At 45.2% G+C, this 60,948-nt stretch overlaps 1 protein-coding gene and 1 long non-coding RNA gene across 4 annotated transcripts; both read left to right on the top strand.

Moving 5' to 3' along the window:
- The first annotated feature begins 5,907 nt into the window (after positions 1 to 5,907).
- IFT22 (intraflagellar transport 22) lies at positions 5,908 to 11,342 on the top strand. Its single transcript, XM_087417688.1, has 5 exons — positions 5,908 to 6,002; positions 9,461 to 9,537; positions 9,669 to 9,758; positions 10,018 to 10,220; positions 10,840 to 11,342. Exons 1-5 carry the CDS (start codon positions 5,964 to 5,966, stop codon positions 10,986 to 10,988), a joined length of 558 nt encoding a protein of 185 aa, XP_087273814.1. The 5' UTR covers positions 5,908 to 5,963; the 3' UTR covers positions 10,989 to 11,342.
- Positions 11,343 to 17,795: 6,453 nt separating this feature from the next.
- LOC147913682 (uncharacterized) lies at positions 17,796 to 29,254 on the top strand. 3 transcript variants are annotated; one of them, XR_015548630.1, is made up of 6 exons: positions 18,179 to 18,275; positions 19,371 to 19,871; positions 21,383 to 23,033; positions 24,049 to 24,314; positions 25,480 to 25,717; positions 26,479 to 29,254. It is a non-coding gene; the product is annotated as an uncharacterized LOC147913682 (long non-coding RNA). The 3 variants fall into 3 exon arrangements; XR_015548629.1 differs by lacking the exon at positions 18,179 to 18,275 and adding an exon at positions 17,796 to 18,078 and having other exon boundaries at positions 25,480 to 29,254; XR_015548628.1 differs by having other exon boundaries at positions 25,480 to 29,254.
- The last annotated feature ends 31,694 nt before the right edge of the window (positions 29,255 to 60,948 follow it).

Here is a 60,948-nt window from a genome sequence, read left to right as displayed (position 1 = left end):
TTCTTTATGAAAAGCTATTATTAAATTGATGGTGTTTTAGAATCAGTACCTTATAATCATGCCCTGTCGCAGGCAGCCTGTGAGATGGCCCCACGTGATACATACATCCTAGTGTTCACGCCCTCATGCAATCCCCTTCACCTGAGCGTGGGGCTGACCTAGTGACTCACTTCTAAGGAATATGACATAGCAGATGTGGTGGGATGTCACTTCCAAGCTTAGGTCACAAAGAGACTGTGGTTTCCATCCTGCTCACCCTCTCTTGTTCTGTCATCTGCTCTCTCTGGTAGAAACCAGCTGCCATATTTTAAGCCGCCCTATGGAGAGGCCCACATAGCAAGCAAAGGGGGAGGTCTCTGGCCAATGGCCAGCGAGGAGCTGAGGCCCTCAGACCAACAGTCCACAAGAACGGGATCCTGACAACAGCCACGAGTGACCTTGGAAGTGACTCTTCCCTCAGTCACCTTGAGGTGACCGTAGCCATAGCCGACATCTTGGTTGAAGCCTAGTGAGAAACTCTAGGCCAGAGGCACGACCAGGTCGTGCCCAGATTTGGACCCACAGAAACTGTGAGATATAAATGCTTATTGTTTTAAGCCACTAGTTTCAGAGTGATTTGCTACCTAGTAATAGATAACTATTACACCTCCCACTCTCTCTAACCTGCTCTAGTCAGATCTTCTTCCTCGTCACTCCATGGAGACCACTTGTCAAGATCACCAACTGTCATGAAAATACATGTTATTGACAAAAATTCATACTGGTGGAACATTGTTAAAATAGCCAAGTGGCAAAGTAATCTGGCAAAAGCTATTAATATTTAAAATACACATATCCTCTGACCCTGCAATCCTCTCTCTGTTCTGGAGATTCCACAGAAGTAAAAGCACCAGTATTAAAGCCATACATTCACAATCATTACTGCAGCATTGCTGTTAGTAGCCCTAAACAGGAAACATATTGAATGCCCATCATTAAGAAAATGTCTGAATAACTGCTAAATTCAGACTATAAAATAGCACACAACCTTTAAACAATGCAATAGAATTACAACAAATGACTTGGACCAATTTCTACAAGATACTGTTGAATAAAGAAAACAAACTATAGAATAATACGCAGGACATGATCCCAGTTTTGTGAAAAAATGGCCAAAAAAATTGTGAGTGTGTCCAACCAGTGCATTAAATGAAGTGAACGTGATAGGTTTATTTATTCAAACAACTTGATTCTTTCTCTCAACTGTTTCCTTCAAACCCTCCTTGTAGACCAATCCTTCCCCACCCTTAGGTGAAATCTCAGGCACTTCCCACAGCTTTTCAGTCAATCCCAGGCAACAGTAAGTCGTCCTCGCACCGTCAGCTCTAAGAGCCATCTCTTCTAATTAAAATGTCCTGTCCACTGGATTAATCAGAATTCTGTGCTTTACTCAAAATTAAAGCTTCAACCACCTTCCCATGCCCGCCCCTACCCTCAGCCCCAGGCCAACTTCAGGCTGGTAGGACTGAAGGAGAAAGGGAGATGGCCATCTTCTTCCTCTTTGCTAGTCTTGTTCTTCTACTCCTGCCCCCACAAGTCTCACTCCGGGCTACTTTGGGCTCTTTTGTGGTTGAGTTTGGGGGGGAAGTAGAAGAAGGAGAGGAAAAGGATACAAAAAGTCTTATTTAGCAGGTGCAGATATAATCCAGCACCCGTGCCTCTGGAAGTAGCAGACATCCCATGCTGATCCGTAGCAGACATCCCATGCTGATCCGTAGCTCAGTGGGGAGCTTTTAAGGGTTCCTGGGACATATAGGAGGGCGCTGACTGCTGCTTCCTTAGTGTCTTCCCTCCAGTCAGAGGCTCGCAATGTCCTCCCTCAGCCGGAGCGTCCAGCAGGCCACCTTGTCTGGGAGTTCACTTCCCTCCATGGGGTCCCCCAGGCAAGATCCAAAATGACTCAAAGCCCATTCCCTCTCGCCTCACGTCCCTAGAAAAGTCTCTTGTGTTCTTGGTGACCCCAGTGCATCCTCTTTCTTTCCCTACTCTCTTGCCCTGGACCAGATCTCCCTACAGCTTCTCATACCCGTCCTCATGCTGCTCAAATTCCAGGGGACACAGGTTCTCTGAAGCCCCATCTCTCACTTGACCCGAGATGAGCAGACAGCACACTCTCCAAAGAAATTCTCCCTTTCTCCCTCTTCAGCCTCACGACTCTTTGATAACTTCCAGGTGATGTGCTAAGTTCTACAGAAATGGACTAGAATCTGGAAGACACTTAACACCTATTGTCAGCCTTTCAAGCCTCAGCCAAAATTGCGATAGAGTCACTTTTTGGCAACCTGTTACAGATCTACATGTACACAGAGCTATGTAGAATGGGGATGTATAAGATGGATGGTGAAAAATATTGAAGGATGCGCCCAGCTTGTTCTCAGGGACCCCCTGTTGGGAGTTCACTCATTGTCAGTCTCTTCACTGCCATGGGAACTGCAAGTGACAAGGAGGAAAGGGGAGAGGTCAAGGGTGAGCTCAGGGAGCCAGCAAAAGAAAAAGAAAAAAGAGACTGCACCAAAAGAAAGTAAGTACATGATCGCATTTAGCCATTTTTATAAAACTACATACACGTGAGGACATATGTTTAAAGATATTAAGTGAAAACTATTTGTTACAAGTGATCACTCACCTCCGCTTTCCCATATCCGGTGGTTGATCCTCAGTCTTCGCCTTCCCTGACCCTACTGCATCTCAGAAGCATCCGACAAAATGGATCACTCCCTCTCTTGTGACACTGTCCACACCTGGCTTGCATGATGCCACTGTCTCCTCGTTTTCTTCCTACCTCTCTGGAGGTTCCTTTTCAGCCTTCTTCGCTAGATTCTCCTCTCAAGAGCGGCATGTCCTCTGTCTACACTTTCTTCTCTGCCTACACTCACTCCCTGCTTGTTCTCATTTGTCCATGGCTTTAATGGCACTCCATATGCTGACTAATATCTCTTCCAGGTTTCTATCTCTAGTCCTGACCTCTCCCATCAGGGACAGAATCTTATAGCCCAGTTCTCCTTCAACAACAAAAGGTATCTCACAACTGACATAACCAAAACAGAACTCTTAATTTCCTCCCCCTCCCCCTCCCCCAGCCTTCCCAAGTCTAGAAATGGCAAAACTCATTCGCACAACCACATAAGTCAATGTCCTGGGAGTCATCCTTAACTCCTCCCCTCACACCTGACGTCTCATCCATCAGCAACTCCTGCCGGCTCTACCTTCAAAATGGGTCCCCAATCCAATCTCCATTGCACCCACCCTCGCCAAGCCACCATCATCCCTCTCTTAAGCTACCTGTGTACGCTCCCAATTGGCACCTATACATCCACTCTTGCCTGCTTTGTTCCACACAGCAGCCAGTGATTTCTTTTAAAACATAAATCAGATCATGTCAATCCCCCACTTAAAACCCTTCTTAATGACTTTTTTTTCCTTAAGAAAGGCAGACTGCCACATGCAGGCCTCATTTGGATGTATCTGGAGTCTTGGAAGCTTGACTACCCTACATTCTCCTACAGAAGGACCTTGAAAACTTGTTCGGAGGTTCTAGCAAGGGAGCACAGCTACCATATACCCTTGACCGAAGAACCGTCCTCCTCTATCAGGGAAGGTTGTCCTCTTCGACTGAGCACACAGCTTCAGGAAGGACGCACATGGAGCCGTGAGGGAGGAAGGGGACACCTGCCTAGCCAGCCAGATCAGCCGAATCAACCCTGGCGATCAATGGGGTGACAGATGCCGCAGCCAGATCGCCCTCACATCCCATAATGACTTTTCAGCTTGCCAGTTTCCTAGGCAATGATAACTGCCCTCCACCCCGACTCGCAGTCCTGCTTCTTGGGAAAAGCAATGTGCAAAGCTACAACCTACATTTCCCAGATGCCCTTGCACTTAGGGAGGCCATGTGATCCACTCGTAACCAAGGAGACATAAGGAGAAATCACTGGATAGGGATTCTAAGAAAGCCACTGTTTTCCTGAGAAAAGGGAGACTGTAGCATCATATATCCTCTGCCCTTTGCTCTTCTCGTTTGTTCCTGCCTAGAAAGCAAATACCCAAAGGTAGAACAGCCACACCCAAGACATCCGGACAGGGAAGGAGAAGAGATCTTGCTCCTTGAGCAGCTGCAGCAGCCCTTGAATGCCCATGCCTGGATTCCTCGTTATGTGAGAGAAAAATAAATCCCTCCCTTGATTAAATCGCTGTGGTGGAGTTTCTAGTACATGTAGCCAAATACAATCCTGGCACAAGCTTTGCATCGGCCTTAGAATAAATTCCCAAAGTCTTACACGATCTTTCCAACAGTATCCCCTACCACTCTCTCCCTTGATCTTCCTGCACCAGCCTCACTGGGCCTCTGGGCTGTTCTTAGAACATGCCAAGTTTATTTCCTCCTCGGTGTCTTTGCCCTTGCTGTTCTGCTGGACTGCTCATCCCCCAGATGGTTCACATGGTTTGTTTGAGCTCTCTCATAGCTCAGCTTTGTGTATCCATATCACCTCTGCACCACTGTCTCGCTTTGACTACCCTGTCCAAAATTGGCTCCATCACACTCTAACTCTTTAGTGATTTATTTTTATTCATAGCTCTTACCACTACCTAACATTGTCTCTACCTGAGAGTATTGTTTACTTAATATCCATCTACTTCACTGGAATGAAAATTTCAAGAGGTACAGGCACATCCCCAGTACCTAGAAGAGTGCCTGGTATACAGTAGGCCTGCAAAAGGTACTTATTCAATCAATCAATTCATGACATCTTGAAATTGAGGTAGACTCTTCCTTAGACTTCACTCAGCGGTTCTTTGTAATTCAAAGACTATATAACTAGCCTACCAAAACGTAAAGATTTTTTGTGTGTGTGAGGAAGATCAGCCCTGAGGTAACATCCGTGCCTATCCTCCTCTTATTTTGCTGAGGAAGACTGGCCCTGGGGAAGACTGGCCCTGGATTAACATCGGTGACCATCTTCCTCCACTTTATACCGGATGCCGCACCAGCATGGCCTGACAAGCAGTGAGTCGGTGTGCGCCCAGGATGCGAACCCAGGCCGCTAGCAGCAGAGCGTGCGCACTTAACCAGTACGCCACCGTGCGGGGCCGGCCCCCCCAAAGTTAAAGATTTGGTATTGGGTTTCCTTTGTATTTTTTGTCATGCCAGCACTTTTTTGGGCTCTCATACTTTGTCTCAGCACTCTTGGCACATAGACACTTAATTTCACGGCCTCACGCGAAATTCTGGACTGGCTCCGCCATTTAAGGCTGACAACTGAATTTAGCAGCAATGCTTCCAGACACCTGTACTCCACGCCAGGGCCTTATCCTTTTGGTTTCTCCCAGATCATCCGAATGACGGTGAGTGGTGAATTCCTTTACGGAGACCAGAGACTCGCTTTTCCCTTCACCTCTTCTAGATGGGGCCAGGACCGAGAGAAATCTGTTCTCAATGTGGACAGTATCACGCCAGAGTGATAAAGGCGGTAGATGCCTGGTTCCAACCCCAGCTCACCAGCTACTCGGCCTGTTTGAGCTCTCAGGGTTACAGGGTGGAATAAAGATTAGAGACCAGCAATTCCGTCCCCTCTCTACAGAGAAAGGTCCGACTCGCGAGCTCTGCGGGGCTCCCCGCTCAGAAGCGAGTCTGGATCCGGGATTTTGTTTCCCTCCTACCCGCCTCCTTGCCTTGCACGCCCACTTTCAGCCCGAAGCCCGCACCGCCCAGCCCGGGCCGCGGTGACCCGCCCCCGGAGCCCTTGAGGCGCCCAGCCTCGCGCATCCAGAACCCACCCACTCCCGTCGGCCCCCGCGAGCCGCTCCCGTCGCCATGGAAACGAAGGCAGCCAATCAGCGCGGCAGTTTCCGCTCCGCCTTGGCGACGGCGCGCGCCCCGACAGCGCCTGGGCGGGCTCCGGGGGTCCTGCGGGCGGCGCACGGCGATGCTCAAGGCCAAGATCCTCTTCGTGGGGCCCTGCGAGGTGAGGCCGGGGTCGGGGCCGGCGGCGGGGCGGCGAGCGGGGCCCGGACGAGCGCGCGGGCGCCCACGGGGCTGGCCGGGGGCCGGGAGCCCTCCGGGAGGCGGGAGCCCAGTCCCGCCGCGCCCATCCGGTGTGCGCCGCTGGCCTCGCCGTCAGCTCGGCGCCTCCAGACCTTGACCCGGTTCCACTAAGGGCCCAAGGCCCAAGGTAGTGAGTGGCATTATGGGACCAGAGCCTAGGTCGCACTTCGCGTCTGAGGTGGTCCTGATGAGTATGTCTGTGGGACCAGAAAACCAGGAGGAAAGACTGGACTATTTATTACCTGGTCTTGGAACAATTAGCTAATAATGTGTGTGTGGTGGTGGTAGTGGGGGTTCCATCTACTTGTGTACTTCACACCATACAGAAAAATAAAATTCAGATGGAGGAAAGCCGAACGTGTAAAAAAACCTCTAGAAGTAGTAGATGAATATTCTCCAACTTCAGCACTTATCAGGATCGCCTGGAAGGCGCGTTAAAAACACAGATTGCTGGTCCTACCCCTGAGTTTCGATTCAGTAGGTCTGGGAGGGACCTGAGAACTTGCATTTTGCTGATGCTGTTCGCCCAGATGAATATATGGAAAGAAATGTTTTTAATCTTGAGATACGGAAGGTCTTCCTAAGCACGACACAAAAATGAAGAAGCCTTAAAAGAAGTGACAGCAAAGTTAAAGCCTGGGGAAAGTATTTGCAAAATACATTACAAAGAAAAGATTAATAGGTAGAACACACAACAGGAAAGTTTAAGAATCAGTAAAGAAAAAAGAAACAACTTAATAGAAAATCGAGCAGAGGCTCTGCACACAAGAAATACAAAAAGTATGAGCAATAAATACAAGAAGATGCTCAGCTTCGTGTCATAGGAACACAAATTAAATCAAAAAGATGATACTTGCCCATCAGACTGGATGAGAAAAGTTTAGGAGGTTGATAACATCCAGCATTAGGATGCTTGCAGGGAAATGAGTACTCTAGGATTCTCTAGATGGGGCTATACATTGAGAACAGCTTTTTTGGCAAAGTATTGAAATTTAAAATGTGCCTAACTTTTAGTGCAGCAGTTATATTTCTCAGAATCTACTGTAGCTGATGCTTGTCCATATTCCCCTTGAGTCATGTACAATGTTGAAGAGTTGGCAACACCCTAGGTGCCCATCAACAAGAGAATGTCTAAATAAACTAAGGTACATTCTTACTTTGGAAGACTGCAGCAGTTAAAGTGAGGCTAATCTGTGTGTACTGACATGGAGAACCCTCCAAGACATAAACTATTAAGTGAAATAGACAAGTAACAACAAGATGCACGGAGTTATGGAAAGTCAAACAAGCATAGATATCTTTTTTTAAATGGGAATTCTCAAACATGCACAAGAGGAGAAAGAACTATGAACTCCTAGTACCCATCACCTAGCTTCAACAGCAAGATATATTTCTGCATATACATTCCCCCCTCTCCCGTCACTCCTCCTCTAACTTACAACCTTTCTATTCCTTTAACACGCTGTGTCCATTCCTGCCCTGCTGCCTTTGAACTAGCTATTCCTTCTGCTTGGAAGCTTCAGGTGTCTCATTGTCATTTAAATCACAGTTTAAACTTCATCTGCCGGCCTTCCCTGGCCACCCAGGTCAAAGTCTCGGTCATATTTCCCTGCTTTGTTTTTACCCTAGTACTTATCACTCCCTCATCTTTTCCTAATTTAGTCAAACAGCACCTGCCACAAAGTAGACACTTAAAAATACCTGATGGGCCTAGCAGGAAATTTCTTCATTTTCCCATAAGAACCCCTCCCCCCTCAATAAATTGGTTTTGACCAACCTGTGTATATAAAATTTAAGGACAAAGATGAAACATACAAATAAACTTTTATAATGTCTTATGTATTGGTGTAGCTATATGCAAATTTAAATGTACATTAAGATATATACTAATTTGGAAATGCTGTTTTATTCCATTCTTGCATTTTATGACCGTTTTATTCAAGCCCCTCACCTACACCCTTGACACCTGAGCCATCTTCAATGACTAGAGCCACTTTTTGAATCACCTAACAAAGCACACCATCGAAGTGGTTTAGGATACAGCATTTTGTTTTTTTGGGTTTTTTTTGCTTGAGGAAGATTGGCCCTGAGCTAACATCTGTGCCAGTCTTCTTCCACTTTATTTGTGGGTTGCCACTGCATGGCTGACGAGTGGTGTAGGTCTGTGCCTGGGATCCAAACCCTTGAACCCCGGCCGCTGAAGCAGACTTTAACCACTGCGCCACAGGGCTGCCCCTGGATACAGCATTTTTTGAATCTGTGTGTGACCCTCGTCCTGGAAAGGTATTCCAGCCTCCAGAAGGTTCCTATAACATCAGGGCGTTTGCTTTATTCATTCATCCTATAGATAAATAAATACTCATGATCTTCATAACATGACCACTTACTGTGTTACTTTTAAGTGATATTTAATTCGTGAGGCCCCATCCTCAGGAAAAATTACTAAAGCAGTGTTAAGCTCCTCCCTTCCCCCCCTTTTTTTCTGATTCTGTCAAGTGACCTCTACAAGCCCCCAAATGGCTTGATTGATTGAGGTCATTCTAGTCAAGCAGTTATTGTTCAAAGAAAAGAAATTAAGGGAGCAGGGCGTAATTTGAGAGATTTTTATAAGGACTCAAGTGTAAGAGATTTCCTTTCTTCTGAGGAATAATTTTGGGGGAGAAAAAAAATAGCTTGTTTTTAATATTCAGAAATATACAATATTTTTTAAGTGAATGATGCAAATTTATAGAAAAGATCTGAAAAACATCATAGTTGTTACCTTTGGGTAGCGAATGGGATGGATGGACAGGTGGGTGCTTTGGGTGGAGGGGCCAGGAGGACTGTTTTGTTCATATTTTTATAGGACTGTATGTCACTTGTCTTATCTAGAAGGAAAAACAGCCCAGTATGAGAGTGCGGTACAGCCAGCCACGTGTCCCCAGACCTGGGACCCAGCTCTGACTTTGAACTTCTATGTGACCTTGAGGGACTCCCTTCCCCTTTCTGAGCCTCAGTGGCTTCATATCTGTGACAGACTGGGGTTTCTTGAAGACGTGGAGAGGAGCTAGTGAGGAGAGAGACACACACTAATGATGTTTTTCTGTTATTCTCCGATAAGTTAACTGAGAGCCAGCCAGGGAAATCAGTGGGTAAAGTCACCCAGTGGCAGAGCCGGTGCTGGGACCCGGTGCTCCCTGGGTCCCGAGCAGGCTGTGCCCACCACGTAGAGCAAGGCAGCGAGGTCCACCAGCCAGAGAGTCCTCTGCCCTGGTGACCTCTGGGTGGCCCTGGCCTGTACTCCATCTCGCCTTGTTCCAAGCTAGCTCCTGGAGTGCTCACTTGTGGTTTACTTTTCTGCTCTTCGGCAAAGATCTTTTATCATCTTCATTTTCACAGAGTGGAAAAACCGTTTTGGCCAACTTTCTGACAGAATCTTCTGACATCACCGAATACAACCCAACCCAAGGAGTGAGGTGAGGCCTGACAAATCTGTGTCCCGGAGAGTCCCTGTCCATTGCCTCCCCTACTCGGGGTGCTGGTGACCTTCCCCAAGTATAATGTTTCCAAAGTATAGATGAGATGCCGTTCTCGTTTTCATTTGTAGGATCCTGGAATTTGAGAACCCACACGTTACCAGCAACAGCAAAGGCCCAGGCTGTGAATTTGAGCTCTGGGACTGTGGAGGCGATCCCAAGTACGTTTCCTTTAAAGAGGGTTTGCTTCATCAGATGATTCAAAAATCAGCTCCCCGCCAGGCACCTGGGACTTGGCCTAGCACACTTCCCGGCGTGCATGAGGGGATTGATCAGTTATGTGGTGACAGGCACTGCTCTTGAAACTTTAGTGACTGAGTTAGGATACAGTGAGAAATCATTTATCAATTATTAATAAAATCCACAGTTAGAAACCAGAACCCACCTGACGTTCACTTCGAATCCTTTCCTGCCGCGCAGGTTCGAGTCTTGCTGGCCGGCCCTGATGAAGGACTCCCACGGAGTGGTGATCATCTTCAACGCCGACACCCCGAGCCACCTGAGAGAGCTCGAGAGGTGGCATTCCTGCTTCGTCCAGCAGCAGGGCTTACAGGACACTCAGTGTCTGCTGATTGCACACCACAAGCCAGGCTCTGGGAGTGACAGAGGAAACCTTTCCTTGTGTAAGGAGACTGGAATTCTCCTTGCTGCTTTTGTTTCGAATGTTCTGGGCATTTTTATATTGCTGCATGCCTTTGAAACCAGCAGCTGTGTGCAGTTATTGAGCGCCTACTGTGACCTAGGCATTTGGTCTTCTCACCATCAATGAGAAATCAGAATGCTAAGTGGGAAGATCTGCCGTGCCATCCAGGCCAGGGTATAGACACTTTAAAAGCAGGCAGACACTAAGAGAGCAAAAAACCTGGTTTGGGCCACTCACCAGTGCTGTTAGGGACACTCCTTCCTGACTGGCCTTTGCTCAAGAAAAACTCCACTTTGCTTGTGACACACACCATTACAGAGGTGACAAAATGATCATGGAAAATGACGCAAAATATTCAGAAATCACTTCCTTTCGGTAGTAAGAACAGAGAGAACCTGGAAGTGGCTTGTAGAGTTCTTATCTTATCGCTAGGTGGCAGTGTGGTGAAACCTTGTGTTAAATTATGTCAAGCAAGACACAACTTTATTTTTGGACTTCAGAAAGTTAAACGAAATGGCTTCTATAAGTCTCAGGTCATTGGAGCTAAACATGGCCCTTATTAAAAGTTCATGCCTAATTACATTGTTTTCCTTTTTAAGCGCCACCCTTGAACAAGCTGAAGCTGGTGCACTCGAATCTTGAGGATGACCCTGAGGAGATCCGGATAGAGTTCATAAAGTATTTAAAGGGCATAATCAACTCAGTGTCTGAGAGCAGAGACCGAGAGGAGATGTCAATCATGACCTAACCGACCTTCGTCCGACTCTTCCGCATCCCAGATGAGGTCACCTTCTTCCCCAGGACAGATCAGCAACCTTCACCAGCTATGAGTCTTTCTTCTCCCTGTGGCTGTAGAGGAAATTCTCCTTATCTGCTCGAAGGTACCAGAGAGGCAGGGAGTTGACTCTAACACCATCTATTCTCTAGCCTTAGTTCAATCGAGAAAATTCTATTATTGAATTCTGATTCCTTTGCCCCAGACCTCTCCAAAAAGCTGGAAAACTGACATGTTTTTTTTTCTTCCTTCACATATGTCAAGTTGTAAGAATTGTGGAATTGTAACTGTCATAGCCCAATGATACAACACTAGTGTATCCCTGTGTATTGGTTTGAGTGTGATTTTCATTCCTTAATTCACTCAGCAAATACCGACTTGCTGAGCATCTACCATGTGCTGCTCTGTTCTGCTGCTGCCCACATACAGCATGAACTACACAGATAAAAATCCTTGCCCTCATGGAGCATCCATTGTATTCTTCTAATTAATGGTGAGGTAGAGTCAAAAACTTAAGAACTACGCCTTGGATATGCAAAAAAATTGTAGATCCGTCATTTTCTGTGCTTGGTCTCAATCTCACACTGCCATCCTCTGAGATAATGGGGGACCTGGCATACTTACGATGCCAAGTGAAGGTACAGTCGGTCCTCATTCATGGATTCTGGATTCGTGAATTTGCCTACTTGTTAAAATTTATTTATAACCCCCAGATCAGGGCTCACAGCACTTTCACGTTTATTCAGAGCAGCAAAAGATTTGAATCGTCAGACACGCACGTTCCCCGCTGAGGCTGAACGAGGCGGCGCCCTGCCCTCCTGTTTCAGCTCTCCTCCTGTGAACAAGGCTTCCCGTCAGCATCTATTTAGTGCCGCATTGTCGCATTTTTGTGCTTTTCATTGGTGATTTTGCTGTTTAAAATGGCCCCCAAACGTAGTCCTGAGGTACTGTGTAGTGTTCCTAAGTGCAAAAAGGCTGGGACGTGCCTCACGGAGGAAAATCGTGCCTTAGACGAGCCTCACTGCAGCACGAGTTACAGTGCTGCTGGCTGAGTTCAGTGTCAGTGAAGCAACAACCTATATTAAACAAGGTGTCTTGAAACAGAAGCACACGTAAAACCAGGTTGTGTGTTGATGGTTGATGAAAATGTGAGCGGAGGCGCGCCGGAACCTGACCCTTTGTGTCCGCGGGAGCAGTGGTTCATTGTTCACTAATCCCTTGATCGTGGTGACTTGACAGAATGTAATGTCCGTGAATAATGAGACTCGACTGTACTTCCATCTCACGCAGTTTAAGTTTTCAGGTTACTTCAGGCTCTGGGATAAATATTTAGTCAGTTCAAGGTTACAGTCCACTTCCTCTGCCTTCTCCCCAAGATGGTGTCAGGGTGTCTGGACAGTGTTTGTGCCACTGTGGGGTGCAGCAGCTGTTCCAAGGGCAGGTCCTCTGGCTTCCTCCCTGACCTCTGTCAAGATGTCACTGGCCACCCTACTGGCCGTCTCCTGCCAAGTCCAAGACTGGTAAGGCTCGTGGCCTGGGCTGGAACCAGTGGTCCCCAGGCAGGGGCTGGCCCTGCACATCTGTGAGCCAGCTGTGTCCACCCATCCCAGGTCTCTGTGTATCCGTATGGCAGGATCACTTGACCCCTTGCCACAGCTGGCCGGTCCAATCCATTCTCAACTTGCAGCTTCCTGGGAGAAAAACATGATTTTCGGGGGAATCAAGAATATGGTGGGTGAATATTTTCAAAATATTATCCCTGTAAGAAATGCAATGATATTTTCATTGTAAACCTATAAGAGGTGTACTTGATCACTTAGGATAATTTTTTAATTTTAACAATACTGTTATCCTTTTTTACATTGTGGTAAAATATACATAACATAAAATTTACCATTTTAACCATTTTTAAGTGTTCAGTTCCATGGCATTAAGTACATTCACCACTATCCATTTCCAGAACTTTTTCATCTTCCCAAAATGAGACTCTGTCCCCATTAAACACTCACTCCCCATCCCCCTCCCCACAGCCCCTGGCACCCGCCCTCTACTTTCTGTCTCCATGAATTTGACTACTCCAGGTACCTCATATAAGAGGAATCATAGAATATTTGTATTTCTGTTGACTGGCCTATTTCACTTAGCGTAATGTCCTCAGGATTCATCTACGTTGTAGCACCTGTCAATTTCTTTCATTTTTAAGGCTGAATAATATTCCGTTGTGTGGATAGACCACATTTTGTTTATCCATTTATCTTTTGGCTATTGTGAATAATTTGCTATCAACATTAGTGTACAATTCACCTAAGATATTTTTGAAGAATGTTAGCATTTAAGCTTTCCAAGATTTTCTTTTTATTTAGATGTCCTTGATATCTGGACAACTTATCAAATTGGAATATGGGAACATATACATCTTCTAAAAGGTTTTTTATAATCCTAGGGGAATTTAATTCTTAAATATTATTTCATGTAATACATGTAAAAACAAAGTCATGTTGTCATAACACCTGATTTGTAAAAATGGTCAAAAGATTTAATGCTCAGAATAACTAAATATGGTGAGTTTATAGCTTATTGTACAAGTAAGTTTGTTTTAATCTTAGGAATTATTGTTCATTCATAATTTTTATGTTTGTAATTTTTTAACACAGCCAACCTGAAAATACGTTAAGTAGATCAAAAGCTGGATGTAGATCTTTTCAACTGAGAGTGGGAGAAAAGTAGTGGCACTTGAGATGTGAATAAATATGCCTGGGTGCCTTCCACTTTTACAGCGAGGAGGGCTGAAATGCAGCCAGGGGGCAGTCCCTTGGAGAGAGTGGTTTTGGTAGATAATGACAATTCCCTGGTAAATTTCCATTGACCCACAGTCAACTCTGAGTAAACTGCCTGGATTACCCATGAGCACATTTTAAGGCCAGGTTAATTTCCTGCCTGACCTGCTCTCCGTTGGAACATATGTAAGGAACACAAAATAACGTTAATGTGAACTGCAGCAAATCACCTTTACATAATAGCTGCAGTAGTAATAATTAACCTTGAGGATACAGCTCCAAAACAAAAAAGTTATTTTTATCTGACTTTTAATGGTTATCCAAGAGCTCAAGAGAAAAATTAACCCAGCAGCTTTCATTATGTTAATGGCCAGAGTACAACCCTGTAAGTCCTTGAATTGAGAAAAATGTGTTAAATTTTAATAGGCCACACGTGCACGAGTTACAAGGGGAGGTTCAATGGAGAAGTCTGCCTGTCTTCCCTGTCCCTGAACCCGTTCCCCTCTGAAGAAGCCCCCTACCTTTCGTATTCTGTCAGAGGCTGTCTGTGCATGTGCAAATGTGTTTTGTGAATGGAAATGGTAGCAAACTATTCATGGTTTTCTACAACTTATTTTTTTCAATTTTTTATCTTAGGAATTGTGTAAATACATATAGAGCTCTCTGTTCTTTACAGCTGCATAATATTCCACATAACCGTTTAGGTTGGGATTTTATATTAGATAATTCTAATAGCCATTTATGTTGCAATATTATATTTTTATTGATGGACATTTTTAATGGTATTGAAAAACATGATTTGGAATATAAATATGTTTGAATGTGGAAATTTAGAGAGATAGTTTCAACCATCAGCCCTTTTGAGGGAAGGAGAAAATGAGGTTGCTGCTCTGGACATCCTAGTTCTGGTCTATAACTTAACAGGACCATCTTCTAACTGCACAAAGTGATTTCTGCCATGCATGTGCTGGCATATGGTTGAGATAAGATGACCTTATTTGTATCACAGATGTGACAATGCACACAAAAGCCACAGAAGCATAAAATAGCCTAGTCACCTGGGGAACTCAGGAGAGTTCAGCAGGACTCAAGTGATTGTGTGGTGGAGTGAGTGTGTGCGTGAGTGAGATGGGGGGAAGGTGGGTGTGCGGGTGAGGAGAGAAGACAAGGGGTCAGATGGTGAAGGGCCTCTCAGACCAGGCCAAGCAGTTTGGGGTGCCACAGAAGGATTTCCACTGCAGGTTAATGTGGTCAGATCTCCATTTTAGAAAAACCCCTGACGGCAGCACGAGGGCTGGATTGGAAGGAGGACAGTATGAGGTCGCTGCTGTCGTTCCTTGGTCTGTGGCTGCATCACCCCAGTCTTCACGGCCAGCATCTTCAAGTCTGCTCCATCTTCACGTCACCTTCTCTGTGTATCTGACTCAAATCTCCCTCTGCCGCTCTCTTATAAGGACACTTACAATTGCATTTAGGGCCCACCCAGATAATCCGGGATAATCTCTCCATCTAGAGATCCTTAACTTCATCACATCTGCAAAGACCCTTTTCCCCAGTAAAGTAACACTTGCAGGTTCCAGAGATTAGGACCTGATATTGCTGGGGGCCATTATTCAGCCTACCACAGATGCCCTTCACTGAGGCATTAGTGCAAGAGGAACAGCAAGTTTGGGGGGGAAGGTGACAAATGACTAGTCCACTAGCACGTTAGGGACACGGACAGGCTGGACCTCATGTCCCTGCTCTTTCCACTGTCTTGTGCTGAGTGGGCAGATGAGTCCACAAGTGGACATGGTAAAGCAACAACCACAGCAACAAGAGGAGGGCAAATAATGATTTTTGAGGCTGAGCCACCCACAAAATGGTTTGCAAGTACGTTGCAGATAGAACTAGCATTCTATTTCTTGAAACCAATCAAATGACCAAATAGTATTCTGAAGCTCTATCTGTTGTACGGAACACTATGACTTATTCACTTACATTGTAACTTGAATGTCCACATCTCAGAACTGGTCAGGCAAGCTCCTGGAGATCGTATACTTTTTGTGGAACACCAGAAGACCCTTATGTCCATAGGGTAGGCTAAACTGTCATAACAAAGAGTAGAGCTTTGCTGGTAACTGATGACACAAGAGTTAATTAAAAATCAGCACTCCTGATACCCATGGAAAAGGTAACTGCATTTGTACCACTTAAGAAAATTATTCTGAACTGTGGCTTCTCTAAATCTTGATTTCAGCCTTCCCCACCCGATTGTTGAGAATTACATGAATATCCTGGCCTTGGTTGAGGCTTTCTCAACAAATGTACTCTTTCCTTAGGCAAGAAATGGACGATTCCACATTTTAAAAACCAAAACCAAAGAAATTAAATGAGGAGGAGGAAACTTTCTGCTTTTGAATGTTAAGAACAGATTACCTGTTTTTGATGTGACTTCTAAACTACTTTATCAGTTAAATAATTCTCTACATTTATGATACAGGCCATTCTCCCTACCAAAGTTAAGAGACAATGGAAATGTTGTGTCTGCCAAGTATTCCCACTTCAAAAGGAAAGGTCTTGGTCCTTTGACGTGAGCAGCACCTCATCTATCTTTCTGCATTGTAGAGTTCATGCCCATCTAGGCTTTCTGATAGACTTGAAAAGTACGTCTCCTTTCTCTAAAGCCTCAGAGCAGGTTTACTCCGCACTTACAATGCTTTGGATCAGGTGTAATTATAGATCTTAGACATTCAAAGTGTTGTGTAAAACAAAAATAACTCATCTATTTTACATTTATAGTCTTACTGGAGTTTTGTGATAAGTACTTTATACAAGAACCATCCTTTTTTTTACCTTGTGTGTGTGACTTTACCAGGCCTGGAAAACACCTAGGTGTGAGTTACTCATATCATGCAACGAAATATTTTGTTCAAGGGAATAAAATTCTATCAGAGTAAATGAGGAACTAGGTTTCTATTTATAGAAACCTATTTCAAGTACTTTTTCAAAAATATCTTGCAAATCCAACTACACTTGAAATGTATCACCCTTTTTGGGGTGCAACTTTTAAAAGCAGGAAGTTGTACTCTGCATTTTTAAAAAACAGTGACAATGGGGCCGGCCCTGTGGCTTAGCGGTTAAGTGCGCGCGCTCCGCTACTGGCGGCCTGGGTTCGGATCCGGGCGGACTCACCGCTTCTCCGGCCATGCTGAGGCCGCGTCCCACACACAGCAACTAGAAGAATGTGCAACTATGACATACAACTATCTACTGGGGCTTTGGGGAAAAAAAGGAGGAGGATTCGCAATAGATGTTAGCTCAGAGCCAGTCTTCCTCAGCAAAAAGAGGAGGATTAGCATGGATGTTAGCTCAGGGCTGATCTTCCTTAAAAAAAAAAAACAAAAAAACAGTCACAATGGTTTAGGGTATCCATCACAAATGAGATGAAGAACAACCTCAAGAGAATGGTTCTTATGTATGAGGAGACTAGTGGGAGACAGTAGTTGAGGTCAAATATACACGTCAGCCAAGGAGCATGGACTTGATTCTATTAGCCGTTGAAAAGCCCTTAGCAGAGCAGGAACAATTACTTTGGTGGCCGAGTGGAGAATAGACTTAAGAAGAACAAGACCACGCGCGGGCAGCTGACCAGGAAATGTAGAATATCTTAAATTCAGCCCTGAGGGTTGGCATGGAGAGAAAAGGGCAGATTCTCTAAGTATTAGGGAGGTGAAATTTGTGTCGGAGTGGATAAGAAGGGAGAAGGTGAGTTTTATCCCTTATTCTCAGCGTGCCTGGCTTATCGCAGGTGCTGTCGGCAGTGGCAGTTAATCAAGGACTACATTTCCCATAGTCCTTAGGGCAGCGTCGCCTGCATTTCCTAGAAGGCTGTGCGATGTTCGCCCTGAGCTTCGTGGAAACAAAAAGGCAAACGGGGGGCATGTACTCTTTAAGGTTGCTTTATAACCAAATTTCCCATCCTCCTCCTCTCTTCTATCCCTCTTCTCTGCCTCCAGCTCCTCTGCTCACGGGCTCACGGGCTTCAGGAGCCCAAACACCCCGAGACTCGTCTCCTTGGCAACAAGACGTTACCGTTTCGGTGCCTCGCGACCAGAGGCGGAGTGTGCCCGGAGCCTTCTGGGAAATGTAGTTCAGCCTCCCCAGGGCCACGGCCCAGCCGAATGGCTCTGCCCTCTCGGGCCCCAGAACCAAGGCCTAGGTGGCGCGGGCGCGTGACCGGCCTGTTTGGAAGCCCGGGAAGGGAGGGCTGTTCTGCGCACGGCCATGTGCAGGCCCAGGCCGCGGTAAACGGCTCGCCGCAGAGGACTCTGGGAATTGTTGTTGGGCGGGGCTGGGCCCGCGCCGCTGCCGTTGCGGCTCGCCGCCGCGGTCGGGGGGGTGGGGGGTGTCGCAGCCCGGCTCGCCCTTCTGGTGGGGAGGGTTTCCCGGCGTCCGGGACGAGCTCCTGCCGCGTTACCGCGGCCTCTGAGCACCCAGGCAGGTGGGCGGCCGCCCGGAAAGGCGGCGTGTCGGGGCCATCGCCGCGGGCTCCTCCCCGGCCCGCCTTCCGGTCGGGCGCCGCCCCCTCGGCTCGGTCCCCGCGAGGGGTCCCTGGGAGGGAGTGTGTTGGGGGGCGTTTTGCGTAGACTCGCGCGGTGGGTCATAGTGATGAGAGGGGGTCCGAGTGCATCAGAGCCTCTAGAGAGCGTCCAGTCCAGTCCTCTTCCGTTAGAGAAGGGGGATCCAAGGCCCAGAGAGCCAGAGATTTGCCCCAAATCCAGGATCGGCCCGTGGCTATCCGCTCACGCTTTATTTCCTGCACAAGGCACAGTGCCTGGCACAGAACAGGCGCTCAAGCATTTGTTAAGTGCCATTTCGTTCTAAGGACAAACAGCTGAAATACTTCAACAAATAAACTACAAGATAAAAAAGTTTTTAAGAGGGAAGTGGGCCTGTAGACGAAGATACTTATCAGACAGATGCAACTTGTATACCTTACTCGGATCATGATTCTGACAACCAATTGTGAAATTTTTAAAAATCAGAGAAATGTGAACATTGAAGATCTTAAGGGATTATTGTTTGAAAATTTTAGTTGTGATAACACTGTTAGGGTAATGCTTTAAAAAAGGAAGAGACTTTGAGAGACACATACTGCAGATTTTGTGGGTGAAATGATGTCAGATTTGCTGGAAAAATATCCAGTGTGGTGGAGGAGGGGGAGAGCAGAGGAACGGCGATTGGCTGAGTGTCCATAAGTGCTAGAGATGGGTACACGAGGAACACTAAACTATTCTATCATATATGTTCAAAAAAAAATTTAAGTGTAATTTTAATCCTATTTGCTAGAGATATGTGCTGAATTATCTATCAGAAAAAAGGTATGATGTCTGGGATTTGCTTTGAAATACTACACACACACCAAGTGTGATGGGGTGTGGAGGAAACAAGAATGGCGGAAAATGAATTGTGGTGGAAGCCAGGTGATGGGTACATGAGAGTTTGTTGTATTTATTGTATTCTTTTTAGTGGGATTGGAAATTTCCATAATCAAGGGGTTTTATTTAATTTTTTAAATGTATTCTATCTGTTTCAGAAAGTTTCTGAACTATAAAGCAGCTCATGAGGAGTTTCTCTGAAATGTAACTCTCCCACAGCACGAGCGAGCCTCCTTGGGGACTTTTCCAGCCAAGAATGATCACAGCAATGAGGGGCTCTATGTCCTTGGCCCCCCCGGGGCCCTCAAAAGCAGACAGCATTCTAACGGTGACGGTGGAAGCCGAGCACCATTCGTGGGGGGAGAGCCCTTGCTGCCAGGGAGTCATCCTCCCAGCCGGGAGCTGGCCCACTCACACTTCGGACAGTTCTACCGCCAGGAAATTTGCGACCCCGTGAGGTTCTGAAATGTCCCCATGAGCTCTGCTACCAGTGGCTGAGGCTGGAGAGACACAGCAAGTTGCCCATCCTGGAGCTGCTGGTGCTGGAGCAGTTCCTGGCCATCCTGCCCCAGGAGCTGCAGGGCTGGGGCTGGGAGCGCCCCTGGGCAGTGGAGAGGAGGTGGCGGTGACAGTGAGAACTCAGTGAACCCGGCCAGCAGGTAGGAGAAGAGAGAACTAACGTGGGCATGTAGGGAGGGGTCGGTCCTCCAAAGAAAACTAAGGCCCAATCTCTTGATGCAACACTGCGTCTCTCCGTTCCTCTTAGCTCTTCCCTTTGACCTTTGGGACATAAATTAGATTTGGGATGATTTTCTAGGGTTTTTTTTTTTCTCTGATGATCTGATTCTCATTCTTACCTGGGTATGCTTCATTTAAATCATTATTTAAACCACTCAATTTTTAAATCATCCTCTACAGAAACTAAAATACATATTCTTCTTCCACAATACAGAATTAAATACAACTTTCACATTTCTGGCTGAGCTTCCCACGCTGGGAGCTCCGTTTTCACTGTCTTCTTCTTTTCTTTTCTTTTTGCTGAGGAAGATTGGCCCTGAGCTAACATCTGTGCCAGTCTTCCTCTATTTTGTATGTGGGTCACCGCCACAGCATGGCCACTGACGAGTGATGTATGTCCACGCCCGGGAACCGAACCCAGGCTGCGGAAGCAAAGCGTGCCAAACTTAACCACTAGGCTGTGGGGCCAGCCCCCCATTTTCTTCTTGAAACTTGGAGAGAAGTCAAGGCTGACTCTGTACCCTTTCTGTTAGACTAACCATGGGGCCCTGACGCGTGTTATCTTTCCACATTCTGTTCTTAGCAAAGTTGTTATCTCTCGGAACACAAATCCAAAGTTTGAAAAAATTCTCAGCAGACGTCTTGGTCTCGTCCTCATAAGGGACCTTGAACTAGCACCGCCCAGTGCAGCTCCTCCCCAGTTCCCACCCTCAGAGGCTGTGTGGGGTCGTTCATGTTTGTTGTGTTAGCTGCTGAGTTTAGAGTAATTTGTTACACAGCAATAGAAGACTAATACAAGTGTTCTAACAGAGGTTTGGATACCATTTCCAGGTTTTAGAAGCCAACTGGGAGAGGTAGGTGGGATTCAGAAAAACTGGAATTTCTGGGCTGTTCTCATGGCTTTTGAGAGCAACTAAACAGAATATTTGAATCTAGGACATTTAGGGAAGAATTCAGGAAATATAGTCATATCAAATAGATCAAAGAATTCAGGAAATGTAGTCATATCAAATTATATTTACTTTAATATAAATCAGTTATTTTGTTTTTAAAATAACTATTTTATCAAAACTTGAATCAAAATTTAATTTAAAATCAAGTTGTACACCTTAAATATATGCAATTTTTAATTCTCATTTTAATTCTCAACTATACTTCAATAAAGCTAGGAAAATTTTTTTAAATAAAATAAATTTTAAAAAATTTGCATTATCACTGGGAAATAGGATTATGAAGGACTTTGAGCATTTTTATTAACTATGTAATATTTAATTATTTTTTGCAATGAACAGATGTTGCTTTGTAATCAGAAAAGAATAATTTTTAAAGAAATATAGTGGGGGAAAAGTCTAACAAGACATTTTCCAAACAGAAAAAGCAGGTAATTACCTTTATTTCCTTTAGAGCTCCCAATTTTCTTAATTGTCTCCAGGACAGGGAGTTTTCTGGGGGCAGATGGCACCTCCACCACAGGCACAAGAATCACCACGCGTGAGCAGCTTCAGCCAGTTGAGGCCCACTTCAGACGTGGATCTTGGGAGCTCCACCCCTCCAAGCCAGCGGGAAGAGGCCGGCGGTGACCGTGGGGAGGAGACTGGGGTCTTCGTTCCTTTTTCCTGGGCCCTCCTGTGTTGCAAAGCAGGACCAACCGTCACAACTTACAGATCTGTGCTGGGAGCTGAATGTGACCATCCAACTAGCATGAGGCTGTCAGTCAAGAATTCGGAGAGGTCTTGAGGGCATTGGCGGACGACAAAGAGAATGAGCCCCTCGTGGTCTCAGTCATCCACAGGGGCCCAGGCACAGCTGAGCGTCCTGGTGGAGTGGTAGCTTCTTAGCTGATCCACGCTCCATGAGATAGCTCACAGAGACCTTTATTGACAATAACACCATCTTGTCTTCTTCCTTCCTTGTAGCCTGTACTCAGCGTTTGGAGAGAGCTTGAGAGATAAGCCCCCTTGTAGGGTGTATGGAGGGGGTCCTGCTCCAAGGAGACGTAGGCAGTTGGGGATGAAGAGAACAGACTCAGTGAGGCATCCACCCCCACCGAGAAGGGAGCAGGCAGGGTGCAGGGGCTGGCCACACTCCTGGCTCTCCTTTCAGAGAGGAGTCCTTACATCACCGTTTCCATTGCTGTAAATTCTCAGAACTCAGTACATTCCCTTATTACAGGACTGTAATACTTCTTTTTTTTTTTTTTTTTTAAAGATTTTATTTATTTATTTTTCCCCCCAAAGCCCCAGCAGATAGTTGTATGTCATAGCTGCACAACCTTCTAGTTGCTATATGTGGGACGCGGCCTCAGCATGGCCGGAGAAGCGGTGCGTCGGTGCGCGCCCGGGATCCGAACCCGGGCCGCCAGCAGCGGAGCGCGCGCACTTAACCGCTAAGCCACGGGGCCGGCCCTAGGACTGTAATACTTCTTGCAAAGCCGGATAACACGACTAGGGGGTTGCTGTTTTAGATCAGCAATGCCCGCTAGTCTTTGCCTGAGCACGAGGAACCAAGAGTTGACCTCACAGATTCGGACATGTCCACGGACACCTACATCAGGGGAACATCTGGTCCCTTCTCTTTGGAGTGTGGTTTGACTAAAGAGCTCCCACAATGAAATAAGTGACATATTGGACAACTTTTAGAGTCTCCTGCTGCTGTTGGGATCCATGGGACACAGAAGTAGGGGAGGCCAGAGGCAGGGATGACATTCATCTGGTGCCAACAGAATGGCTGGATGGCTTGTTCAAGTATTGAATGGTTTCTGGACTGGGTGGTAAGCAGCTGCTGCTATGTGTCCCCGAGTACCCTGCCAGCCACCTTGGCCACCCCAGTGACTCCCCCCGACCCTCAGGACCTTTCCAGAGCCCAGCATCTAATGGTTATCACCAGGTCCTACAAGAGGTCTCCAGATGAGACCAGCATCTGTTCTCATCGGTCAGTGTTTGGGCCCTACCAGTTGTTAAGTGTAATGTCCTCCTTGGCGTCAAGCCTTATGACCTTCACTGCCTGTGCTCAGGAGGGACAGCTGAGCAGCACGGAGCAGCCGGGTGGGCACTGGAACCACCTGGATTCGGGTCCTGCCTCCGGTACGTACTAGCTGTGCGATTTGGGGCAAGTCCTCTAACTTCTCTGAGCCTCAGTTTCCTTATCTGTAATCATCAAATAATAGATGAGAAAGTACTGTGTAAACTACAAAGTGCCCACACACGAGAGTTACTTTTTGTATTATTATTTGTGAAGTGTATGGCTTCAACGCAGGACCGTACTCTCAAACCCAGCTTTCTTCCCTCTGCGTCAGCTCCTCCCTTTCACCCTCTCTGCGGTCACTTCAAACCTCCATCCCCTGCCGCCCTCCAGGGGACGCCCCGGGACTCCACTCCATGCAGGTCACCAGCCGTGGCCCCTCCGGGCAGTGTCCTTAGCCGCCTGCCCACCACCCCCTGTTCCTGTGTGGCCAGGAGAGCGCCAGTTATTCTCCCAGACTCCTCGGACTGCCCTCCAGTCGCCCCCTACCACTACAATCCCCTGCTCTTTCCTCTCCCCGGGTTTGTAAGATGATAATTTGAGAGGTTTTCCTTATTATAAAAGTAATACATGTTCATGATAGAACATTTGGAAAATGCAAATATGCCTGAAAAGAATGAAAGTAACTCATAATCTCACCACATATATAGTATTTTACAACCTGCTCTTAAAAAAAAAATGTGTGATCAGGGCCGCCCGGTGTGGTCAAGTGGTTAAGTGCGCGTGCTCCGCTGCGGTGGCCCGGGGTTCGCCGGTTCGGATCCCGGGCTCACACCAACGGCGCTGCTTGGCAGGCCATGCTGTGGCGGCATCCCATATAAAGTGGAGGAAGATGGGCACGGATGTTAGCCCAGGGCCAGTCTTCCTCAGCAAAAAGAGGAGGGTTGGCAGATGTTAGCACAGGGCTGATCTCCTCACACACACACAAGAATGTATGATCCTTAAATATTCTTGTACAGCCTCCTTTTTCATTGTTGTGTTACGTGCCATCATTTATGTGATCGATCCCCTATAGTAGGCAGGGCCTTTCTATCACAGGACACAGATAATATTTGAATTTTTCATGTCTGATTTCAGATGGTGACCTCAGGACTGAGCACAGGCATTCAGCTCAGATCAGGAACTTGCTGAAAGCAGACCCCACGGGTGACTCAGGCAGACTTCAGGGAAGCTCTGCAGGTGCCAGAGCTGGGAGACACTTCAGAATGTTCCAGTACCTGAGGCTAGCATCAGGGAACCTCGCAGAGGGGTGGCTGAGCAGCTGTCCTGCCCAAGAGAAGAGTTTCAAGCAGGAGAGAGAAGACAAGCCGTGAAGGTGACAAGTGACCAAACCTGCAGGCCAGGTGAGCACCTTGTTCCATATCAGAAAAGTTGTGCGGGCAGAGACCCCATAAATGTCACACGGGTGGCTGTGGTTTCCGAGCAGACCCACCCTCGTTCAGGATCAGAGCCCACAAAGGAGGGAACTCTCAAGTGTGAGCGTGTGGAATAGACTTAAGATCGCCCAGAACCTGGTGCTGAGGCCCCCCTGTGTGACCAGGTCAGGAGGGTGTTACTTTGATGAGAGAAAGGCAGAGCAGGCGGGACCGCGACCGCTGTGGGCAGGAGAGGCCGGGCGTGTGTGAGCTGAAGGGGCGTGAAGGACACGGCTAGAGAGAGGCAGTGGGAGGGCGTTCCTCGGGAAGCCCGGTCCCCAAACAGGCCTTCTCTGCCTGGCCTCGTAACCGCCAGGTGTGTGCTCCCCAGGTGCGGGAGGCACAGGGAGCTGGCCTGGGCAGCAGCTCGTCACCAGGCCACTCAGCTCTCACGTCAGCCACCTGGCTTCCACTTCAGGCCCCCCTTGGGCCACTTTCCTGTCACTTCTGCTCTTTTTTTAAAAAAACATAATACATCTTCTCTCTTATCAACAAAAGTAACACATGTCCATAATAGAAACTTTTAAAATACATGTAAACAAAATGAAAAAAATGCAGTCTCCTATGCCAGAATCACTGCTAACAGTGTCTTTCTAGCATTTTTTTCCTAAGCATATACATACATTTTCTCTGTTATTCAGGTTTCTCTGAAAAAAGAGGTGGGGAACTTGCTTGTGGCCCCGACTCCATTTCACCTGAGAGATGAGGAGAGCCAAGAGAGGTCCCTGCAAGCCTGTGTCTGTGAACCCCCAACCCTGGCGGCCTCAGGGGCAGTACCTCTTTCCACCACCAGAGGGGGGTGTTTGCCCATGCATGTCTGTCCCAGAGCTGCCTGCGGGGAACCGTCAGGCTGTCGGTGCTTCACGCACAAGACAGTTTTCTCCTGGGGCCCAGGAACTGGCAGCTCCCGGCCAACCTACCTAGCTTTAGGTCAGTCCTAGCTTTATAGCTCATTCTGCTCACTGCACCTCTTGGAAACCTTCTGGGTTCATGAGGGAAAAAAACAAACTCCCATACTCACTCTTTCACCACGTCTACCCAAATTTGACGAATCCTTGGACAGACCTCTCCTCACTGATGCTTATTCTTTCAGGTCTTAGCTGACATGTTACTTCTTCCCAGGAGTCGGTCTCAGCCCTGCAAGTCTGGGTTATGCAATTCTCCTTTGTGCTTCTGTGGGGCCCAATACTTCCCCTTTCAAAACGCGGAGCCTGCTGAATTGTCTGCCTCCTGGAATGGACGTTCTGCGAGGGCAGGGACCATGTCAGTCTCACTCACTAGCATCCCAGGCACTGATGCACGCCGCCTGGCCCTCCACAGGCTCACTGAAGGTTTGCTAAGTGGGTGAATGAATGAGTGAATGAAGGAATGAATGAGTGTGCCTTTCCTGTTCCCTGAAGTAGAGTCTACAAAAGCCAGTCCACTTCTCTCCTTCTGTCCCCTTTCCCTCCCAGTTCACCAGGGGCCTCTCATTGTCCCCTAAATCTCTGGAAACATAGCCCAAGGAATAGTGGAGCTAACGGACCAGTTCCCTCCCTTGTGGTTGGGGGGAGACAGTGGGGTTTGGAGTGAGACAGACCGAGCTTCAAGCACCCTGCCACTTACTAGCTGTGCAGGTATTTTCTTTATTTACAAAGTGGAGATAATGGGTACCAGGCTGGCAGGGTTGCTCTGAGGAATTGCACACTGGCCTGACACCTGGTGACAGCCATCGCACCAGCATTCTTACTCCCTTCCTTCCCAGCACTTGCTTCTAAGCCTCCTCCGAAACCTTGGGACACAGACACCCTTGCAGTCCCAAACGTGCTGCTGTCTTCCTGAACCCCTTGTCTCTTCCCTGAGGTTGCCCAAGCCACTTGCTGCTGCCACCGCCTTCTTCCCTGTCCGTTATCCCCAGCACAAATAATAGTGCCATCTACAGAGTAGAGTAGATGCTGAAAAGATACTTGTTGAATGAATGAGTAAATGAATGAACCAGTCAGTCACAGCAGCCTCCCCTGTGGTGTGTTCACCAGTTGTCAAACGTGTAAGGTAGTCACCAGCCTGTTGATGGGCGGGTGGCCTCCTGCCCAGTGGACATCTCCCGTAACAGGTTGGGCACATGTGAAGACACAAGGCCAAGACTTTACTGAAGAAAGAAGAAGGAGAAGGGGGGACAGTGAGGGAGCATCGCGGCCCTGTGGAAAAGGAAATTGCCAAGGGTGGTGGAGGCCAGACTCTTCTCTCTCTTTTTTTTTTTTTTGTGAGGAAGACTAGCCCTGAGCTAACATCCAATGCCAATCCTCCTCTTTTTGCTGAGGAAGACTGGCCCTAGGCTAACATCCGTGCCCATCTTCCTCCACTTTATATGGGACGCCACCACAGCATGGCTTAACAAGCAGTGCATCGGTGCACACCCGGGATCCAAACCCGAGAACCCCGGGCCACCGAAGCAGATGCGCGCACTTAACCACTGTGCCACCGGGCCGGCCCCCAGACTCTTCTCTTGCGCACAGCATTAGGTGCCCCTGCGAGTGGACCCCAGGGGTTACAGGTGCACGACTGTGTCATCGAGCAAACTCTCCCACAGGGGGTCTGCATGCCCCACAGCCAAAGTCTGTCTGCCATGACTGGTGCTAAAAGCACAGTTCCAACAAGATCGTTTTCTAGATTCACCCCTTCGTGGTGTTTGGCTCTTGTGTGAACGTGTTCCATCACGTGTGCTCTGAGGCCCCTCTGACGGTCCTCCTCAGGCCCCACATGCTCGCCTGTGTCTCATGAGGTCGGAGCGCCCCCAAAAGCTCCCTCAGCGGCCCTCTCTCCAGTCGGATCTTCGGGTGATGAATGGGGCTGATTCCTCCTCAAATGCTCACCGCCCCCAATTCATTCGTCTGAAGGATTCAGCCCCAGAACAGCTCGTCTGCTGTCAGGTGAGGCTCGTGCCGTCTTGTTGCCCTCCCTGCGGCAGAGAGCTCGTCCCCTGTGGTGCTCCAGAGGGTGCACTCTGCCGTGGGCCGGCTTTATCTGTGCCGGAGCCTCCCCTCTGATCTCCTCATCTCCAGAGGCTGCTCACGTTGCTCTCAGGATTTTCCCACATTGGGGCCATTCATGGGGAATCTCTCTAGTATGAATTAGGAGATGAATGGAAATTTTCCCTTATTCAGAATATTCAAAGATTTCCTGTGCTGTATGAATTCTTTGATATTCTGCCAGAATTTGGTCCACATGTTTGGCCATGTATATTCTGCCAGTGGAGCGAGGTATGGGCTTAGAGTCTGTGGATTCCCGAAGCAGTCTCTTCATCAGCGTACAGTCTCCGGATCCTGGCCTCGGGAGCAGCAGTCCCAGGACGCATCCCCCACCCTTGGCTCCGACAGGAAGGCTGGGCAGTGGTGTTGACAGCATGTCCTCAGCCCTGACCTCACACTGTGATGACACCGTAGGAAATGGGAGTGTCACAAGCCCCCACTTCTGAGAAACAAAGCTCTGTGCATGAACACTCTGGCCTCTGGCTGTTTCCTCTTGTGATTACAGCAGCGAGAAGAGAAAGCAGTGGTTGAGCCCTTTTCTCTACAAGGGAAGTGATGAGCGAACTGTGTCCTGAGCACCATGGTCATTGCTCACGTCACAGGTCCCCCTGGAATGAGCACCCACCACTCTGAATTCTGTGCCTCCTCCAGGCCTGGCCCAAAGCACCCTTCTTCCCTGAAGCCTTCCTGGGACTCTGGAGGTTAACTTGCACTCTGCGCTCCAGGAGCGCCCACCACAGGGAAACCCGTTCCACGCTCGCCTTATGCTCTAGTGCTTCAGGGCCTTTTTTGCCTTTTTCTTCTCAAACAGACTAAAGGAAGCTCTTTGAGGAGGAACCACGTCTTGTCCCTTGTGTGGCCCACGGCACCTCTGAACACTGAGAGACCCAGGGCGATCTGCAGATTGGCCGCCGTACGTGGCTGTGGACAGATTTGTGGTTCAGGGCAGTCGTGGGTGGATGAAGATGCAGCCTGCCTTCCTGGGATGCTTGTCATCGCTCTCTTCCAGGTCACACGGGAGGAAGGTGATCTCGTCCCTCGTGCCACCCCTTCCCGCCCACACTCGCCCCCGCCCCCCGCCAGGCGGGCCAGCCGTGTTAGCTGTGATACCCACAGGCAGAGGTGTCCCCGCTGCCTCGGCTCTGCCTGGAGTCATTGCTAGCCCCCGTGCACTGCACTGCTCCTGGGCGTGACCTTGTGGAGGGGGAGCCGGGGAATGAGCAAGAAAGGGGTCTTGTAGAGCTGTCCATCAGGGTGGTTAAATATGGCTGGCTCAGAGAGCACCTTCAGCGTGAACTTGGAGCTCTTTGAAGGCAAGGCCTTTGTCTGTAGCGTCTGTATGTTCACAGTGCCCGGCTCAGCACGAGCACATAGTAGGACTCCTCTGGGGCGGAGCAGGAGGATGCTTCTCTAGTCACCAGCACCCACGGAGGTCCTGGAGGGAGCGAGGAGAACAGATGTTATGACTGTGCTGAAATCCTAGCTGTGCCTCCCCCGCCCTGAGAGGACAGCATCCCTTTGGTATATGGCTAAGTCCTGGGTCCCAAGCAGAAAAGGCCCCTTGTCATTTGTTAGCTGCAAAGTCTCCGTCTCCCCTGCACAAAAGGGACCAATTCTGTGTGTGCCTTCAGGGTTTTGTATAGCCTTGGCGCTCTCTTCTACCTTTGTTTACAAGCTAGTAAGGGAGAGATGTTCTTGGTGGGCTGGTAAGAGCTGGTCCTAGTGCCGGCGCTGCCTGTAGAACTGCATGTTCTAGGAACCACAGGCTGCTTCTCAGCAGCTGACCCTTGAACCTGGTGAAGATATGAGCAGGTCACTGAGCATTAGGGAAAGAAAGAAAGAAAGAAAGCAAGGAAGGAAGGAGGGAGGGAGGGAGGGAGGAAGGAGGGAGGGAGGGAGGCGGGGGAGGGAGGGAGGGAAGGAAGGAAGGAAGGAAAGAAAAGAAAGAAAGAAAGAAAAGAAAGAAAGAAAAGAAAGAGAGGGAGGGAGGAGGGAGGGAGGGAGGGAAGGAAGGAAGGAAGGAAGGAAAGAAAAGAAAGAAAGAAAAGAAAGAGAGGGAGGGAGGGAGGGAGGGAGGGAGGAAGGAAGGAAGGAAAGAAAGAAAGGGAAGGCCCTTGCTGGCTGCCTCTTCGTCTGCTTCCCAGAGGCTGCTGAGCTCTCGCCGTTGTCTCTGGGCAGGAGGACAGCTGGCCAGGTTTCTGTGCCCTAGTCTTGGAGGTTGATGGCTGGAATGTCATTTATGGTGGGTCTCCAGAATACCCTCTCAAATTGCTCCTCTAATGACTGTCCTAAGACCACATTGAATAGAAATTTTGGGAACAGGTAGATGAGATGGAAATGGATAATCCGGTGAAGGCTCTTGGAGGAGCAGGGGACTGGAGGGACAGGTGACTCGCTCAGCACTCTGGGAACTGGCGAAGCCTGCTCCTCAGAAGCTGTTCCAAAGGCTTCTAGGAAATCGCTCAAGAAACGAGATCTAGAAGGAAAGCTGTGACGTGCTCTGTGGTATGTAAAGACACTGCCCGCTCCCCATCCCGCCACGTGGAGGACGCCAGCAGAGTGCGCCATCCAGAACAGCCACGCCAGCCTCCTGCGATGTTCACTGGCCAGCTGCTCCTCCCTGGGCCTCGGACCCCACTCACTGAGCGCACAGCAGCAACTAAGGGGCATTTAGTGCTGCTCTGCCTCGCGCTTCCCGCGCACTATCTCATTTCATCCTGTGACGTAGGAGGTTTCTATCCCCATGTGACACATGAAGAAAATAAGGCTTAGAGAGGTTAAATAACTTGCCCAAGGTCATGCAACTAATAAGTCGAGGAGCAAGGATTCAAATCCAGGTCTGCCCCTGACCTGTGCTTTTAAAAGTTCTAGTTTCCTCACGGCAGGATTTTTAACTCCGTGTGTTGGACTAACCAGTCTACTTTCCATCCCCGTTAGATGGCCGGATTGAAAGAGCCCTGCTTCTACAGTCCCGTCTCCAGCCTATCAGAACCACGAAATGGCTTCTCAGAGAGCACGAGTAGTAGGGACCAGACACTCCAATCCCTATTAAAGCCGTGTTCGTGAGAGGCATCAGGCTTTCCTCCAGCAGTCCTGGAGTCTCTGCTGTGGGGATTTGGGGAGATTCTTGAGACAGCCATGACTCAAGGATCAGTGATTATGCTCTCAGTTCTGTAAGTCAGGTACTCGGGCACAGCAAGGCAGGAAAAATTTACTTCTGCTCCACCGAGTCTGGGCCTCACCTGGAGTGGCCCGGATGACTGGACTTGGCTGGGATGGTACCACTGGGGCCATAGGTCAGAGGCCTTGCTTCTGTCTGCCAGCTGGATTCCTCCCCAGTTCTCCATGAGGCATCACGGAGATGGGGCTGAAATGTCCAAAATGGCTTTTTCACTCATGTCTCTGGTGCCTTCGTGTTCCCCCTTGTGGCCTCTCTCTCCGTAGAGTAGCCTAATCTTCTTGTATCGTTGCTCTGGGCTCCACGAGCCCATTATCCGTGCTCTTCTCCACTCCACGCCACCTGTCCCACCCCACAGCCCCGTGTGTGGGGAGCTGCCTCCTTCAGCCCCCGCAGCTGTGGCTGTGTTGTATCTCGTGACCCTGCCACTGTGCCCCTCCCCCACACACATACCGGTCATTGGACCAGATCCATTATAGGCTGGCCAATGACTTTTGAAGTTACCTGGCTCAAAAATACAAGAAAAACCAGTCAGATGAGTCAGATTCCCCTTTTGGGAAGTTTGAATAAAAAAATCAGAGCATATAGGCAGTGTATAACAAGATGTTGTGAGGGCAAGTAGGGCCTGGATGGACCAATGTGCTGGCCAGAATTAAAATGAAGAAGAAACTTGGAGATTGAAGAAAAGCAAAAACAAGCTCTGACATGGAGAAAATGCACTTGTAGTGGAGGGACCAATGAGCCTGTTTTTGGTAAGAGGATAGAGGAGGGATTGACCAGAGCAGAGCTGGGATTCCATGAAAGGCAGAGAGGGGAGCCAGCCCAGAGGCACCCTCTGCCCCATGGCTCACCAGGCCCAGCCTCACCCATGTGTGTCATTGCAGCAAGCTCTTTACTTATGCCCTTTGCTGTCAGTTGGCTTGGAAGTAGGCATGTTAACTTAGTTCTGCCAATAAAACTTATGAGGAAATGGCTGGGGGACTTCTGGAAGGAATTTTGCTTTTTGATTAAAAGAGAGATAGTGAAGAGGCCTGTCTCTTCTTGCTGCTTTGAACGTGGATATTTGAGGGCATGATACTTGGAGCTGTAGCAGCCATCTTGAGACCATGAGGTAACAAGACCAAGGGAAACAGCGAACATACCAGGGTTGGCTGAGCAGATAGACAAAAAGAGCCTGGGTCCTTGATGATATTGTTGAGCCACTGTACCTCTCCTGGAACCACCTACTTCCATTCTGATTGATCTATTAGTTAAATGTCTTTATTTTCTAAGCAGATTTCTGCTATCTGCAGCCTAAAGCATTCTTAACCAGTATAGCTCTCCTCTGAATCTCTCTGTCTTCAACTCCTGAGAGCCCCATGGCTCCTGGTATAGCTCCGCATAGAAAGTCAACCCAAGTTTAGACAGTGGAAATCTTACTTATATGGGGGGAAGTAAAAATCAAGGTTTCTCACAGCCTACAGAGCAATTCCAGCACTTAGTCACAACACGTGGGCCCTACAGGACACAGACAAGGAAAGAAAGGTAGATTCAGGAAAGTTCTAGATGCATGAGTCTTCTAAAGTGGGGCTTCATGATGAATTTTAGGAAGAATTGAGTGTGTGTGTTGGGGGCATTAATGCGTCAGATGCAGAACCTGAGCAGAGGCCAGAAAGCCATGGAAAGCACGTGGAAGGAGCCGCAGCTGGTATGGGCAGGTGGTGGGTGGGTTGGATGACGTGTGCAGAAGGAGGCCAGTGTCCACAGCAGGAGTTGATGAGCTCTGAGTACTAGCTGGAAGGAGTTTATGGCAGCTGGAATGAAATTGGTGGAAAGGGAGGCCTTTGAGTTACTCTCCAGCCAACCTTAGTGACATTTTAGATCCTTTTAGGAGTGAGGTGCCCTGAAGTGTGGCCGTTCCCGTGTGTGGGCACTCCACGCTCTTCATTCCTTGTCTCTCCTGCACCTCCCCATTTTTTCTCTACCATTTCCTCCTGTCTTCTCTGAGCAAAGCCAGGAGCCAGACATGCACAAGACCTGAATCTCTTCTACCTCAGTTGGAGAGTGGATATAGTGGGAGGCAAGAATGTCTTTGGAAGACTTTGAATCCTAGCTTGGGGATGGGAGTTAGGTTGGAGGGGAGAAAGTGGTCGGTTGATGTGGAGTGGAGTAAGCTTTCTTCTGACCCATCTTTCATCAGGCAGTGTGGTTTTGTGTTTCTTCAACACAAGAAAATGTTCCTGGTCCTTACCTCGTGAAATGAGAAGTTGAACTCAAGAACGCTAGCCCTCCCTCTTTCAATTTCTCGTTTTATATGTGTAACAGAGATACTGGCATCCTCCAAGCGTATCCTACAAGTACAAATTATCCCATTACCTTCAGAACTGGAGAAAAGTCACCCACCCATTTCCCATCTCAAAATAATCTTCAGCAGTATAGAGATGGGGCCCGTAGAAGTTCATCAGATTAATGGGGCCCAAGCACGGATGTATTGTGATGATATTAGAATTTGCAACCTCAGATTCTGCCCTGAGCCTCGGCCCTCAGTGCAGTCCTTATGCACCCTACGTATCTTCTGGAGTCCTGGCCCCTGAAGGTCAAAACCAGGCCAGCCCTGAGTCCTGCCTACTGTATTACTTCATTCATTCTGCAGAAATGTACTGAATACCTAGTAGAATTAGAAGTTAAGCTTATAAAAGCAGTGATAATATTAGGAAGATAAGTCATTAAAGGCCAAAAAAATCCCATGAGATAACAGAGAAAGGAATGGAAGCTTTGGTTGGGATGGAGGAAGCAAAAAGTTTAAACCCTACTTTGATGGGACTAATGCTTTAATGTGATACTCAATAAACCCTGAATTCCCCCTAAAGTTTCCCGCTCTATCACTAAGGACTCTCTGAAGTCCAACAAGGAAAGAACTGAAGGCTTTTCCTCGTTCTTGATAATCAAGGTTTTTCTCCAGTGTGAATTAGCCTGATTACTGACGAAATACTCGCCCACGATCTTTACAACATGAGAGTTGTTTGTTTCCTGTGAATTCTCCAATGATGAGAAAGAGCTACACCATCCCCAAATGATTTTCCACATTGATTATACTCCCAGGCTTCTCTGTAGGATGAATGAGCTGATGTTCAGTAGGCTCCACGCTTCCTCTAGATAGTTCTCCTTATTCATCACATGCGACCGGCTAAGTCCCAGATGAATTAGCTGACATTGTCTAAGGACGGGACGCTGATTGAAGGTTCTTACTCATCCATTATGCTCGCAGGGATCCTCTCTGCTGTGAGATCCCAGATGTCTAATTAGCTCTGAGCACGGTCTAAAAGCGTTTTTACATCCATTTGGTTGTAAAATTTGGTTTACGTATGGTTTTTCTCCAGTGTGAATTCTCTGACGTTGAATGAGCTTTCCTTTCCTGAAAGCCCTCACGTTTGTTGCGTTTGTAGAGTTTCTATTGCCTGTGAGTCAGCTGATGCCCTGTGGTGCTGGAATGCTGACAGATGCCTCCCACAAACAGGGATTCTCTCCAAGATGGATGTTATGATGTTCAGAGGATGGGAGCCCCCAGGAAAATTGCCTGTATTCGTAACAAAGATGTTATCTCCGATATGAGTACTGTAACACTAAATAAATTCTGAATTCTCCTCTAAGATTTGACCACATTTACCTTATGTTTGGGTTTTCTTACTTCTAAAAAATGTACATAGAACTGCAAATTTTTCCCATATTCATCACATTCATGGGATGGGGTCCCTAATGGTTCTCTAGGATGTCTCCATATTCACAGACCTCTCCAAACGCAGGGACCTGGTCACACCCACAGGGCCCTTCCTTGTGTCCACCTATGAGTCTCCTGCTGTAGAAGGTTCCTGCTCACGGTTAGCTGGTTCCTGGTCCCAGTCTCACAATGTGAAATTGCAGAAAACATAAACGTCAGCCGTTCTCTTTTACTTATTGACTTATTTATTTTATTGCATGGAAAGATTCACCCTGAGCTAACATCTGTTGCCACTCTTCCTCTTTTTTTTCTTTCCTCCCCAAAGCCCCAGTGCACGCTTGTGTATCCTAGTTGTAAGTCCTTCTAGTTCTTCTATGTGAGCTGCTGCCACAGCATGGCTTCTGACAGACATGTGGTTCCAGGACTGGGAAATGAACCCGGGCCGCCGAAGTGGTGAGAGCACCAAACTTGAACCACTAGGCCATCAGGGCTGGCTCATCAACCATTCTCTTTTAAAGGACAAGAAAATTTCTTGGACTGAGAATGAAAGAGTTGGGGAGAAGATTTAAAGATAAAAGTGCCTTTCGTGGGGCCGGCCCCATGGCGTAGTGGTAAAGTTCAGCGTGCTCCGCTTTGGCAGCCCAAGTTCATGCGTTAGGGCATGGACCTACCCCACTCATCAGCCATGCTGAGGCAGTGACCCACATATGAAGTGGAGGAAGATTGGCACAGATGTTAGCTCAGGGCTAATCTTCCTCACCAAAAAAAAAGAAAAGAAAAAAGTGCCTTTGGGCGAATATATAAAATGATGGGTGTGACAGAGTGCTGGTTACTTATATTCACTTTTTCTTAATGAACCCAATTTTGGTCACAGAATGTACCCATTAAAAATACCTTCTCTAGTGACTGGGAGGGAGCACGTGGGGAGTTGCAAGGAGGCTGTTCCCACTCTGTTTCTGGATCTGGATGCTGGTCAGATGGGTGTGTTCACTTTGTGAAAATCCGTAAGTGGTATACTTATGATGTATGCACTTGATATGTTGAAAAGTTAAAAACAAATCACTTCCCCATCCTCCCGTGGAGCCACAGGACAGTTCCGGCAAATGAGATGTGAGCAGAATTGGGCTTCCAAGAAAACTGGTTAGAGGGAGCAGACTCAGGAGCAGGGACCTTCTGTCTTCTCCCTTCCTGATCCAGTTCTTCCTGCTGGATCCTGGCCGTGATGTCTACGGTGCGGCAGCCATACTGTGAGCGTGTGGAGGAAGGCCACGTGCAAACGATGGCTCAGGGAGCCCAGGGAATGTGCCTGGTCCCTGGTGGCCTTCAACTTCTTGCCTCTGGAATCTTCACTTTCTTTTAGTCTAGTGGGGGAGAAACGATGTGCATTTGATTGTAAGGTGGGGAATGTTTCCCTGTGTTTATTTCCTCTCATGCTTTATTTTCTATTTGTCTTTCCCTTCTTCATTTGCAGAAGTTCTGTATTCATTGATGATAGTAGCCCTTTGTATGTCAAATATGTTGGAGATGTCCTTCCAAATCTGTCATTTGTCTCAAGTTTGTGTGTGTGTGTTTTAAACCAGACAGAGATTACTACATTTTTATTTTATGGCTTCTGAATTTTGTATAATGTTTATAGTACTTTTCCCACTCCAGAGTTGTTAAAATGGTAATCCTTTTTAACAGTCCTTTCATGGTTCCATTTGCTTATGTTAAAATCTTGGATCCGAGTGGGATTCAGTGTGGTGTAGGAAGGAGGGGAAGTTCCAGCTCCCCCTTCCGTCACCTCCCAGCACTGTCTAGGGAGGAACCATCTTCCCCAGCTGCTCTGAAACGCTGCCCTTATCTTGTATTCAATTCCCACTTGAATTCGGGTCTTTTTCTTGACTCTACTTCATTTCTCTGTGCCTGCTCTGGTCCATCATTATTTTAAGTATTTTTCTTTATAAGTTGCTGTAATGTCTGATGAGGTTACTCCCCTCACTACTGTTCTTTTCCAACATGCTCGCGGTGAAGATGAGGTGGATGAGTCGGAGTTGGTGAGTCTCTCAGAGACTACACAGTGCCCTTGAGAGGAGTCAGGTGAAATGTGGTCGCCTGTCTCCACGGCCAAGGAACTCGATAAAACGAAAATGGATGAAAGAAGCAGAATGTGACAGAATCACAAAATACTGTGTTTACCATGACGTCAGGGATTGCACAAAGCTTCCTTGATACAGGTGGCATTTTAACAATATCTTTATTTTAAGTAGACATGCTTTTTCTCTACAATGTATTCCTGGAACCACTTTGTTAAAAAAAAAAGTCATATTTTCTCTTAATAATTACTCATATCCAGAAACTCAGCATGAGACAAATTATGGTTCTCATAAATACATCATAAAAGCAAAAACAGAAAACTGAGGATGGTATTTAGTAACAGAAAAGGGTAACATTATGCCTCAAGTCCTGTTCCCTGGACATATGTATACTCAAGGTGATTATGTTACAGGCCTCAATGTACTGTGAAGTCTCCACAAAGCACAGGCCATCCTGCCAATCCATCTAGTCTGAAAATAGCCCTATCTGTGACAAAAGGACAAATATAACATTAACAATTGTGCTTCCCTTTTTGGAATTTAGGAGAGTCATGAGGAAATTATCTTGTTAAAATAAGCTTTCCAGAGAAAGCTGAAATGATTCTATTTCTTCTGATAGATTTCCCTGAAACAGAAGCATTCAAAATAATTCCATTGATCTGATAGCTGCATATGATTTTACATTTTTCCTAAAATGGCTATTTGAGCATTTAAAGCCCTCATTAGGACATTAGTTTGGAGTGCATGAAAGTATTAAGAGAACTGGTCTCTCAAATCGTGCCTTCTTATTCATCTTGTCTTTGCTGCATAAATGCTTTATATTGGTGTAATGGACTTTAAAGTGAAATGTTTGGAAAAATATGGACCCAGTAAAAATTAATTCCTCAGTAAGTAAGAGGAAAACAAGATCTGACCTAAGTGTAAAATAAGAAATTATATTGGATGTGCACAGCGATTTTCTTACACAGAGTACAGTATAGAATGGGGGAAGAGTGACTTTGCAGTGGAGAAGCCTGAAAAACGCCACCTCAGCCAGGTGGTGAAGGTCACCATCCAGTGACACATGTTGATGGTGTGAACCCTTGATCGGGTGTGATGATGACAGCACTTCACTCTGTGGTCTTTGTCCCCAAAACCCATAACACCAGTCTAATCAAGAGAAAAACATGAGACAAATCCCAATTGAGGGACCTCCTATGAAATACCTTACTCCTCAAACTGTCAAGGTCATCAAAAAGAAGACAACTCTAAGAAACTATCACATCCAAGATGAGCCTGAGAAGACATGACAACTAAATGTAATGTTGTATCCTGGATAGGATCTTGGAACAAGAAAGGACATTAGGTAAAAACTAAGGCAATTTAGATAAAGTATGAACTTTATTTAATAATAATATTTGTTTATTACTTATGACAAATATACCATAAGATGTTAATAATAGGGGAAACTAGGTATGGGGTATATGGGAAGTCTCTGTACTTTCTTTGAAACTTTTCTGTAAATCTAAAACTATTCTAAAATAATTTTTTTAGAAAATAAGCTAAAAATATATGAAAGTATTAGAAGAGGTAGGTAATGGTTACAGAGAAGATGACATAGACACAGTTTTCTCTATTCTTTCCACTAAGTACAGCTAAAACTCTGCACATAATGCATAATACAAATATAAGAAGACTCTGAAAGGTGAAGAGAAGAAGGGGGCCTATCTATGGACCTTGGGGCTCAAGGAAAAACATGGCAATGAGTTGCCTGCATTTTCTTTTTGCTCTCTATGTATCCTGGATTAGGCACAGGGGAAGCCTGCAACCCATAAAGGCCAATATGTGTAGATACACACACCACAAAAAGCCCTAATCAAAGCCTGCTCCCTCTGCTCTCTCTAACCAGAGGACCAGGAAAGGGGAAGCCTATTAGGACAAACTTTTTTTACAGTGTTCACCCTACTCCAGACAAACACCATGGGAAAAACCACAGCCACCCTGCCTCCCCACCCCATAATCAGTGGAGATGGGCTGTGAGCTTAGACCCCCACTCTGACCTGGTGCTAATGGGGCACTCCTCCCCTCCCCACAGTGTCATCAGAGGTCAAATGGGGAGCCTGGACTTTCATCCCTGCCCTGTGTAATGAGGCAGCATCTACTTTGCCCCACCAGTGTCAGCAGAGGCCTGCTAAAATAGATTTAAATAACATTCAGAGTCTCATAATACCCAAAATGTCCAAGATACAACTAGAAAATCACTTGTAATACCAAGAATCAGAAAAATCTAAACTTGAATGAGAAAGACAACAGACACCAACACTGAAATGACACAGGTGTTGGGATTATCTGGCAAAAATTTTAAAGCAGCCATCATAAAAATGCTTCAGTGAGCAATTATGAACATTCTTGAAACAAATGAAAAAATAGTCTTACCAAAGGAGTAAAAGACATAAAGAGGAATCAAATGGAAATTTTATAACTGAAAAATACAGTAACCAAAATTAAAACTCACTTAATGAGCTCAAAGACAGAATGGAGGTGACAAAGAATCAGTAAATGAAGGTTGATCAATAAAAAGTACCCATACTGAATAACAGAGAGAAAACTGGCTGAAAAAAATTAACATAGCCTCAGGGACCTGTGGGACAATAACAAAAGATCTAACATTCATGTCACTGAAGTCCCAGAAGGAGAAGAGAGAGTGTAGGGCTGAAAAGATATTAAAAGAAATAATTGTTGAAATTTCCCCAAATTTTGGAAAAGGCAGAAACCTACAGATTCTATAAATGCAAAGAATCTACACCAAGACACATAATCAAACTTCTGAAAACTAAAGACAAAAAGTCTTGAAAGCAGCTATAGTGTTTCTTGAAAGAAACAATACATTATCTATAGGTATGATTTGAATGACAGCAGATTTCTCACCAGTAGCCATGGAAGCCAGAAAGAAGTGACACAACATTTTCAAGTGCTGAAAGAAAAGGCCTGTCAACCCAGAATTGTATATCTAGCAAAAATATCCTTCAAGAATGAAGAGAAAATCAAGACATTCTCAGGTAAAGGAAAACTAAGAAAATCTGCTGCCAGCAGACCTACCGTAGAAGAATGGCTAAAGGAGATTCTTCAAACTGAAATGAAATGATAAAAGAAGGAAACTTGGAACATCAGGAAAGAATAGCAATAATGGTAAAATTATGGGTAAACAGACTATACTTCTCTTGAGTTTTTATAATTATGTTTGATAGTTGAAGCAAAAATCCTAACACTGATGTGGTTCTCATAGTATCCAAAAGAAATATTTAAGACAGTTATAAATTGAGGGGGGGACAAGTAACACGGTTCAAGATATTGATGCCAGTAGCCTGTTGTAATAAGTTGCAGATGTATAATATAACACTGAGCAACCACTAAAAACACTATACAAAGAAATGCACTCGAAAACAGTACAGATACATCAAAATGGAATTACAAAAAATGTTCAGGTAACCCACAGAAAAGCATGAAAAGGGAAACAGAAATGAAAAACAGAAAAAAAAAACAAATAATAAAATGACAGACTTCAGCCTTAACATATCAAAATTACATTAAATCTAAATGGTATAAATACAGCAGTTAAAAACAAAGATGGGTAGAGTGGATTTAAAAATATGATCCAACTATATATAAGAAACTCACTTCAATATATAGATACAGTATAAGTAGATTAAAAGTAAAAGGATAGAAAAAGATACACCATGCAAACATTAGTCAAAAGGAAGAAAAGTGAGGGGCCGGCCAGGTTGCATAGTGGTTAGGTTCACATGCTCCACTTTGGCAGCCCAGGGTTCACGGGTTCGGATCCTGGGTGCGGACCTATGCACCACTTATCAAGGCATGCTGTGGCAGGTGTCCCACATAAAATAGAGGAAGATGGGCACAGATGTTAGCTTGGGGTCAATCTTCCTCAGCAAAAAGAGGAGAATTGGCAACAGATGTTAGCTCAGGGCTAATCTTCCTCACCAAAAAAAAGAGAGAGAAAGAAGAGTGGCTATGTTAATATCAGAGGAAGCAGACTTCAGAGCAAAGAAAATTCCAAGGGACAAAGAAGGACACTACATACTGATAAAAGGGTCAATCTACCAAGAAGGCATAACAATCCTAAATGTGTGTTCACAAAACAACAGAACCTCAAAATACGTGAAACAAAATTGATAAAACCAAAAAGAGAAATAGACAAATCCACAGTTATAGTTGGAGACTTTAATACCACTCTCTCATGAATAGATGGAATTACTAGTCAGAAAAATTGGCAAGGTATAGAAGAACACTATCAACCAACAGGACCTAATTTATATTTATAGAACACTCTACCTAATAACAGCTGAATATTCATTCTTTTCAAGTGCCCATGGGACATTCACCAAGATAGATCATATCCTGGATCACAAAACAAATCACAACAAATTCAGATGAATTGAAATCATAGAGTGTGATCTCTGACCATAATGGAATCAAACTAGAAATCAGTAACAGAAAGATAGCGGGAAAATCTCCCAACACGTGGACATTAACACATACACAATAATCCATGTGTCAAAGAGGAAGTCTCAAGGGGAATAAACCACATTGAAGCAAATGAAAATGAAAATGCACCATATCAGAATTTGTGGGACATAGCTAAAGCAGTCTGAGATGGAAATTAATAGCACTAAATGTTTACAGAAAGATTTCAAATCAATAATTTAAGCTACTACCATAAGAAACTAGAAAAGCAAAATAAGCCTGAAACAAACAGAAGGAAGGAAATAATAAAGAGCCAAAATCAATGAAATGAAAAACATAAAAACAAGAGAAAGGCTATTAAACAAAAAGCTGGTTTTTTGAAAGATCAATAAAACTGAGAAACCTCTAACAAGACCGAAAAAGAAAAGGAAGACACAAGTTACCAATATTAAGAATAAAACATTGGACAGCCTCAAACTGGTAGATCTAGGACAAGGAGACAGACATGCAACAGTCCAGGCAGGAAGACACACTCTGACTCTATTCCAGGTTCCATGATGTATTCTAAGTTTTAAGTCCAGGCCAGCACACCAGGGAAAGGGAAGTCCTCGCCAGAGAAGAGACCAGTGGTGACAATGATGTTCCACACCAAATGCTCACCTCCAATCTGCCGACAGAAGTGGCTGGACACATAGCCAGGGAGGCCGCAGGTCAGGGCATGCAAGAATGGCACCATGTTAATGACCCCACGATGGTGCACCCTGAACATGCCCAGCAGCACCGTGATTATATTGCCTGCAGGGCAGTAGTGGAAAGCTACATTAGGTCTCACCTATCCCTCTTCTAGCAATTTCAGAGAAATCAGCCCCATTTCTCCCAGACCCAGGGCCTTCAGCAAAACAATCTTCCCAATTCTGTTGTCCAGAAAACCCACAATAGAATATACTCATCCTCCCTAGAGCCACCCCACCCCTTAAGTCTGCCCCTCACCTTGGATAGAAGATCTGCAAACCTTTTCTGAACAAACTACCTACTTAGTTCTACCCCTTGAGAAAAATCTCTGATTAATTTTTATCACCTCACCAGCACCAGGGGCCAGGAACTAGGCACCCACACTAAGCACAGCACAGAGCAGACCATGGTATGGAGGGAAGCAGAGAACATCTGTTCCAGCCATTCCAGACAATGACATTCCAGCCATTGTCACCCTGGTCAAAGTCATCACCAGAATCTCCAGAGGTCATCTCCTCACCCGAGTTGTACCAGGCCAGGTCATTCTAAAGCACACACACAAGAATGACAGCCACAACACCTACCAGTAAAAACATAAGCACCATGGAGCTGGTGATGGGCAAACAATAGATGTCCAGTGTTTGGGGAAAGACACCACCACCATCACCATGACATCTGTCACTCCAGTGATCCACTGACGTCTCAGACCAGTGTACGCTGTAAGTGTGGCCACAACTCATCCAGGCCGTGGAGCTTGATGTCCTGCACTCAGACACTGGCACATATAATTCAGTCTCCACAGACTTCCAAGTGGAAGTCCAAAGGGGTCCAGAGTCCTGTCTTGCGGCTGTGTGGCAGGACGCTGCTCTCCTCCATGTAGCCCACAAAGCCACGACTGGCAAGTCGCCCACTATAATTTCAAAGCAGTACAGCCTCAATGGCCTGGCACAGCCACTCCGCCTATGGAGAGCCAGTCAGGAGTCAGACAGGGTCTCCTGGCATAGGGTTAGAGTGGGGTTTCTCAACCTCAGCACTACTGACACTTGGGGATGGATGATTCTTTGTTGTGGGAGCTGTCCTGTGCATTATAGGATGTTTATCAACATCCCTGGCCTCTTCCCACTAGATACCAGTAGTACCCCCCAGGTGTGACAGTCAAAAATGTCTCCAGGGGCTGGCCCTGTGGCGTAGTGGTTAAGTTCACGCACTCTACTTCGGCGGCCTGGGGTTCATGGGTTTGGATCCTGGTCACGAACCTACACACTGCTCATCAAGCCACACTGTGGTGGTGTCCCACATATAAAAAATAGAAGAAGATTGGCACAGATGTTAGAGCCAATCTTCCTCATCAAAAAAAAAAAGATGTCTCCTGCCATTGCCAAATGTCCCTTGGGGGACAAAACTGCTCCCTGTTGAGAATCACTGGATTAGACCTTAGTATGTTGGGGTCTCCAAAGACAGCAAATGTGATTCAACAGAGTTAAGGCCTAGAAAGGAGAGAGGCAGGTGTAAGATGGTCTGGAGTTGACTAAGGAAAAGATTCCTAAGATAGATTTACTAAAGAAAAAGCATAACAGGAAAGGTTGGGTAGAGAGTAAAGAAACCAGTTGAGAGAGAGCTGAGAGGTAGGAATGGAAGGAAATAGAACTCAGTAGGAGTGATAGTTGGGACCTTATTACCAACAGAGAAGCTTGGAGTCAGGGCCCCTGGGCTCCAACATCTGCAGCTCACTATCCATGCAGTCTTCAAAAAGTCACTTCTAAGCAAGTATGTTTCTTCGTCAACTAAATGCAAATAATATACCTGCCCTGCCTGCCACATGGGGTTGTAGTTAGAATCAAGTAGATAATTTCCATAAAGATGCTTTGAAAACCAAAGAAAAATAAAATAAAATATAGGTTATCACTATCAACTCTCAAGACCTTAAAAGGATAATAAGGGAATACTATATGTTCAACAACTTGGATGAAATGGAGCAATTTCTTGAAAACCACAAAATACCAAAACTCACTCAACATGAAATAGATAATTTTAAGTCTTGTAACAATTTAAAAAATTGAATTCATAGTTTAAAAAAAAAAACTTCCTGTCTCAGTAGCCCCACAGCTAGTGTGGTGATTCACTGGAAGGACTCATACGGCGCTACATAAAGTTATACTCAAGGTTAAGATTTATTATAGCAAAGCATACAATGCAGGAACAGCAGGAAAAAGATATTCTTAGGCAAAGGCTGGAGGGGTCAAGTGCACGCTTTCTTATCTCTCCGTGGGGATACCACAGACACATTTTCTTCACATATAAACTGCAGGACATGTGTGAGATGTCCTTGCCCAGGACTTGAATAAAGTCCAAAGTTCATAAAGGGAGCTGGTCACGTACCTGCCATGTGACCAAGCATGGCCCCAAACCAGGCACCAGGTGCACATCATGAATCTCAATGTTTACTTTAAACATGCTGATAACCTGGTTTTTCTCAATCCACTGCTTTGGGCATATAGAATAACATCTTACCCATTGCTTTGTGACTATTCCAGGAGTTTAGTTCTCAGAGTTTGACCAAGGGTCATCGCCGTGGAGACAAAGATAAATGAGAAATGAGTGAAACAGACCTGCTGTGTTCACTCTTACCTCACACTCTCAAAAAAGAAATCTGCAGACCCAGATAAGTTTCACTGGAGAATTCTACCCCTATTTAAAGAAATATTAACACTAATTATCACAATCTCCAGAAAATAGAAGAGGGAACACTTCCTACCTTATATAATGAAGCCAGTATTACCATGACACCAAAACCAGACAAAGACTAGAGACATGTTTATGAGACATTTCTCATAAACGCAGATGCAAAATCCTCAACAAAATACTAGCAAATTGAAACTAGCACTATATAAAAACAATTTTACAAGTAGGATTAGTTCCAAAAATGTAAGGCTGCTTCAATATTCAAAAATCAAACAATGTGAGCCAGCCCTGATGGCCTAGAGGTTAAAGTTTGGCACTCTCTGCTTTGGTAGCCAGGGTTAGGTGCCCAGGCACGGAACCACACCACTCGTCTGTCAGTAGCCATGCTGTGGCGGCAGCTCACATAGAAAAACTAGAAGGACTTACAACTAGAATATACAATCATGTACTGGGGCTTTGGGGAGGAAAAAAGGAAAAAGGGAGGAAGATTGGCAACAGATGTTAGCTCAGGGCCAATCTTTCCCAGCAAAAAAAAAAAAAATTCAAACAATGTAATCCACCATATTAACAGGCTAATGAAGAAAACCACATGATCATATCCATTGATGCAGAAAAGGATTTGACAAAATTCAACACCCATTCATGATAAAAACTCTTTCAGCAAACTTGGAATGGAAGGGAACTTCAACCCAATAAAGAGCATCTACAAAAAACCTAAAGTTAACATCATACTTAATAGTGAAAGGCTGAATGCTTTCCCCTAAGATTGGGAACAATGCAAAGATTTCCGCTGTCACCACTGTTATTCAACATGGTACTGGAAGTCCTAAACAGTGCAATAAGGCAAGAAAAGGAAATAAAAAGCATACAGATTGGAAAGGAAGAAATAAAACTGTCCCTATTTTCAGATGACCTGATAGTGTACAAAAAAAAACCTCAGGAAATTGACAATAATAAAAAAACTTCTAGAACTAATAAGTGAGTTCCACAAGGTCTCAGAATATAAGACCAACATACAAGAATTAATTTTATTTCAACATACTAGCAATGAACATTTAGAAACTGAAATCTAAAACATAACATTTACAATCACTCAAAAAATTAAACACTTAGGCATAAATCTAACAGGATTTGTATACTGAAAACTATGAAATGCTTCTAAAGAAAGATCTAAATAAATAGAGATACATACCATGCTCATGTATTAGAAGACATAATAAAAATGCCATTTCTTCCCAAATTGATCTATAGGTTTGATGCAATTCCTTTAAAAATCCCAGCAAGAATTTTGGTTGATATTGATAAACTTATTTTAAAGTCTATATAGAAAGACAAATGAACTAGAATAGCCAAAACAACTTTGAAAAAGATTAAAGTGGGAGATATCACTCTACCTGATTTCAAGACTTACTGTATAGCTACAGTAATCAAGACAATGTGGTATCAGCAGAGGGAGAGACACACAGATCAACAGAACAGAAGAGAGAACCCAGAAATTGACCCACACAAATGTACCCAACTGAGTTTTGACAAACGTTCAAAAGCAATTCAACAGAGGAAAGATAGTCTTTTCAATAAATGGTACTGGAACAATTGGACATCCACAAGCCAAAAAACATGAACCTCAGGGGCCAGCCCCATGGCGTAGTGGTTAAGTTCTGTGCACTCTTCTTTGGTGGCCCAGGTTCCAGAGTTCGGATCCCGGGCACAGACCTACACCACCCGTCAGCCATGCTGTGGTGGTGACCTACATACAAAATAGAGGCAGATTGGCGCAGATGTTAGCTCAGGGCTAATCTTCCTCAAGCAAAGAGGAAGATTGGCAACAGATGTTAGCTCAGGGTGAATCTTCCTCAGCAAAAAAAAAAAATGAACCTCAACCTAAACCTCACACCTTATACAAAAATTAATTCAAAATGAATCATAGACTTTGTATAAAATGTAAAACTAGAAAACTTTTAGGAGAATATCTTCATGACCTAGGGCTAGGCTGTGGTTCTCAACCAAGGGTGATTTTGCCCCTCAGAGGACGTTGTTCGATGTCTGGAGACATTTTCGATTTTCATGACTGGAGGTGGGAGTGCTGCTGGCTGTAGTGGATACAGGCCAGGGATGCTGATAAACACCCTACAATACAGGACAGCCCCCAGAACAAAGAATTATCTGGGCCAAAACGTCAGACTGCCAAAGTGGAAAAACTCTGGTCTAGGAAAAAGTTCTTAGGCATGACACCAAAAGCATAATCTGTAAAAGAAGAAAACTGATAAACTTAACTGTATCAAAATTAAAAGGTTTGCTCTGCAAAAGATCATTAAGAGGATAAAAAGACTAGCTACAGACTGGGACAAAATATTTGTAAACCACATATCTGACAAGGGACTTGTATCTAGAATATAAAGAACCCAGTGTAAAAAAAAAAACAAAAACAAACCAAAAAACCCCAAATAATCCAATTAGAAAATGAGCAAAATATATCAACAGACATTTCACCAAAAAGGGTATAAAATGTTCAGCATCATTAGCCATTAGGGAAATGCAAATTAAAGAGATAGCATTAAACATCTGTTAGAACTAAAATGAAAAATACAGATAATAGCAAGTACTGGCAAGAATGCAGAGGACCTGGATCTCTCACGCATTCCCAGTGGGTCATTCACCTTTGCCAGACGTCTGGGGCACTATGAAAACCAGAACCACTTTCAGCTAAATGCCCTGCTTGCGTTTTCTTGTAGCACCTCTGAGATGTCCATTTAGTCTGCTGTTCCTCAGGAAGCCTGGTTTGCTTTACTGTCTCGCAGGGATCTTTCCCCTTGTGCCAAAAGAACATAGGTTTACGTCGGGTCTAACTTGACCCTGAGCGTGAGTTTCCGCGTTTTCTGGCTGCTCACCTTAGGTGGCCCTTGGACTTTCACTTAGGGTGAGCAAAACCGCAGCTCAGTTTCACAACAGTTCCCTGCTGAGTTGGTAAATATGCCTTCAGGGCAAAAGCAGTCTTAAGAATTCATTTACACACCAAAAGCAAAGGCAACACAAGCAAAAATAAACTAGGGGGACTACATCAAACTAAAAAAGCCATGCACAGCAAATGAGAAAATCAACAAAATGAAAAGGCAACCTATGGAATGGGAGAAAATATTTGCAAACTATATATCTGATAAGGAGTTAATATCCAAAATACATAAAAGACTCATACAACTCAATAGCAAAAATGAACGATCCAATTAAAAATGGACAGAGGATCTGAATAGACATTTTTCCGAAAAAGACCTACACATGGCCAACAGGTACATGAAAAGATGTTCAACATCACTAATCATCAGGCAATCACAAATCAAAACCACAATGAGCTATCCCCTCACACCTATCAGAATGGCTATTATCAAAAAGACAAGAAATAACAAGTGCTGGTGAGGACGTGGAGAAAAGGGAAGCCTGTGCACTGTTGGTGGGAATGTAAATTGGTGCAGGTACTATGGAAAATGGTATGGAGTTTCCTCAAAAAATTAAAAAATAGAACTACCATCTGATCCAGCAATTCCACTTCTGGGTATTTATCCGAAGGAAACAAAAACACTGAAAAGAAATTTTCACACATTGAGGCATATGGGGAGGCCGTTCTGGTTTATACCTGACTCAGCCTGAACTGTGTGTGAACTAAAGAAGCCTGACTTATGGCCTGTCAAACATCCATCGTACATCTGCTTTAACCATTAAAGCAATGGATGCATTCAACCACTACCCTACAGGAAGGAATGTGCTCTTTGAAGATAAAAATTAATGCCAGATGAGTCTCCCTTCCCACAGCTCCAGGGTCATGTTGACCAGTTGTGTACGTGCTAATCTGTAAACAAAATATCTCCTTGAAACCTTGAGAAAAAACCATAACTCTGTCATGCTTGATGTATGTTCTTTGTTCTGAAATGGTATATAAACTGTGCTAAAAACCATGCTTTTTCAGAATGCTTTCTTCTATGGTGAAGGCTGTGCTCCCCGGCTAGTCCTCAGCTTGGCTCAAGTAAAACTCTCTTGTGTTTGTTATTATAGATTGATTATTGATTATTTGCATCAGCAACACTAATTCAAAAATATATCTGCACCCCCATGTTCATTGCAGCATTATTTACAATAGCCAAGATATGGGAACAACCTAAGTGTCCATCGATGGATGAATGGATAAAGAAAATGTGGTATATGTATACAGTGGAATATTATTCAGCCATAAAAAAGAAGGAAATCCTGCCATTTGTGACAACACGGATGGACCTCGAGGGCATTATGCTAAGGGAAATAAGCCAGACAGAGATAGACAAATACCGTATGATCTCATTTATATGTGGAATCTAAAAAACAAAAAAAAACAGAACTCATGGGTACAGAGAACAGATTGGTGGTTGCCAGAGGCAGGGGCAGAGGGGTGGGTAAAATGGGTGAAGGGGGTCAACAAGTACAAACTTCCAGTTGTAAAATAAATAAGTCCTGGGGATGTAATGTACAGCGTGGTGACTATAGTTAACGATACTGTGTTGTATATTTGAAAGTTGCTAAGAGAGTAGATCTTAAAAGTCTTATCACAAGGGCCGGCCCTGTGGCTTGGTGGTTAAGTGCGCGTGCTGCAATGCTGGTGGCCCAGGTTCGGATCCCGGGTGTGCATCGAGGCACCACTTCTCCGTCTATCCTGAGGCCGAGTCCCACATACAGCAACTAGAAGGATGTGCAGCTATGACATACAACTATCTACTGGGGCTTTGGGGGGAAAAAATAAAATAAATAAAAATCTTTAAAAAAAAAAGTCTTATCACAAGAAAAGAATTGTAACTCTGTGTAGTGATGCATGTTAACTAGACTTATTGTAGTGATCATTTCACAATATATGCAAATATTGAATCACTATGTTGTACTCCTGAAACTAATATTGTTTTATATCAATTATATCTCAATTAAAAAAAGAGTTCATTAACCACCTCTGACATCTCCTGAATTATGGCCTGGTAATTCTTTGCTATCTTGTTAGGTCTTTAGTGCTTTTGAGTTATTTTATCAGACTTCCTCTAGCATTTTAGTTGCCCTCAGTGGGAAAGTTGGCCTGAATAACCTAGGAAGTAGAAATGTCCACAACATACAAACACCCTATTCACTCTGCTTAAAATTCTCCTCTCCATCTGACTAGCTTATCCTCTAAGTCCCAGCCCAAATATTAACTCTGCAAAAACTTTCCCATATCTTCTAAGAAGAGCCCCAAAGCACTGTGTACACTGCACCATTACAGGCTTTCTCATTCTGTATTGTGGGCATGAGTAGCGACAAGTACAAACTGTGTCTTCTTCATTCATATAACAGACATTTCTCAAGGGCCTACATATATCAGGCACTGGGCTAAGTCCAGGACACATAAACATGAACTTTAGTCCCTGACGTCAAAGAAGGCTGTTTTTAAAAGAGAAATCTATAGAGATATTTATAACTGAGTATGATGTGAGCTGTGAGAGCTGGGAGCAGAAGAGGCTGAGGAAATGCCCAGGAGAAGCACCTCGCTGAGACCAAGAGGGTCATGGAGAAGATGCTTGAGCTGAATCCTGAAAGAATCTAAGTTAGCCGGCTAAGGGAGGAATTTGAGTATTAACAGCAAAGGAAGGTATATGTGCAAAGGTCCAGAAGTGTGAAAGAACCTGATGTCAGAACGGCTGTGAGAGATCAGACAGGACCAAGAAAACTTTAGGCTGAGAAATGCCGGGTGCTGGTTTGCAGTTTAGAAGGTTCTCGGGGAGCAGGGAGCAGATGGTCAGCAGCGTGAAGGGTGGGGATCCGGGACAAAGGGCGAGTAGATCGGGCAGAAGTGCTGTTGAAGTCGTTATCTCTGTCCTGTGTGTCAGTCTCTCCTCCTCTGCTGGCACTTTCCCCATTGGCACTTAAACCTGTGGAGGTAATTATTAATTATAATAATCGACTGACTGTAATAAATATATATGTAAATTTGTAGCCACATGTCCTCCTCTAGCTGCCACCTGTCTCATTTCTCCGAAAGACTTCCTCCGTCCCCTCTGACTGCACTGCCGCACTTCTTGCCGAGGCACCTTCCTTCCCTTTTCGCTAACTCCAAGCCATCATTTTTGGACTTGACTTCTCGGCAGCGTGCGATGATACTGCCCCTTCTCATCTTCTTCAGACACTCTCTGTGGTGTGGGCATACATCTTCCTGGTTTTCCTCCCTCGTCTTGGGCTACTCTTCCCACCTCACTGGAATGGGTCTCCTAGTGCTTCTCTAAGCTCGCCTCCTCACTACAGTGAGGGAACGACAGCTTTCTTATCCAGCCCAATGCTGATGCCTCTCAGGTCCTCACATCCTGCACGGTGCAGCCTCTGATTTTTAAGTCCAACTATTCGCAACGTGTGGACTCCTGCTCTTCTTTTGCTGCACATCCTTCTCCCTCGCTCTCTACATCCAATCCTACACCAAGGCCTGGCGATCCCACCCTCAAATATCTCTGGGATCCATTTCCATCCCCCTGCCTTAATCCAGACCCTCCCTAAATCAGTCCTCCATCAACGCATCTCTCTGTCTCTCCTTCAATACCATCCTCCTTCGTGCTGCCAGAGTGATATTGTTAAGACATAAATTTGACTGTGCTATTCTCCTGCTTAGAACTTTCAATGGCTCCCCACAGCCTCCAGGATGAAGTCCCAGCTTCTTTAATTTAGCACACAGGCCCTGCCTCATCTGGACGCTGCTCCCTCGTTAGCCTCATCTGTCATCCTCTGCCATTCCCCTATAATATAATCTCCGTGGGAATCCTTCATGATCTCTTGACCACTGTAACAGCTATGATTTATTGAGCACCTGCTTTTTTCAGGCAATGTGCATTATTTCATTTGATCCTCAAAATAACAACGTGAAGTGGTTATTATTTCCATTTTACAGATGATAAAACTGAGGCAGAGGGAGGTGGAGAAACTTGCTCAAGGTCATTCAGTTGTTAGGCATTGGAGCTGGATCCAACCTGGGAGCATCACTCCGAAGTCAGATTCTTAGCCTTTGCACTAAACAGCACCGGATCCCTTTCTATGCCTGGCCAGCTACCCTTCAGCTTTCAGAACTCAGCTCTGCCAGCAACTCTTCAAAACTTTCCCTTAAATTTGCAGTCTTGTATTCAAGACCCCTTGTTCCTGTGATATGCACAGCTAAGTAAGAACACTTTGCCCACCATATTGTAAGAATTGCTTTACGTAACCATTTTCTCTCACTAGCCAATGAATTTGTGTTGGGAAGGGTCTGAGTTTTTCTTTGTCTTTGGGGTTCTCGTCCTTAACCTAGTACCAGGCAGGTGGCGGGTCCTGAATAAAGGTGAACTGCATAGAATTCCTGGCTCTGCTACTCACTAGCCTCTGTAAACTGAGGAGAGTGATTTCACCTCTTGGTGCCTCAGTGTTCTCATCTGAGTCCTTTTTTGTAAAATGGGTATAATAATAGCTGATATGGAGAGTTGCTGTAAGGATGACAGGAGAATTTCTCTCCAGGCTGGCATACAGTAAGTGCTTAATAAGTGCTACCTATTATTAGACTGTAACATATGCCTTCACAAAGATTGACCTCTCTACCCTGCCCTTGGGGCTAAACATCCTTATTGACATTTCAGTGTCAGCTGGGACCTAGCTCCTGCCCCACAGGCCCGGTGAGGCTCCAGGGGATATGGCTAGTACAGAGCCCGCTCCCCACACCCAGATCTCCCTGCAGGGTTGGCAGGGCCTGCTGAAGGAAGTAAGAGGAAGCCGAGTGACCCAGGCCTGGCCAGAGCAGAGGAGGAAAGTGTGTTAGGGGGTCACATGCTAGCCCCTCACTGAGCATGAGAACTGCCACCCCACACAAGTCTGAAAGGGCATCGAAACTCAGCTCTGTCCCCTCTCTCCAGCCCCTCCTGTCCTGCAAACCCCTGCCCCAGAACACCGAGTTGGGTTATCGGAATGTCAGGGGCCAACAGACCCCTGTTCAGGGCCTCGGTGATCGCAGCAGCTATACAAAGACCCTCGTCTTAGTACCTTTGTGGAGTTGAGCACCGGTATCTGAAAAACTGTCTCTGCATTCCACACTCAGAGTGAATGGCAGAAACAATCGGAGAGGCCAAGCATGCACAAGGCTTGCCTGGGAATCAGATCAAGAAAGCTCTGGAATAGAAAAACTGAACCCAAGGGAGGATTGTATTATGCAGCCATCAAGACTTTGTAAAGAAGATATCTGTATAGATATAAAAAGAAATGTTTTCTGGGGCCGGCCCCATGGCGTAGCAGTTAAGTGCGCGCGCTCTGCTGCTGGCGGCCCGGCTTCAGATCCCGGGCGCACACAGACTCACCACTTCTCCAGCCATGCTGTGGCGGTGTCCCACATAAAGTAGAGGAAGATGGGTACGGATGTTAGCTCAGAGCCGGTCTTCCTCAGCAAAAAGAGGAGGATTGGCATGGATGTTAGCTCAGGGCCGATCTTCCTCACAAAATAAATAAATAAATAAATAAAATAGAAAGAAATGTTTTCTCAGGCAAAATGACTTTTGCATGTGGTATTAGTTTGCTGGGACTGTCATAACAAAGTAACCCAGACTGGGGGGCTTAAACAACAGAAATTTATTTCCTCACAGTTCGGGAGGCTGGAAGTCCAAGATGAAGGTGTCGGCAGGGTGGGTCTCTCCTGAGGCCTCTCCCCTGGGCGTGCAGACGGCCGTCTTATCTTCTCCCTGTGTCCTCATGTGGTCTTGTCTCTGCGTGTCTCTGTGTCCAAACCTTCTCTTCTTATAAGGACACTTGTCACGTTGGATCAAGGCCCACCCTCACGGTCTCATTTGAACTTAATTACCTCTTTAGAGACCCTGTCTCCAAATACCATCATTCTGACATACTGGAGGTCAGGATTTCAACACAGGAATTCTGGGGGGACACAGTCCAGCCCGCAACACATGCAAAGCTCAGGCAATCCAACACTGAACAAAAGCCTTCCAAGTATATACATATATATAAATTTAGATAAATTTAGATTTATCTAAATTACAAATCTCTTCAGGCTCCTCTACTGCTTCCATCCTGTCTCAGCTGTTAAATCAAGAAAAGTCGCAGCGTTTTAAAAATACCTTAACAACTTTGACATTTAGGAAGGTTCCAGCTCTTAGATTTGCCCAGCTTGATATGATCTCATTTTTGAGAGGAAGCAGCCTCTATTCAGCTCTTAGTCACAGCTGGCCTTCTGGAACATCCTTTCTAGCGTCCGAACACTTCTAAGTGGTGGGAGGAGATGGTTTTTATAATGGAACATTTTGAGTAATCTAGCTCACACAGACATTCTTCTTCATGAATGACTGCGCTACCAGACTTTTTACCAAAAAAAGATGATTTTAAAAAAAGAATTACTTTTTTTAAAAGTTGATCTACCACATATCAAAAGAGATAACAGTGCATAGAAACATTGTGGACTGAGAACCAGGACACCTAGGAATTTTGAGAAAATTACTTCATCTCTATAACCCTGTTTTTTCCCTTGAAACATGAGTGGCTGAATTAAAGGTCTTCAGTTCTTTCCTGCTATAAAATCCTAAGTTTAATATAAAACAAACATGCAGCTTTCATCACACTGTCATCCTCCTAATTCACCCTAAAAGTACAGCTTATTCCATTAAATTCTGACCTTAAGCATAGTTACCCCCCTATTACCCATCTCGAATATTCCTTAGCAATGCAGAGATGTAGCCCAGGGGAGTGACCAGATTTATAGGGCACAGCCATGAACATGCTGCAGAGATATTAGAGTCAGCAGCCACAATTCTGCCACTAGATTCCCATTTCTTTCTTTCTTTTTTTTTTTTTGTGGGGATGATCGGCCCTGAGCTAACATCCGTTGCCAATCCTCCTGTTTCTGCTGAGGAAGACTGGCCCTGGGCTAACATCTGTGCCCACCTTCCTCCACTTTATGTGGGATGCCGCCACAGCATGGCCTGACAAGTGGTGCGTCGGTGCGTGCCCGGGATCCGAACCTGGGCTGCCAGCAGCAGAGCGCACGCACTTAACCACTACGCCACGGGGCCGGCCCCCTAGACTCCCATTTCATTCAAAACCGATTCTTCTGACTTGGCCCTCATGCTCGCTCGATGTCTTATGGAGTCCTGCCTCCATGACTTACATGACTTCGTTGCTTTCCTATATTTATTACTTTTTAGATCTAATAAATATGTATTAAAGACCCCAGGGTATGGGAGAAAACCTCATGCAAGTCAAAATACAAGACCATGTGCTAAGTGGCATTATAGAAATTACACTTGTATTATTTCTCTCCTGTGTGAATGACCCAATGTTGCCACCAGTTTGAGCATCCTCTGAAGGCCTCCCACTGTCATTACACACAGAGGGCCACTCCACTGTGAATCCTCTAGTACCTAAGAAGCTCTGAGGTCGGCCTGAAGGTTTTTCCACATGCTCTACAGTCATATGGCTTCTCTCCAGGGTGGCTTCCCTGATGTTGAATATGGTGTGAGGCCCGAATGAAAGATTTCCCTCATTCACAACAGTCACAGATTGTCTCTCCAATATGAATGATCATGTACGGAGTGAGTTTTCATTTTCCCTGAAAGCCCTTCCACATTGACTGCATTTCTCTCTTGTATGAATCATAAGGTTGTTTAAGGTTTGAACTCTGGTTGAAGGTTTTCCCACCTTCATAGAGTTTCCCTGCACTAGGAATATTCTTGCGTCTGAGAGGATCTGACCTTTGTTGAAATGCTCTCCCACATTCCTTACATTCCTATGGGTTTTTTCCAGTGTGAATTCTCTGATGTTCAATAAGATGGACACCTTGAATAAAAGTCTCCCCATGCTCATTACATTCAAAGATGTTTATCTCCAGCACGAAGCCTATGGTGTCGCTGCTGGAGCGACGTAAACATTTGCTCATATTTATGGGATTTCTCTTCCATAGAAACAGTCTGATGTACAGTAATTGTTGAGCTCAGACTGCACTTTCTCCCACAGGGATCACACACAGAGCCTCCCCAATGCTGCTTCAGGTTGTTTCTGTAATCACCACACCCCCAGACTCAGACATGGGGACAACAGCCTGTGGGCATCTTCTCAAGTGAGCAATTGGCGATTTTACTTTTGCAAAAAGTTCTTGCTTTTCAGCCAACATCTTGTTCTCACTCCCGGTCTCACAAGCAGAAACCATAGAAAATACAAATATCACCAATTCCCTGTTCAGGGAAAAGAGAAACTATTTATTGGAGGATATCCTTGGACTTTTAGAGTCGAGCTTAAGAGAAAGAGTGCTTTGGAGCATCTGTCTCTGATAGTTAGCGCTTTCCTCACAATAGACAACAGAAACTGTCTGTGTATTGCTATGGTCTGAATATCTGTGTCCCCCAAATTCATGTTAAAATCTTAACCCCAAGGTAATGGTATTAGGAAGTGGGCTCTCACCAGAGACCTACCCTGCCACTGTCTTGATCTTGGACTTCCCAGCCTCCAGAACTGTGAGAAATAAATGTTGTTTATAAGCCACCCAGTTTATGGTATTTTGTTAGAGCAGCCTGAACAGACTAAGACATGTATTGAATATAAATAGATATAAAGACATTCTTTTGTGAAGCTAGTTTTTGTATTTCTGGTCTAGAGCTCTTTGGCAGGTATGTTTATAATGTTTATTCTTGTGGGGGTGATAAATTGATTTTACTAAGGACCTATTTCTTGATGGAGTCTAGTCAAGGTTTCCTTCAGAATGACCTTGAAACAGGTGACCAATATTGGCTGTCTTGGATACTTAGGAACTTGGAGCTAGGATTCTATGAAGGAAAAGTGGAAGAGGTCCAGTAGAAGTTCTAGAATAGCTACATGGGAGGGACTTGGGGGTGGTAATTTGATTGGAAAGGGGTGAGAGGCTGACTAGGGGATTTATCTTGGAGCCATGTCTGCACAGCAAGCATTCAGATGCTAGTAAGACTGTAATGTAATTACTTGATGTGATTTTGGGAAGAGGGGGCTAATGGAGACTGTGGGGAGCTGAGTCTTCCTAAACCACTCCTGGTGCTGCCACAATTCTGCATCATTGCAGTGATAAATTCTGGTCCAGAAGCAAAATCTTCAATAAGGATTCCTCTCCCTTTGTTTTTGTCAAAGTTAAGCAGAAGATAATTAAATTTGACATTTCTAGTAGCTGTAGACACTAAAAACCGCACATAAAGCCATTAAGTACACAAGATAACACCATCAAATACAGTGATTATGACTGTTACCTTTTAGATCTTGGGAAGGCAGAGACTAGGAATGCTATCCTTAACTTAGTTAAGTCAGCTGTAGACTCATTTTCCTACCAGTAATCTGCACATTTGAAGAACACTTGCTAAATGAGTAGGTGAATGAATGAATGAGCACATCTGGACCCTCTTGTTTAACTTAACACTTCTACTTGGTGAAAACATTGCTGAATTTGTTAAAGCTTAAGGAAAAGAAGCTAAGAACAAAATAAATGGAACAGGCTGACTCGTATTTGATTTCCAACCAAAGGCTCAGTGCTGGAGGCCATGCCTATTTCACTCACCCTGGCCAGGAAAGCACCCCTTATCCGCAGTTGACCACAAGGCTTACTTCCAATGAGCTTCTGTGATTTTGTCATTAAGTCATTCTTCTGGCTGTCAGTCACAAAGGCAAGGCAGACAGAAAATAATGGGAGCCAAGTGAAGAGAGCAGGAGGGATGACCAAGAGGAAGTGAAAAAACAGAGAAATGGGAAATTCAGATGCAGAGTCGAGGCTGCACAGGACAATATCTTAGGGAAAAGATTGTAGTGAACAGCCTGCCTGGCCAAAAGCTAGGCAAAAAGGGAAATGAATAAAAGTTACAGAAAAGCTTATTTAATTGGAAGAAAATAAAATAATGTTAACTGTGAAATCAAAGAACAGTACCACTTATAATCTCTACCTTGTTATAACTTATAGATTGAAAATAAATTTAATGTGTGAATTCAGAGATCTCCTCTTTTTTGCTGCAAGGTGTTCCTGAGAATCAGGTTGCAAAGCAGATCATATTTTCCCAATGAATAAAGTTGCATTCCAGACCAGAGACAGAGCATCATCTAAACCACAGCTTTAAATGACAAAATAGCATGAAAGAAATAAAAATTGGCTCCAAGTCCTACACAGTTAGTATAGAGGTACTTATAAAATGGATGCCTCTTTTAGTTGATATGATATGAAATATAAATTTAGCACAAAAACCATAACTCTATTGTATCAAAAATTTAAGCTAGTTAAAATCAGTGTCTAGTTATCATTGAAACTACTACTAAACATTGAACACTACATTTACTGGAGAAGCAGCGTGCTTCAAATTAATTAGTACACATCAGTTAAAGCTTGATCAGAACACAGGGCAACCCTGAGCTCCACAGAAAATGCCCCAGAACCTTTAGGACCAAAGAGTGGTCCCCAGATGCACCGGCCTCACTTGGATTTGTTTAGAAATACAGATTCTTGAGCCCTACCCTAGATCTACTCAATCAGAAGCTCTGGGGGTGTGATCCAGCTGTGTGTGTTTTAACAAGCTCTCCAGGTAATTCTGGTGCATCTAAAGTTTGAAAACTACTGTTCTAGAACTCAAGTGAAAACCTGAGGCTCGGCATTAGCTAAAACCAAGTCTAAGTAGTGAAGCTGACGGTGGCATCTGAGTGAAAGTGTGCTGCAGGGTTTAGGAAAGGGGAAATGACAAGTCCCATACGACTAGGGTGACAAGATGTCTGGTTTGCCAGGAGAGTCCCAGTTTACTCCTGGTGTCCTTGTGTAACTATTGACATTGTAACCACCGTAGACCGAATCATACCAGCCCTATTGTATCAATAACAAAATATCAAAGTTCCCTTGCAGCGGCAACAAGCAAACACTGCAAGTCATATAGCTGGAGCTTCTGCAGAAGATGGAAACCGTGTCCTCAGATGACCTCGAGCCACCTCAGAACCGAAAGTTCCCTAACTACGGAACTCGATGTGCTGAGAAAGCACAGGGAACCTAATAAGAGGCGAGGGGTCCCTTGATTTGTGGCACGCTGGACTTATAAGACCATTACACTCCCACCCTCCAATCAGATTCCGCCCAGCCAGCATTTTGCGTAACCACTCCCACTGCCAACTCCTTGAAAGTCTGTCCCCACTTCAGCTCAGGGAGACACATTTGAGCTTTGCCTCTTGCTTCCTTGCTGGTCAGCCTTGCGATAAACCTCTTTCTTTTCTCAAAAGCCAGTGCCACAGTACTGGCTTGTGTGTGCGTCGGGCTTGTGTTCCCTTGGTCGGAAACAATATCACCGCTGTTTCACCCTCTAAAGTGTCCCTGTTTGGACAATAAATTATATGGCCACCAATATGATGCTTCATTTTATTAGATACGGTAGGAAGGGGAACAGCACTGAGAAGACCTTTCCATGCCTTACATGCAAGCATGACAATCAGGTCCTTAGGACTTTTGATTATTTCTTATTTTTCTCCCATCTGCCTTGTCCCGTTTCTCTCACTGACCTGTGACAGCCCCTCTCAAGGCCCCTCTGTCCTCTTGCTCTCCATCAGCTGGACGATCAGAGCAGATGTGTTAGCTGGAAGTCCTGATGATGGCAAAGGAAGTGGGAAGACGTGTTTGTGATGGAAAAGTGAACCTGAAGCCAGCCAAGGTCAGTCTTAGCTCTTGAAATCTTTGGAGCAGAAGAGAGAAATGACCAGAAGGATGAGCATGAGTTGGCCAAAGAAGACTCAGGGATGAAGCTTCCCAGGACTGAGTTCCTTGAAGAAGGTAGATAAAATGATCTAAATGCAAAGGACAATTAACTCATTGGCTCTTTCTCGAGTAAGCATATCCAAATTAAAATGCTGGGAGAAAGGAAAAGCATTTTCCATAGAGATTTTCAAAGCTTAAAACGTAATGTACAACTTAAGGAAGCTTCCCAGATTGGTGTATGTTATTATTGGTGTATGTTGATGGTCAGTTTACATTCATAGAATAAGTCTCAAGGGGGCCGGAACTTACTCCACTCATCAGCCATGTGGTGGAGGCATCCCACATACAAATAGAGGAAGACTGGCACAGATGTTAGCTCAGGGTTAATCTTCCTCAAGCAAAGAAAAAAAAAAAAGGAAGATTGGCAACGGATGTTAGCTCAGGGTGAATCTTCCTCACCAAAAAATAAAAATAAAAATGAAAAATAAAAAAGAGAATAAGTATCCCTACATGAAGTAAAATAGTTGACCAGCAAAGGAAAATTTGGGAATATGTTTTATTTCAGTAGAAAAATAGATCTCTTCTGACTATTTAGCATGATTAACTGATTAAGTAAATTTGTAAACAAAATCTGACTTTAACAACATAAATGTTCAAGTGATCAATAAGATACATTTTCTTCTTAGAAATAATATTGGGTAACAATGACCAATAAAATGAAGTTAAAATTTTTTACCAGATGTGACTCTCCCTTTATCAATGATTTCAATTTAATTTGGAACCCTGAAAAAAACTATGTGATAACTTCTGCTTCTAATAATAGTAGACGAGGTAATTCAGCCCAGGTCTCCTACTGATAGACTAAAAAACCCAGGCAGAAGATAAAACACATCTGCTTGCAGGCATGAGAGAGCTAACAAGAGACTGAAGAATCACCAGCCCAGAATCCAGGAAAGGACGGAGGCTCTGCAATGTGACGCTGGCCTCAGGGCTGCCTTTCTCCTGGGGACATATGCCAATTCCAGAGCTGCTGGCTGGGAGCCCAATTAGCTTTTTTTTTTTCTTTGTTAACATTTTATCAAAGTAAATTATACATACTGAAAGGTGCACAAATCGTGTTTACAGCTCAAATTTTTTTTTTTTTTTGCTGAGGAAGATTCGCCCTGAGTTAACATCTGTTGCCAATCTTCCTCTTTTTGCTGAGGAAGATTCGCCCTGAGCTAACATCTGTGCCCATCTTCCTCTATTTTGTATGTGGGTCTCCACCACAGGATCGCCGCCAACTAGTGGTGTAGGTCTGCACCCAGGAACCAAACCTGGGCCGCCAAAGTGGAGTGTGCCGAACTTAAGCAGTAGGCCATGGGGCTGGCCCCCAGCTCCATTAATTTTTACAATGTGAATATAGGCACCCAGACTGAAAAATAGGACAGCATCCCAGAAACCCCCTCACAGTCCTTTCCGATCTCTACCTGCCCCCACAAAGAATGACTGCTAACACAATCTCTAAAATATAGATGACTTTCGTCTGGTTTTGCACTCTATTTAAATGTAATCATGCAAAATACAGTTGTTTTAGTACATCCATACAATGGAATATTATGCAGCAATGAAAAATGAACAAATTGGAATTATATACAACAATATGGACGAATCTCACAAACAAGAAATTCAGTGAGAAAAGCCAGACACTAAAAAGAACACGTAAGTTTAAACACACACACACACACACACACACACACAACTAAACTATAGTATTTAGGGATGCATGCTTAGGTGGCAAAACTATAAAGAAAAGCAAAAGAAGAAATTGTGACCATAAACATCAGGATATTGGTTACTATTGGAGAGGTAGGAAGGTGTAATATCGGTAGTGGGTCCAAGTTGTAGGAGGGGGAGCTTCTGGAAGACTGGCAAGAAGTTCTGTTCTTGGCAGTTCTGTTTCTTGACTGGGTGGTGGGTACGTGGTGGTTCATTCTGTAAAAATCATTGAGCTCTACACTTTCGTTTGGT

This window comes from Ceratotherium simum, chromosome 26 (genome assembly GCF_057802395.1).
Source record: "Ceratotherium simum simum isolate JZ-2026a chromosome 26, ASM5780239v1, whole genome shotgun sequence".
NCBI classification, from domain to species: Eukaryota; Metazoa; Chordata; class Mammalia; order Perissodactyla; family Rhinocerotidae; genus Ceratotherium; species Ceratotherium simum.
Note: the sequence above shows the minus strand (reverse complement) of the source record. Positions and strands in the feature narration are given on the sequence as shown.

What these genes read in the sequence shown, in the direction of transcription:
- IFT22 (XM_087417688.1), top strand. Translation starts at nt 5,964, where the DNA reads ATGCTCAAGGCCAAGATCCTCTTCGTGGGGCCCTGCGAG. An exon ending in TCTTCGTGGGGCCCTGCGAG is followed by an intron (nt 6,003 to 9,460) that starts GTGAGGCCGGGG and finishes TCATTTTCACAG; the next exon opens with AGTGGAAAAACCGTTTTGGC. An exon ending in AACCCAACCCAAGGAGTGAG is followed by an intron (nt 9,538 to 9,668) that starts GTGAGGCCTGAC and finishes TTTCATTTGTAG; the next exon opens with GATCCTGGAATTTGAGAACC.